Raw genomic sequence first — 72,089 nt, forward strand, 5'->3', positions numbered from 1 at the left:
TATCTACCAAAAGGTAGAACGGTATAAAGACGTCACATCCATTTTTCTTAAGCCTTACAAAGTTAAAACCCTAGTTGACTTTGTCCATAAATTTGGCACTTTGATTAGACAAGACTGTTTCAAATCAGCGTACGAATCAACTGCTCTTCACACCTTCAGAGTCTGAGTTGTAATCAAAAGTTGGGTCATTAGGCAAGAGTCTGATGCCTTTAGAGGCGATGAACAAGTTCAGATTATGATGATTCAGAATCATAGTTTACATTACTTCTCCACATATGCTAACAATCAGGATTAGTTCTTATACTTGTGATCCTGCACACTTAAACAAAATGTTAGCAAACCTTTTTGTTCTTTAAATATATTGTTATCATCAAAACCTTTTAATGGGATGAATAAATCTTGTTATAACATAATAAGGTTACAATTAAGAACAAATATCTTCTTCCTAAAATTGACGATCTTATGGATCGGTTAGTGGGGGCTTGTGTATTCAGTAATATTAACTTGAGGTCTAGCTATTATCATATTCGAGTGAAGGATGAAGATATCTCGAAGACTGCATTTAGGACACGATATTGTCACTATGAGTACTCAGTGATTCCATTTGGTGTGTCTAATGCCCTTGGTGTATTTATGGGGTATATGAATAAGATCTTCCATCCCTATTTGGATCAGTTTGCGGCAGTGTTTATTGATGACATCCTAGTGTATTCTAAATCATACAAAGATCATGTTGGGCAAGGTATGAAAAATGGTAAGATTGTAATTGCTGCCGGAACCTCCAACAACAATGTAAAGAAGTTTCTCGGAGGTTTCCAAAAGAAGAAGAAAGGTGAAAAAAATGTCGTGTCTGCCAACCAATGAGGAAAACGTTCAAGGAAGAAGCAGCAACAGAAATGCATCTATCAGTAACCAGCCTATCTTACACAGTTTATTCAACACCCATATGTCACAGTCATTGCACCGACCTTTAATCAACAACCTGCACTAGTGTATCAATATGCTAATCTAGCGCCTGCTTATCAGCCAACACCTGCCTACCAACAACTAGGGGTGCCAGCTCCACGCCAGCTAAATCCTCCCCACCAAACTAGAGGTCAAAAGAATAGAGCCAACTTCAATCCAATCTCGATGACTTATAGCGAGCTTTATCCCTTATTGATCCAAAAGGGTTTAGTGGTCCCAAGGCCTCTTATTCCCCTGCTAGAGCCTTACCCTCTGTGGTATAATCCCAATGCCCATTATCCTTTCGATAAGGGGGCTTCAGGACATGACTTGGAGGCTTGTTTCGCTTTGAAGCATAAAGTGCAAGAGTTAGTTAATAGTAAGGTTCTGATATTCAAGGACATGGAGCCCAATGTAAAGAATAACCCTATGCTAGGACATGGAGAGTGAATCATGAAGCAAGCTTGAGAAGTTACTTCCATAAATCCAGCGGATTAGACAAGGAATCCCATCCTCAACACTGACAATCATTTGGCTGTTTCAGCATTTCATTTGTAATTTCTTTGAAAGTTGGACATCTATTTGCTTTTAAGCATTGTTGTTTCTTTTAAATGGTAACATTAATGAAGTGATTATGTATTTTCTGAATCAATCATGTTGTATTCACTCATTTTTCATTTATATTAAAAACAAAAAAAAACTCTTATTTCACTTATCTTTATCAAACTGTTGTTTTAACAAGGATTGGAGGGAAAATGATGAAAATGAAATACCCATAATTATTGCAATATGCTTTCAAATAGAATTTTTCTGATAATGTAAGGCATTGTTTCAATTCCCCAGACACTAAAGAGATAAGGAGTTAATCCCTAGTCAATCACTTTGAGCCTAAACGTTGGTGTTTCTTTCGGAATTAAAAACTCTTAATCTTAACCAGGGGCAATGTAGTTTGTTCAATTAATATGACTTTGCATTCAAATTGCGAGAGAAAACATCCCACCTGGGGATCAACCATATGCTCTCCTTCGCACACATCTTAAAATGTCGAAAAGGTCAGAAAAAGGCAAGAGAAATTATAGTGGTTGGTCTTCATTAACCATTAACAAGGCAGACACTACCTTTCAACAAAAAAAAAAGAAAGAAAAGCTTGTTAAGTCGAATACAAAAAAATGACTTAGGCAAAATTAGGGTATCTTGGTGGACTGAAAACTCCAAAGAAGCAGCCCAGGCAAAAATTAGGGATAAAAGAGCAAAAAAAAAAGAGAGAATAAAAAAATAAAGTCACAAAAAAAAGAATTGCTGACCACCATGTCAAGAATCAAAGGGTTACCAAAATTCTTGACAAAAAACGAAATTTTGTGACTACCAAACAAAATAGGTGACTGTCACCTCAAGCAAAAAAATGCATTGTTTTTCGAACCATCACATCTGCACCGTCAAAAAATTCTCTTGGAAGTTAAATATGTGTGTCAAATTAACTGAATATAGGACTGGAGATCATCAAGGAGAATGGGTTGGGTTAAAATTAAATTTTAAGCTTTATATCCTTTTGTTTCAAAAATTGTGAACCAAACCATGCTACAACTCTTAAAATACCTAATTGAGGCAGAGTTTATTCTAAAAGCATATTGTAACACCATAAACCCCCCATGAAATTTTAACGCATAATTTAATAGAATTCATATGTATCACAAACGATTCCTACTCCGTAACACTGGTTAAAAAACATCACATAACACTTGTCATCCCCTTCTCACCTTCACTTAGGGTATAATCACAGCAGAATCATCACCAAATCAATTGAACATTTAATAACCGCAATTCAAGGATTTAAAACTCATAACTTCCAAATTCATAACATATTAACAATAGTTGTAATGTTCAACTTGTCACCATTTAAAACCTCATCAAACATAACTAGAAATTTTAACAAGACAAAAGAAATTAGAGCAAATGTCCCCAACTCGATGTTACATTGACTAGAGTAAGACCCTACTAAAATAATGACAACTAATAGGAAGCCACTCCAAGAGCTACCTTCCACTTAATGCCACAAACTACTCTTAAGTATCTACATAGTGCCCATGTAAAGGCAACATTCAAACAGAAGGGGTGAGAATACACTTCAATAATTAATGGTGAAAACAAGAAGAAGCAATTTATCGCACAACATCATCATCATGCACATTACTCAATTAATACCAACATACTAATTATTCTCATCCAACAACATATCAACAAACAATCAATACATATGCAATCTCTTATGCAAGGTACTCAATATCGACTCAACATGCACGTGGTACCAAATATGAACACTCGGGTTCATTTCACTCCCTGATCCCCACCATAAGATCATATTCCCTCTTGAAACTGGATCACACCAAATGGCTACCATCACCATAGGTAAGGCTTCACTAATCTCCCATAATAGAAATTAGCTACTCACACCTGATCCATCACCATAGGATCGAGGCTCGCCAAAACTGGACCGAAGTCCGTACACCATGATGCATGACTCTCAATTAACATGCATTAACACATTAAGATTCACCAAAAGGACCTCCACTCATATATCATCCTTTATGCATCACATCATTCATCATGCAACCATCATTTTAGGTTATAATGTCAATAACATCAATAAACAACAACAACTCATCATACATGATTCAACGACAAACAATCGTATCACTTCACCCTTAAACAACAACACATAATCATATTCAATGTAACAATTTACTAACTAATCAAACAAGTCATCATAAGCATCTCTACAATTGACATTTGACTATTATGAGTATAACTTAGCATTAGGAAGTCCATAAGCCTTTAGAAATAAGTTTAAAAAGGTTTCATACTTGAAAAATAAGTTTTTAAGTGAAAAAACATGCTATGTGTCGACACATACAATCCATAGATCGATGCATAGAAGGAAAATTTGCCTATATGTCGACACGTACGAGTTACAGGTCGGTACATGTGTTGTATTTTTAAAGCATGTACGTTTTATCCTATGTGATGCCTTCATGTGTCGATACATGACCTTCATAGGTCAACACATGACCTTCATGGGTCTAAATATGATGCTAAATTTTCCCAAAAATCAATTTTTAAATCATCCAAACACCCCCTCATGTGCCAAAAACTTATGCTACGAAAGTTCATCAAATAAAATCCAATTTTTCATGGTTATAACTTCATAATTTATCATCTACTCCATAATTTTCATAAATCAACACCACATTACAACACATCATCATACTTGTCATCTCTAATTTACCAATAACACAATCAAGTCAAAACATTCAAACATCCATCAATGGCATCGCATGATCAATAACATCAGAACAAACATATGAATACATCAGTACAAGAATTCCATATAATTTTATCATACAACCAATAACTACAACACATACATCAGAATTGAGAATTTCAACGCCCAATCCTAAGGAGGTTAAGGGTTCCTCCATCTACCTCACGTGTTTTAACACCCATTAGAGAAACACATCCCCCCTTACCTGATTTCCAACAAAAACCATTTGATCCTTAAAGTTCTTCTTCAACCTTAAGCCTTTGTTCTCCCTCTTTGCCTCTTTTGATCCAATTATCCAAAATACGTACTGACTTTGTAGGTTCCCAAATTCCCTATTTCATTCTAAAAATACTCTTCCCCATTTACCCTCCAACTTATCCTTGTCTCCCTTTCCTACCCTTCATATTTTCCTTATTTCCAACCTTGCCCTTAATTCCTCTACGCATCTTATTTCCTAATTATTTAATTAATTAAAATAAAAAAATAAAAAAAATTATTTCAATCGCCATTAAAATTCTTAATAATTCTAAACACAAAAGTCAAACTTCTACTCTCTTTATACCCTTACTTCATGGACAATCACCCTACGACCACACCATAAAGAAATACAATTCCAATAAATTCAAATAAGATCCTAAACACTTAAATTAAATCAAATAATTGAATTCGGGTTACTAGACATACTACAGCAGGGTCGAGTTAACTTGACTTCAAATATCACTGCTGATCATTTGTGTTGATCACACCACCTTGCACAGTGTGAATGACTAGATCAACATTGTGTTCAGATCATTGACCCATTCACTGTATTTCACCAAGTTGATATTAGTAAATTTTGATTTCAAAATTTTGTAAGCATTGCATTAAAATTACCATTTGTTGAATGAACTGTTTTAACTGCAAGTCAACACTTAACATCAAATGAATCCCAACAATTTGCAGCCAGTTGAGGAACTTGATCATGTGAAAGAAGTATAATTAGGGGCAAATCACTTTGAGTATCGGTTAATCCGAGCCAACTACCCCAAGAGTTGTTTAGTCAAGAGAAAATTACTTCAAGACTCGGGCTAAGGCAAGCTACCATAAAGAGCTCGATGAGACTGGCCCTCCAAAGAATGGTCAATCAAAAGTCTATTATTCTAAGAATTAGATAGTCAGGGGAAGACTACTACAAGATTTAAAATATTTGGGCAAGCCACCTCAAGGTCATGGCAAGTTGCTTTCAAACTCTTTTCAGAGTGAACCTATTTAGAGGCCTATAAGATATGGCAAGATGAGTTATAGAGGGGCAAGTCCTCTCCATGCCTTCAGGTTGATCAAGCAAACTCTTCCTTACGTCAACAACCAATAAGTTAAAAATGAGTATCGGGAAATCATGCTAGCAATCTAGCAACCCTCTGAAAGGACCCTTGGTCATTTTAAATGTAAAGCTTGACAAAGTTTCCTCTGAATGCGTCTATCGCAAAATACTTGGTTGAGTTATCGGTGTTGAGGAATTAGAACCTCCATAAATAGCCTATGTAAACTCCTAGTTTGCATAGCGTCAACACTTGCATTCATATATCATACGTAAGAGCAAAATCAAACCATGCATAGCTCGAAGAGTACTTTGCGCTCATTTGCATTGACCCATGTCTTGTTGTTGATTTTATCCCTTGATCCAAAAGTCCATTTGTTACCAACATCATTTTTTAAGTCTAGTTGTCATGGTGTCTTTAAAAGTATGATTGTTACTAGCACTCATTTTTATAAGACCCATTTTTATTGGCATCCTTTTAAATTCCAATTGTTATTGGCGTCCTTTTAAAGTCCAATTGTTATTGGAGTCCTTTCAAAGTCCAATTATTATTGGCATCTCTTCAAAGTTCAATTGTTATTGGCACCCGTGCAAAGTCCAATTGTTATTGGCGTCGTCCTCAAAATCCAATTGTTATTGGTACCTAAAATCCAGTTGCCACTGGCATTATCTGCAAAATCCAATTATTATTGATACCCAAGGTCTGGTTTTTACTGGAATTAATTGAAAAATCCAATTATCATTGACACCTTTAACTTCTAATTGTCATTGGCATCATTTTCAAAGTCCAGTTGTCTTTGGCATTAATACCTAAACTCTGGTTGTTACAAACATCTCTTTTAAAAAAATCAATTGTCATTGGCACTTTTTAAATTCCATTTGTCACTGACATCAATAATCAAAGTCCAATTGTCATTGGCACGCATTTTAAAAAGTCTGATTGTTATTGACATCATTTCCAAAGTTCAGTTGTCACTGGTATTAACCCCAAAATTTGTTTGTTACCACCATTTTGTTTTCAATGTTTAATTGTCATTGGCATCTTTAAAGTATAGTTGTCACTTGTATCATTTTAAAAGTCCGGTGGTTACCGACATTTTATCTTCAAAGACCAATTGTCATTGGCATCTTGAAAGTCCAGTTTTCACTGCATCATTTTCAGAGCCTGGTTGTTACCAACACCCCTCTTCAAAATCCAATTGTTATTGGTACAAAAGTCCAATAGTCATTGACACTTTTAAAGTCCAGTTGTCACTAACCTCAACTTTGAAAGTCTAGTTGTTACTGGCCCCAACTGGTTTAAAGCTGGTTTATGTTATTGATGCCTTCGGTCAAAGTCCAACGCCATTTGGCAACCTATGTTTGAACTCGGTATATATTACTAATGCTTTAGCAACCTCTGTTTTGATTTAACCTTTTTGTTATTTTTTATGCATATTTTTAAACTTTGGTCATGTTGTTATTTATGGTTAGGAGTTTCATAAAATAAATAAGGCATTTATTTATTTTAATCAGAATAGATTTTTTTTTGCTTTTTGAAATATTATTTTTAGTGTATCCATGAGCATACCAATTTAATATTTTTATTACATCACACATTCACATATATTTTGCATCATAAAAATAACAGAAAATAGAATAACAAAATATTTATTTTTATTAACATATTTCACTTTACAAAAACCAGTATGGAGAAGAAGAGTAATCTAAGAAGAAGAGGTGTTGAAAAGAAGGCAATACCTAGAAGTGCCGCCGCCGAACTAGCTCCAGTCAGGTTGGTGATTTTTCCATTTTTTTCACACTTTCTTCATACCATGATGTACACCTTGCTCCCCTGAATGTTAACTCCTTGTTAATTACTCAAATTGATGAACGATTGACGTTTAGTTTGATTTTAAAGAGTTAGGGTTCATGCTTTAATTTGTAAATTAAATGGTTTTGATTTGGAATTTGAAAATGCAGAAGTTGAATTTGTGTCGAGGAGGAAAAACTGGTCAGACCGATGTGTTTTGTTTGGTGGTTTCAGCCACCCTCGCCGGAGCTGATGGCGGAGGGGGCGGTGGCTAGTTAAAAGCTGTTTTGTTTTTATTTTTGTTTAATATTTTAATTAGTGTGCCATATGTCACCATGTAATTAGGTGATAATTATTACTTTTTCAAAGCAAAAAAGGGGATTAAAGTTATTTGCTGCTTGAATGAGGGTTGGCGAGCACCGCCCTCCCTTATATTTTAGTTCATTTATTTATTTATATGTTATTCATTTGACTTTGGATTAGGGTTTAGGTGTTTTGGGCCCATTGGACTTAATTCTCATACACCTCGTACCCAAACATTTCAACCCTCATTTTGTTTAATTTTTATATCTCTTTTTTATTTTCTTATCTTCATTGATTTTATTGATTTTATTTAATTAAGTAATTAATTGATTAAATATCTATTTAATTAGTTGGTTGTATTCAATTTAATTATTTTCTAAATAGACCGTTTGATCGAATGATTAGTCAATTTCAACGTGTTTACTCCTTTAATCAAATGTTTTCTCCATAAGTGTTCATATTTATCACTCATGAAAATAATCAAAATCTGTGGTCCAACGCCAATGAGATTTTCAAAACCCGATACTTCAAACCATTTTAATCTCAATTCAATTCAACGCAAATCAAATCCCTTTCCAAATTAACGTAACGTTAAAAGTATTTTTTATAATAAACTCGAAAGAAGAGGAACATTGGAGTCTTGCATTCTATAAAACCCTTGAATGATTGGCGCTAAGGCGCACGTATTGTTAACCGTTTATTCTTTCTTTCGTTTTAAAATAGTTAATTCAAACTTTGACAAAAAAGGAACATGGGAGTCTAGAATTCCATGAAACCCTTGAACAATCAGTCCCGAGGCACACATCTTGTTCTTAATGAATGTTCGTTACCCATCAAATAAATTTTATAAACGCCTTAAATGGAAATGGAGCATTGGAGTCTTGTATTCCATGAAAACTCCGAATAATCGGCCCCGAGGCATACAACTTGGTCTTACTGAACATTCATCATTCGCTTAAAAATACTCAAGACATTAAACCTTTTTCACAAACGAAATATGTTTTGTCTCAAGACGATGCAAAACAACGCCTTGTCCACATAAGTTTGTGTGAGATAAGTGACGTTTTCCCATGAATGTCGATAACTAAAAATCCATTCAATATGATGCAAATGCCCGCTCCTCTAACTGTTTTGGGTAAGCAATATTTTATGTCAATTATGACAAAACAACTTTCACTATAATCGACCATCAAATAAACATTTTCTACCCCGAACTATGAAGCATTGAGTTCCTCATTATACCTGAGGGTACGTAGGAGCGAGACACGCAATCTCGTCAAGAACCCTAATCAAAACCTTTTTGCGACCCTTTTTATTTTCCTTTTGTACATTTTTATCACTCAAAGAAAACAATTAACTTAAGCTAATATTCAAACACAAGTTTAACTACAAGGTTCCTGTTGGGTACAACAGACGTGACATATGTTAATACCTTCCCCTTCCGTAATCGACTCCTGAACCCGAATTTGGTTGCGACGATCATTTTATTTTTCTTTTAAGGGTTTTATCAATATTTTCCTTTTCCTTTTTGGAATAAATAAAGTTTGGTGGCGAATCTGTTATCTTGAGTGTGCGAGCACTCATGATCATTTTTCACGCTGCGACACATGGTTTGTATAGAGATGAAGTAAGGAGGTGTCAAATGGGCTTCCTGGATAACTCTCTAAAGGGCCATCGATAACGGGTTTCTCTTGAGATTCAGGGCTTTAGGTGTTATTGCATCATCTATTAACTTTTGTCCCCGTGAAGTAGAGGTTAATGACAGGTGGCTATGTGAACTAGATGGTTGGGAACCTCGGTATTGCGAATCGTCAAACAAGTTATCCTCGACTCGTGGCGCCGCGGTCCTTGCTATGGCCCTCTCGCATCGTACCGATGCAGATACACAATCGAGCCTAATCCAGACAGGGTTATTTTCACCCATTGCATCTGCGATAAAACCAGACAGCCACATCAAAAATTCAAAAAAAAATTCAACTACACACAAATCTAGAGTTACATCTTCGAAAATAGCATAGAGAAAATTTGGAGATGCATCTCCAGATAAAGCTGCAATTTTGCAGATATGGCAGAAACACCATTACAACCTTAAACTCCAAAAAGCTTGCAATGCATGTCCATTTAGACTACCTATTTCGACTGCACACTACCTAATGTAACTTAACAACTTATTTTTTCCTAAAAATTCATTAAAAACACAAAAATGAATGATTTTTGAAAAACTTACCAAATATAAGTTATGGAAGAAAAAGTTGAATATTGTGAGAAGCTTTGGCGTAAATAAAGTACAATGCAGTGAGAAGATTGATTGGTCGAAAAGATTTGATTTTTGAGGAAGATCACCAGTTGGATTTTCTTTTGAGTTTTAGTGAATCTTGAGGCAAATGAATGAGGAAGAGTGAAGGTATCGGCGCAAGCTAATGTATTAAATTTGTTCGGAGATGCATCTCTATACCACCCACTGAAATTTTGAATTAATAATGTTTACGGTTATGCATCTTTGAAATCACCTCATACACATACAAAGATGCATTTTGGATTTTTTTTTCAAACCAAGGGATTCTCATCAATTTATGATGACGAAGGTGGAAAAAGTGTGTCCGGAGATGCATCTCTAGATGCTGGGGACAATTATAACTTTTCATGAACCTAAGATATTCAATGATGATAATGAGAAGCTGCCCGCGCCTATAACCAAACAGGAGTTGCATTAGGTGTTGTTCCACATGCACCAAAATAAATCGCCAGGTCCAGATGGCTTTAATCTAGCAGTTTATCAACACTTTTGTGACATGCGTGGTGATGATATTTACAGTGCGATCAACAACTGGTTGGAGAGAGGCTTTTTTCCTTCAACTCTCAATGAAACTAATATATATCTCATTCCTAAGTGTGAGATTCCTAATAATATTAAAGATTTGAGACTTATCTCTTTGTCTAACATGTTGTACAATATGGCATCAACGCTTCTTACTAACAGTGTGAATGGTTATTTGTCTAAATGTGTATCCTAAGAGAAGCCAACATTTGTGGAAGGTAGATCTATTCTAGACAACACTTTGATAGCCTTTGAGGTAACACATGCGCTAAAATGCAAGACTAGATGATATATAGGGGAGATAACTCTCAAGATTAATATAAGTAAAGAATATGATTGAGCTAACTGGATATTTTTGAGAGGGGTTTTAAGTCGGATGTGATTCATATATAGGTGGGTATAATGGATGATGATGTGTGCAACTTATGTGCATTACTATGTGTTGGTTAATTCGGATAGAGTCTGACCAGTTCATCCAGGAAGGGGATTGGGGAAAGGAGATCCTTTGTCTCCATATCTCTTTATCCTAATAGCATAAGGGATTTCATCTCTCATCATAAAAATAGTATACAAAGGAGACGTGCATGGAGTTAAGTTATGTAGAGGGGCACCTAAGGTGTCCCATCTATTTTTTGCTAACGATTCTTTTATGTTTTGCAGGGCTAATATATCTGCAGTGAGGCATCTTATGGAGATTCTTAGGGTGTACACAGAAGTGTTGGGTAGAGAAATTAACATGACCACGTCAGAGGTATTTTTTAGTCACAATATTAGTAGACTCACTCAAGATGATCTCTCTCGCCTAATGGGAGTTCGCCATGTGTTAGGCACGCAAACATATTTGGGTTCACCTTCTATGATTGGAATAAGTAAAAAGGAAACTTTTGCATTTATCAAGGATCATATTTGGAAGAGAATTAATTCGTGGTGAGGTCTCCCATTGTCCAAGGCAGGAAAAGAGGTAATGATCAAATCAACCAACAGAGCGCGTCACTTCCCAAAACTGAAATTTTCTTACCACAATATTGCTGAGATCTTTCGCCAACACCTTCATTCTCTCTTTGATAGTCCCTACTTTTTCTAATTAGTTTTCCGCCGTACTTTCACATTGACATAATGCTTCACCTGTCAACTTATATCACACTCTCACCAAGTCTCTCCGGGTTAAAATGTTCACACTCACATTTCAGAATATACAATATCGACTCATAAATTTGAATAGTTTCTCTTTTCGTTTCAACTATACACAGCACACACTTTTTGAGGTCTTTTGGGTTGTAACGGGGCTTGGATTACGGTGGGGTAAATACAAACAAAAGCAAAAATAAGTGGTTTGGGTTCAGAGCCAATGTCATTATTCCTTTCACTGTGTTTGTTCTACGTCTCATTTCTAATTCTTTTCTTTTTCAGTTTTCTGTAGCTCAGTTCTCTTTTTTCTTTGATTTTCTCTCTTTTTATTTTCAACTGAGTGTTTCTCATTCGGTGAGTACTTTCTTTTGTTTTCTTTTTTGTTTCGATGGTCGTTTTTCTTAATTTTTTTTCCGCACCCACCTTACTTTCAAATACTTACGGGGTTACCCCAAACTTAGAATTTGACACAGCTTAAAGACATAACATTGACTCTGAATAGGGTAAGGAAGTGTTTGGGCCGCAGGTTACATTCATGTGATTATATAAACAAACAAAGGGTACATGCTCAAATGGTGTTAATAAAGGATAATATTAAAGGGATTTCTAGAAAGGCTTAAGGCTATTATTCAAATAACATGCCTCAATGTGTGTATATATGCAGTGATATTCCAAGAGAACTTACCCAAACTTAGAGTGATAAATACATACCTGAATATCGCTCATGATGAAAAATGTATTTGGATTTTTATGCACTTTCCATGTTAGGTAAAGCTTGACAGAATCCACAGTACTTCTAGTATGGTGCGGCTTCTTACTCAGCTCGGAATGCACAAGGAACCTACGTTAGTTGAGCTTGAGACATCTGCGTCCAATCTTTTTCTTCGGCAGTATCAAATTTTTGGGAAGATCATTCACAACAAGCAACAGTAAGTGGAATGATCATTTCCTCCACTACCATTAATGGTCATACCTAATCCAACAATAACACCAAGAACCTGAAATACATGCAGCAAATGATACCCAACAGTAAAAACAAACCAAATGTAAAACAGTAAACAAAATGGGAAATAATAAAGTAAAAAAACAAAAAGCATAATTAAACCTCCCCCACACTTGAACTAAACATTGGCCTCAATGTTTTAGAACAAGATAGAAGGATGGTGACTTATAGTGCCCTACTGAGGAGGTTGGGGCGGAAAGTGCCGTATCATAATAAAGCTACAATTATCCTTGGGTTGCCTCCCAAGCAGCGCTCCTTTGTTGTCATTAGCTTGACACTTCATTCCCCTTGCTGTGGGGGGTACTTCAGCTTCCACACAATGTTGCACTTCTTTTTCAAAACTAAGAAGCCATATTTTTCGGACGGTATGGATTCATTTGTGCCACATGTCTTTTCTAACCTCCATATCCTTACCATGTTTTCGCTTTATTTTCTTTCTTATGGCTTTTGGAATGGAAATAGGAATTGGAGTTGCTAATGGAGGTGGTGATTATTGAGAAGGCCTTCTTGTATCTTTCTCTGATGTTGGTACATTACTTTGCCTTCTCACCTCTATCCTGATCAAGCCTACTTGATAGTGATGTTCTTTTTCTACCTCTAGCTCCCTGTTTCTAACAGTATTCAATGTTATTTCCTCATCATAAACTTTTAAAGTTAATGTTCCCTAGTCCATGTCGAGATTGCATCGACTTGTCTACATGAAAGGTCGACCAAGAATAATCAGTGTCTCTTCATCTCCAGGTATGTCTAGGATCACAAAATCAACAGGAAAACTCAAGTTCTCTATTTTCACCAATACGTCTTCTGCTATACCATATGCATCCTTTCTCGAGTGATCCGTAAACTTCAAATTTGTCTTTGTATCACTGACATTTTTAATACCCAACTTGTGATAAATTGATAATGGCATCAAACTCACAATAGCTCCAGAATTAGTTAGTACCTTTTTGAAAGTTCTCTCTTTTATTGTGCATGATACTGTTACCATTCCAGGATCCTTCTGTTTGTTTGGAATTTTCTGACCCAGTGAATTTGCACTACACTTTTTCTTCAAGGCTACCGGTTCTTCTGATGTTGGTTTCTTTTCCGCCATTACCTCTTCCATGAATTTTTTATACATGGGCATTCGCTCAAGTGCTTCAAACAAAGACATGTGTCTCTCTATCTTTTTGAACATTGTCATGAATTTCTCAAAGTATAACTCTCTTGGATCCTTCTTTGTCACTCTCTGAGGGTAGGGTAACTTAATCACCGATTTAGTATCCTTTTTATTTTTCTCTTTAGTTGGCTTGCCAGGTGGTATAACTTTTTCATCTTTAGCGGCCCTCTCCCTTTTCGTCGTGACAATATTAACATTCTAATAATTTCTTGGATTTTGAACTGTTCAACTTGGTAAGGAACCTGGTGTTCGAGAACTTGCTATTTATTATGCCATCTGACCCCGCTGAACTTCAAGATTTGTTATTGAGGCGATGGTATTTTTATGATTGTTTCTAGTCTCTTCTTGGAATTGAATATTTTGAGCGGCCATGTTTTCAATGGCAATATCGCAATCTACTTTATTTGGAGCTTGTTGTTGCTGTTGTTATTGATATTGAGTCTGATATTGACCTTGACCCTGTTGTAGAACATTCCCTCTCTGATCTTTCCAAGAGAAGTTTGGATGATTCTTCCAACCTGGATTGTCAGTGTTGAAGTAGGGGTTATTCTACTTCAAAAATTTTATTTCTTCAATTTGTTGAGGGGTGGCAAAGAAATACACAGTATGGTGCGGTCCATTACAGATTTCATAAGTGATGGTTTGAGCAAGTTAAACTTGAGCTACCTATTGGGTACCTATGTTCATAACTTTCAATTTCTTTTCCACTTCAGCGGCTACTGTATCTTCCAACCGGATTTTATTAGTTTCCAGCTTCAGATCAATCACTTCATCAGATATACTAGTACACCTATCATATAATTCCAGATGCTCATTGGCAACTATCACTTCAATAATCTTTTTAATACCGGTGACTGTTGAGAAATTTGTTGAGCCACCGGCTGCTGTATCAATAAACTATTTTGTCTTTATTTTCATCCCATTAACAAACATCTGCATCTGGTCAGTCGGACCCATATTATGAGTTAGGCAAGCTACTAAGACCCTTTTGAATCTTTTGTAGGAATCTCCTAAAGACTCATCATCCTTCTGTTTGAAGTTCAAGATTTCATACCTTTTTCTCAAAAATACCGATGCTGGAAAATACTCATTTAAGAAAGTAGTTTCCATCTCTTCCCATGATGTGATGCTGCCGGCTGGGAGAGAGTAGAACCATTTTTCCTCCTCTTCAACTAAAGTGAACGAGAACATTCTTAACTTAGTTGCTTCATCAATATGACCATCAATTTTCAAAGTAGTACTCATGGTCATGAATCTCTGCAAGTGTTTGTTTGCATCTTCATTAACCTTTTCGGTGAAAGGTTTTCTCTCAAGTTGATTGATTATGCTGGGATGCAGCTGGAAATTAGTCACATTCACCGGTTGGTTGACAATTGTCAATCTACCACCCGATGCATTTGCGCCTCCATAATCACCAAGGAGTCTCTCTGGAGGTGGAGGTGGAACTGGAGGAACTTCAGCCATAGTTTATTTTTCTGAATCTGAATCTGAGTGATCAGAGGGAACTTCTTCTTTGGAATTCAATCTAGTGTGTCTGAGTCTCCGGTGAAAGGTTCTCTCGATTTTTGCGTCAAAAAAAATTCAGCTGAGGGCTCTCCTCGCATACACAGATTAGTGAATGAAATTATATAAATGACAGAAAAATAATTTTATTGCAAAGCAACAAAATTTTAATTGAAATAAAATTAAACTCTATATTTTGGTAGTCCCCGACAACGGTGCCAAAAACTTGATCCGAAAAATAGCAAGTGTACTATTTTGCCTTATGTAGTAATAAAGGGGAAATTCCCCGAATATCGATCTTAAGGACTGCAAGTTAATATCGAGTTCAAATCATCTTTCAATTAAACAAAAAATAGTGTTAGGGGTTTTAGATTTATATTTATAAAAATAAAGGCAAATGAAATTAATACTGTAAAATAAGGGTTTGCAAAGGAAGAAGAACAATGTCAGGGAATGTGTATAATTTATCCTTGTAACAACTCTGAGTCACTATTGCATCAACAAATATCAATTACTACTAGTTCTCAAGGGTATTTTCTCCCAAGTACTTGACGAGAAAACCTTTAATCATTCAACCCTAATTTCTATGTCCGTAGGAAATTATCGGTGAAATTAAGCCTTATTATATCAAGAATGCTCAGGTTCATACGTGGTATCTCTGGTCCTAGATGATATCTACTGCAAATTAGTCTTATGAAAACCTTGCTAATGGCGGTCCAACTTAATTGATAAACCATACAACAATCTCAATTGGTTCGAAAGAGAAAGCATTAAACACATTAAAAGATTACTGTAAAAACAATATTATCAATGCAATCGTAAACTCAAAGTCATTACGGATCTAAATCAGGGACACCCCTTAGCATTGGGGGGGGGGGGGGTTAGCTACTCATATTGTTCAAAACCGATTCAAGATAAAAAAATACACATTACAAGTAATTTGGATGACTTGGATCTTCAATTGCTTCCGCTCATAAAAATCTTGCGCTCTCTGAATTCCTTGATCTCTGTAATTCTCGATCGTCTGACAATTTTCTGTGCTCTGTTTTCTCCTCGTTCCAAAATGTCTTCTCCTCTCTTAGAAACTCTCATAAATAGTGAAAATCCCTTGACAATGGTTGGAAATCCCCAAAATGTCCTTGCTGCTCAAGCCCGGGTAAAAAGCCCAAAAAATGAAAAATTAGCGCTTGAGCTGACACGGGCGGTCGTGTCAGGCCCCTGCCTTGCCAGTCTATTCTCTTTTCACTCCCAAGTGGGTTGACACAGCCTGTGTCAGCTGACACGAGTGGCCGAGTCAGGCCCCTGCCTTGCCATTTTATTCTCGTTTCACTCCCAAGTGAGCTGACACGGCCTGTGTCAGCTGACACAGGTGGCCGAATCAGGCCCCTGTCTTGGCCATTTCTTACAATTTGTTTTGCCTTCATCCTGACACGACCCGTTTCAGGTGACACAGGTGGCCATGTCAGACCCCCTGTATTGAGAAATCTCCTTTCATCGAATGTCGAAACCCTCGAATTTTTTGCATTGAGTCCGTTGGATCTTCTACTTGGACTTGGAGGGAATAAAAACAAACAACCAAAGCATAAAATCCTGAAAATACGAAATAAAACTAAAAACTGATAAAACGCTTAATTTACTTACAAAAATGAAAACTAACTTAAAAAGGTACAATAATGCGCACAAAGTATTCTAGAATCCTTGGTTTCTTGTCGAATAAGTAATGAAAACATAGTGAAAATGGTGACCGATCAATTGGAATAAGTAAAAAGGCAACTTTTGCATTCATCAAGGATCGTATTTGGAAGAGAATTAATTCATGGTGAGGTCTCCATTGTCCAAGGCAGGAAAAGAGGTAATGATCAAATCAGTTCTTCAAGCAATTCTTGCTTATGTTATGAGTGTCTTTATCATACCTGATACTATGGTGGGCGATATAGAGAAAATGTTGAGTTTATTTTGGTGGGGAGAAGGTAATAATAATAAGGGGATTAGATAGTTTGCTTGGGAAAGTTTGACTTGGCGTAAGAACGAAGCCCCCCCGAGCTTTCGACATTTTAAGGCATTTAACTTGGATATGGTGGCGAAACAAGGGTGGCATATAATGATAAAACCATAGACTTTGGTAGCTAGAGTTTGTAAAGTGAAATATTTCCATAAGTCCTCTTTTTTAAAGTTAATCTTCGAAATAATCCGAGCTATGTCTGGAGAAGCTTGTGGAAAGCTAAGGATGTTATGTTATTGGGAAATAGATGGAGGATTGAGGATGGGAATAAGATCCATGTAATGGTTGATCCATGGTTGAAGATGGGAAGAAAATGTTGGATTAGAGCACCACAAGGCCAAGATGTGTATAATTTGAAGGTTAACAACCCTTTGCTTACTAATGGTAAATAATGGACTACCCTAGAAAATTGAGCAGTTGTTTTCTCACAATGTAGTTAAGGAAATTATGAAGGTTCCACTCTTGGAGGATGTTAACGAGGATTGCTTGGTTTAGAAAGAAGAGCAAAATGATGTCTATAGTGTTAAAACATGATATAAGTAATGGATGTATGTTCAAAGCAATCATAGAAGGCATAATATGGAAGGAGATTACGATAGTTTGTGGAAGATAAGGTCTATACTAAAAACTAAGCACTTACTTTGACGGATTTATCATTGTTGTCTTCCTATCCGAGGCCGACTTCGACAACACTATGTTCTGTGTCCTACCATGTGTCAATTATGTGAAGAAGGTGTAAAAGATGAGTGGAATGTGTTCTTTGGGTGTACATTAACGTTCCAATGTTAGAACGTGGCGGGTTTGGGTGATATTATCACACCACGACTACAAAGGATCAATGATGGGAGGACTATGACTCAAGACATATGTAGTAAAAAGGATAGAATGGTTACAGGTAGAGTGGTTGTCATGTCTTGGGTTCTTCGAAATAATAGGAATGATTGGATTTGGAATAATGAGAAGGATGACACGAGGTAGTTGGGTATGCAAACATATCATATTTATAGCTCAAAATAACCAACTTAACGGTGACAATGCCCACCAAAACCAGCATCATCCTTTGTGGTAGCCACCTAGTGTTGGGTGGGTGAAATGTAATGTGGATGATGGATTTAATAAACAATGAGGAACAACTAACAAATGATGGTGTTATAAACATTGTAATGGAAGATTCATCATGGCGGGAACAACTTGAGATGTTGGTCTTTACACAATCATTGAAGCAGAGGCATTGACATTAAAAGAAGTATGCAAAAAGCCATTCAAATGTAAATGGATCATATTATTTTCGAGCGTGATTCTGAAATGGTGATGCATGCTATCCATGCTAACTATGGTGACAATTCTAAATTTACATTCCAAATCTAAGACAAAGTTTGTTAAGCGCCAAACATATTCGATTGCCAATTTGTTAACTAAAGCGCCCAATTCTTGAACTAGACGTAAGTTTATTCATTCAATTTCTCCTTATATTGAGAAACAATTGTTTAGTTAAATGAATTAAGTTTTTTTATGTAATTTTTTTTATATAAAAGAACATCCATTTTTTTATATTCAAATTCTTCAACTTAACTTTCTTATCCGATATGTTTTATAAGCTCTACATTAAAAATGAAATATTAAATTAATATTTAATGATTCAAGTATATATTCCTAACAGCAAAACACTATGTCAACAACTCACATAAAATTGTTTTTTTTTATAGAAATCTAATCGTATAGATTAATCCCTTAATCTCTTGAGTTGGATAAAATCATAATGGATGATAAAACTTTCAAGAAAATTTAACCTTGATGCATGTGCATCAAATTGTTTGAAAATTATATTTTAAATGATAGTTATAAATATACAAAAATATAAGAAAATGGGAAAATGTATAAATAAAATTGCTTGAGTAACTTAATTCAGAATGGGCATTTTTTTCTGCAGAAACAAATGGCCCTTTTATAAAAAAAAGATCGTAAGCCCAAACAAGAAAAAAACTAAAACCCTATAAAACAAAAAATAATTTGATATAAGTAGGGCTAACGTGTACACCAAATTGTTTTAGGGGGTTTATTCATTCATCGTTTCACCTTGTAGCCGCCGCAACACTTCAACCTGCAGCCACCAAATCCAATGGTATGCACTCTTCACATTCTCTTCTTCTCTCTCCCGTTCTTCTCCGATTTGGATTTCATTTTCACTTTCCCCTAATTTTATGATGTATTTTGTGAACTAAACCCAGGCTTCCGAGGCGAAATTGGCTAACCCTATGAGGGATATCAAGGTTCAGAAGCTTGTCCTCAACATCTCCGTTGGTGAGAGTGGAGATCGTCTCACCAGAGCTGCCAAGGTTTCATTGATTTCCTCCTTCGATTCTTTTTTTCGTTTTCGATTTAAATTTATTTATTAATCATTTTTATGTGTTGTAGGTGCTAGAGCAACTCAGTGGACAAACCCCAGTGTTCTCCAAAGGTTAGTTCTCAGCAATTTTAGTATTATGTTTGTAATGGATATGGATCTAAAGGCTATTTTAATTTTTTATTTTTGTTTATAAATTAATTTTGTCACCATGGATGAGATTCTGTGATTTTTTATTGGAAAACTTAATTTTAATGTTGAGGCTGTTTTAGGGTTAATAATTTGATGCCCAATTGTTTTATTTTTTTATAACAATGTGAAAGCTTTGATAGTAGGGTAATGTTCTTTGTGACTTGCAATGATAAAAAGTTTGAACTCGTCACTTATGTGGATGTTGGGTTTGTTATGTTTATGTGTCTTGGGGGGTCAGATTGGTTTTTAGCCTATGTGAACGTGACTGAGTGGTTTTTGTGTAAGTTTGTATGAAAAATGGGATTGAAAACAATTTATGTTGAGTTACAAAGCATTTATTTCTTTTGCTATAATTGTGAGCTCATTGTGATTTTTACAATTCTTATACCAGTCCAAACTTAATATAGTGGCTATGTTTAAATTACAAAGCATATCTTTTGCTAAACTTGTGAGCTCATTGTGATTTTGACAAGGGCTTTTACTTCGGATAGAACTCTATTATTATGGGTTCTATTCAATTAAGCCTCCTTTTCTGTTTTAAAATACATTTATTTGGATATCTGGTGTTGTCTCATTTTTATTTTCTCTTTGGATTTTGTCAGCAAGATACACTGTCCGATCTTTTGGTATTAGAAGAAATGAGAAGATTGCATGCTACGTAACTGTTAGAGGTGACAAGGCAATGCAACTTTTGGAGAGTGGACTGAAGGTGAAAGAGTATGAACTTTTGAGGAGGAACTTCAGTGACACTGGATGCTTTGGTTTTGGAATTCAAGAGCATATTGATCTTGGAATCAAGTAAGCTTCTAAACAATCTTAGAGTTTCATGATACTTCATAGAGTTTGACATTTCATTATTTGACATTGGCTAGTTTGATTTCTATTTGAACTATTTACTCATTATCTCTCTACTTCAGATATGATCCATCTACCGGTATCTATGGTATGGACTTTTTTGTTGTCTTGGAGCGTCCTGGTTATCGTGTTGGTCGTCGCCGTAGGTGCAAAGCCCGTGTCGGAATCCAACACCGTGTTACCAAGGATGATGCCATGAAATGGTTCCAAGTGAAGTATGAGGGAGTGATCCTTAACAAATCTCAGCAGATCTGAGTTATTATGTGTTAGGTTATTGTTTTTTGGCATCTATAGTTTGTTGTCTTTGGGATACTGGCTTAAATTATGTTGAAATTTTTGATGGATTGTTATGATATTTTGAATTTTCTGCTATTTCATGATGAAGCAATTGAGTAAACTTTTAACCCTGTTTAAATACTTCCAAGTTTCCGAATGCAGTTACAGTAGGTTGCAATTTGCTTTATTCTCTTTGCTTTTCGAACGTGCGTTTCTGAAAAATTGCCATAATTTTTCACGTTTAGGAATATTTTTAGTTTTGTAGCTTCTCCCAAATCACATAAAATCAGTCTTTTCACGTGAGTTTAGGGTGAAATTGCTTGTAATATTGAACTGAGAGATTATATGTTATGTTGGTTGGAGTGATTTAAGGATCCCAATGTTCACAAGTTGTTTTTTCTGGGTTATTCGAATTCATGCTAAATCATTGTTGGGTATATTTGCTCCCCATCATTTTAACTTTTCCTCTCCTAATTAGTATTTTACGTGTTTTTTATCCTTTCCATTTGATTAGTTGACATTAACATGACAATGCCATATTATCTTGTCATGTTATATAATTTAATATAACAAAGATTGGGAGAGAAATGGACGTTGAACAAAATAAAGTTCAATTGCATTGTAATAGAGAGTTTCATGCTTTATAGTTGTAGAGGTTGAAACAAATGAATGAACTTTGATAACAAAGATCAAGGTTTCTGGAATCCTGAATGTTTAGATGAATATGTGGTATCAAGGTTTCTCGAATCCTGTTTAGATGAATATGTGGTATCAAGGTTTTTCGAATTTTGAATGTTTAGATGAATATGTGGGATCAAGGTTTCTCGAATCTTGAATCTTTAATTCTAACAAATATGTATAGGTTAAAAAGGTTAAAGAAATCGAGAAAATAACATGGCTTTATAGATTTTGTATATATTTGATGTTGTTAAAATATAAGCTTACATGTATATGTATCCGTAATTGATGAGATTGAATGTACAAGATCAAGTACAAGATACAAGCATATCGATGAGATTGAATGTACATAATTGGAGAAATTAACTAAGCGGTTGGATAAGAAGAATCCATGGCAATGCCACACAAGCCTTCCTTAGCAGCTATACCTCTTTGCATTCTTATGTATCCTTTCTCACCCCATACTGTTCCCCACGAATTCTTAACCAACCAATAATCACTTCCATTAGAACTTCCATAACCAACTGCAGTAACTCCATGATCTAACTCAGTTCCACATTCTCCTGTATAAATACCATGCGAATAAAACATGAAACTTGAATCACTAGCATCAATAGAAACTGATATTGGTTGGTTAGCCACAGCTTTGAGAAGTGCATCCTCACTATTAACTGGAACTTTCTCATATCCCTTTATCTTAGCAACAGGAGCGGTTGTTGCAGTGTTACAACTTCCATCAGTTGCTTTATAAGGATAGTTAGTCTCACTTGTGATTCCACCATTTTTAATGATAAATTCAAAACCATCTTCCATTAAACCTCCTTCACAACCTTGGTCTTCACCTTTTGTGTCACAATCAACTAGCTCTTGTTCTGAGAGAGATACTAGTTTACCTGTTGTTATTTGGTTGATACCTTCAGTTGCAGCAACAGTTGAAAATGCCCAGCAACTCCCTTGATTCATTTTCAAAACAAACATTAATTATTTGAAACAAATAATATCATAATAAAGCATTCGTAAAATACTGTTTACTGATTATCTTACTTACCACATTGTCCTTGATCCTTGATTGGAGTGACGGCTCCTTTTACCCTCCAATCAACAGATGCTGGAATAGAATTCACATCTTCATACTTAAATGATGTTGAAGTTAACTCAGTAGTAGAAGACCTCTTTTTGTAACCATTACGGGAAGCTTTAAACTCTTCTAGTGTCAAATCAGCAAGGTGATTCACACTTAGTTTGTAAGGTTTGTTGTTTGCATCATTGAATGATTCAATGAATTCAAGATTGTCCTTGAATATCATGAAACGTTTGTCTTTCTCAGCATCATCTTTATACACTTTGGCATATTCTGTCATCCATTGCTCGTGTCTTTCTTCTAAGGATGGTGATGATGTTGATTGTTGCAGCTTTCGGGACATTACATTGGTGATATTGAGAGCAAGGATGAGGAACAGAACACACATGTATTGTTTTTGGTTGTTAGAAACCATTTTTTTGTTATCAAAGAAAGCCTTGTTGAGTTGAGGTGTGTATGTTTATGTGTTGGAGAAAGAAATGTAAATTGATATGAATTGAAATAAAATTGAAGTGGTGGTTTATATAGATATAAAAAAAACTTTAAATTAATCTGAATTTGCGGCCACGGCATATTGCATTGTTTTTTTAGTTTATTTAGTTATTTTATATTATTATTTAAAGAACATGGTAGCTTTTGTTCTGTCTAAGGGGATTTTCAATTTGGTTAAAACTCATTAAACTATTTAATTAAGGTAAGAAAACAGAATAGCGAACAACTTACACAAAATCAATATAGTATTAGTAATATACACGGGCAAGTAATATTTGGAGTTGAAGTTATGGGAAATTCATTATTTGAATTTTATCCATATATTTGACTTGTCGAATCTAACGTTGCACGGTGATTGAATTCCCTTGCACGGAATTTCCTTGCATGACATGACTGAAATATAGGCAGATGACATTTCTGTATTCTCTATCTAATTTGAACATGACCTCAATTTAGTTTTTGAAAACAGTTTCTCTATTTAAAAATTCAAAAATTTAAAACTTGTTTGATTAGAATGTTTATAAAATTGTTTTCAAAAACAACTTTCAATTTAATTGTTTCTAATTGTTTTTAAGACCAATATAAAAAAAAGTAACTAATAAAGGTGAAGTCATTAAAATGATTTTTTTTTTTGTTATAATCACACTCTGCCAATTAGCAAAGCCTCTAAAGACTATAGTGCCACGTAGGATTATGTGGTGCATGCCACTTAATGTATATTCTCTTATCTATTAATATCATGGATAAAAAGTTATCAAGTTTTTATATATGTGTAAATATTATGAGTAATACTTAAGTTGATCCGCTTTGAGAATACTTCATGGAACATTATGTAAAGTGTTATAAGTTATTCTCACGGTGATAGTAGTGTATATCACATTTTGACATGAAACCACATTATACCTTAGATATGAAGTCAAATACTTTATTGCCAATCAAGCGTTGTCCATAATAGAATGAACATGAAGATGGTTGATGGGTACTCCACAAATCATTCTAAGGGAAATGAGTGACATAAATGAAATTTTCGAATCATACGTAACATGATATATGCACTACTACAAATAATACATTTTATGACGACGATTTCACCTCACGTATTGAAAAACCGATGTATAACTCTTAGACGCACCCTGTTTTTTGTTTATAAAAAAATATACAACATATTCCGTCGATTATTTTGAAAATCGAGGGATAAACCTATTCAATGTACATGTTTCAAATCCCATCAGTCTCAATTATTGTTTTTATCTCATTAGAAGTGACATCTTCTTGAATATTTTATTTTTAATCTAAAAGAACGTTACTTTTCGCATCGATTTTCTTTCCAACCGAGGTGAGTATGCTTCTATGATATATATAACTTTACCTTGTAGAATCCAGTTTCACTTATCTAAACAACACAAATAGAACCCTAAATAACGAGAACCATAAATACATACCATCTTCAATAGGAATATGTGTTTAGTGCTCTCCTTTCTTCTTCAGAGATCCAAATCATTTTATTTTACTTCTTCTTCAGAGATATGACATGTCAAACATCACTACTCATACTGTTGTTATTGTTGTTGTTGTTGTCGTTGAGATCCGAAATCCTAGAGATTTTATCTTGTTTTCATTGATGTTCTTTATACAAATTTATATTATAGGTTTATTGATATTATTGTTGTTGTTGTTGTTGAGATCCGTTATTGAGACCCTAAACCCTAGAGGTTTAATATTGTTGTTGTTGTTGTTTAAGCAAGTTTATGTTATAAGTTTATTGACGTTGTTATTGTTGTTGTTGTTGTTATTGAGACTCGTTGAGACCCTAAATCTTAGAGGTTTAATCTTGTTGTTGTTGTATAAACTGATTTATGCTATAGGTTTATTGATGATGCTATTGTAGTTTTGATAAAATATTGTTTTTTTTGAGTTTTTGTTTAATGTAAGCTGTTGTTTTTGAGTTGTTGATGTTATTATTGTCGTTGTTTAGTTGTTCTACTACCAAAAGTTATGAAAATCTACATGTTGTAGTTTAGTTGTTGTTATTGAGTTTGAGTTTTAGATTGATATTGATATTGAGTTTATATTTTTGTGTGACTCTTTGTGCAACTCTCATCTTGTTCCGCCGAGTTAAGTTTATTATATCTAATGTCGATTGTTTGTTTCACTAATCCCTCTTTGAACATATAACCTAGTAAATTAATTTTGGAAATAATCATATGCAAAATTATGTTGTATCTGAAACTTATCTTACACTGATTAATGATTTTCTATAATTTTGCAAGTCATCATTCATCTCATGTTGTTTTATCGTTAAAATCTCTCAAATACTTCTAGTTTCACTCAACTTTCTTCCATATTTATTCATTTTTTAAAGCATCAAATTTTATGTTTTCAAGAATGAATTAGTAGAAAAGGAATGGTTGAGTAAAAAACTTGAAACATTGGAGAGATTTAACCATAAAATAACGTGAGATGACTGATGAGTTGTATGATGCTTCAAAATCACTAATCAATGTAATTTTTTCTTCAAATATAACATAATTGTTCATATAATTATTTCCTACCCAATTTTGAGAAGTTATATGTTCAATATAGGGTTTAGTGAAATAAGCAATCCTTATTAGATTTAATAAACTCAAAATTATTTTGCCTCTCGATATTATTAGATAATCGAGGTTAAAATATGGTATATTGTTCGCTGTGAATTTTGGCGAACAACCTCTGATTTTCCAAAACTTGTAGAATTGGGTTACTTGCAGGATCAACCACACAAATCCTAGGACATGTGCAAATCTAAATAACTTCATAAATCTCTAGAACGACTTTTGTATCTTTTATTTGACTTATTAAGTCTTTTATGTCGAAAGGTATTGATTACAATTGTTTAAATAAATGTAAATTTGACAAGAATAAGATGAATGACAGAAAATAACTGGCAAAGCATAAAGTGTCGAAAAGGAAATGCAGAAAGATAAATGACTGGTAAATGTAAAGGAAAACTGGTAAAGAACTTTGAATTCTATAAGATAAAACTTTGAAAGAATTGGTGTTTGTTTACACGTACATGTTCCAAATAAGACTCTTTTCTCTCACACGGGTACTTTGAGTGTTTGCAGGAATTTGTACAAGTAATTTTTCACACCCTTTTTCAGATAACAACTATCCTATTTATATACAACAAAAATAACTGTTACTAACGAATAAATCCTAAAACCATGACACTTGGCTTTCTGCATAACTTCCTTTCGCCAGGTGCTTCCACATGTCTTCTGCAAAATGTCACAACTCTTTTGAATTTGAAATTTCACTTTACGTCGAAATGACGTCTCTCTCCAGACTTTGTCAAATTGTCGAAATACTATAACATCATCCATGCCTGTCAAAGACGTCTTTCCATCTGCAAATATCTTGTCGAAATGTCGAACAACACTTATCAACTAACTTGTTAATCTCATGACGTCATTTGTCGAAAGAACCATTCTGCATACTAATCTCATGGCGTAAAAAACGCATGTATACAAATTGCCCCCCAGCAAAGATGTTTCGACTGTTTTGGAGAAACAGTCATTTGTTGTCAACCAGTGTTTTGATGCCATGTCATTTAATTTCATTATTTCCAAGTTTTTTGTAATCTCAAGTTCCAATACAGATTCATCATTACACTTTCTCCAAAATGTCACGTCTAGCCCACGTTCAGACTTTACCTCCATCATTTCCTAACATCATGGCCTCTTTTCAACTTCCATCTCTTCAACATCACCATAAAAATCGGCCACGTGTCCCACTATCATCATTACCATTCTAAAGTGCTTTCATCATCTTCCTCCTATAAATACCCATAAACCTTTTTTCTCTGAACTTTTTGACGCTTCAGATTACTTTTCTTCATACCCATTTCTTAAGCTTTCATAACTCCCCTGAGAAATATTCCTTTGTTCTTCCCAACAATGGCTCCTCACAAACCTTCAAGCAGCAAACATTCCAAGAAGAAACAAGATCCAGCTCTCTCTCCTGTGCATGATTTGAAGGTACCAATGACTATTGGAAATCAACAGTATGTTCCTGAACCTCCAAATGAGAAAGAAAAAGAATGCATCTATAGATCCCAGGTATTAATTCCTGTTCTTATTTCTGGAAACTGTCATGCTATGTTAGGCCCCCTTCCAAATCCTGAGATTAAACCAGATCGTTTAAGAGAATTTTTTCCATCTTATTTCTATACAAAACCCATAGGCGATGGAGTGAAACCTCAACCTAAGGAGAAAATTGTAGAACAAATTGACCCATCGAGTTCGACGGATGCTGGAGGGTTGAACTTAAACTATTTGAATTACAACAGGATATTTAGAACCTGTCCATGGTCGAAAGAACCTTCTGACTACTTATCTTGGCTAGATAAAATCGAAAAGGTTAAAGGGGATTTTTGGAAAGAAGTAGGCATTTTCGACCTTATTCAGTTGTCGAGAGTAGGACCCAATATCTGCCCAAATATGCTTTTGGCTTCTCTCTACTTCTGGGATAGTACCTACAACACCTTTCACCTTCCTTGTGGGATGGTTACGCCCACTCTTTTCGACGCAGCAGCCATTGTTGGCCTTCATCCCAATGGTATAGATTTCGACCCTACTATCCTGAATGAAGATACCATCGCTTTCGAGACTAGCCTCGCCCCGTATTATTTATTTACGTCCTATTATCATGACAAGAGCACCACAGAAGTCTCAGATGTCGAACATATAGCCTTTTTGACTCTGTGGCTATCCAAATATGTGTTCTGCTTTCGCTCCCTCCAAGTTGCCAAGAGATTCATCACCATAGCCAATCAGCTTCATGCAGGCACAAAACTATGTTTGAGCGAAATGATTCTGGCGAGCCTTTACGAATCTCTGAGTGAGAGCGCACATCTTTTGAAAACCATCAAAACCCAAGGTAAAATCAACTTATCAGGACCTTTCTGGCTCTTGCAATTATGGCTTAATGCCACCTTTGAAGCTTCTCTCCTTGTAGAGCCAGAGGTAGATGAAGAAGAAGTGAAAAATAGGACTGTCGAATGGCCAAGGTTGGTGCACATAACGCCAACCGATGAAGGGATTAGCCTTCGACAAGCTTTCAAAGGCTATGTCATGATGTTTTCCAAGAGGTATCAGTTTACTTCGACCATGACACCTTTTGCTGATAGAAAAATTGGACCTAAATGGTTTACCCAACAACTGCCTTTGGAAATGTAGAAGGATGAAAATATATTTCTGAATGTTTGGGAATCATTCTTAACCCCTAGGCTCCTTTTTTCTTATCGTAATGCCAATAAAACCCAAATTACTTTGATAGTTTATCAACCCAACCTTGTTTCTAGACAGTTTGGCCTGATCCAGATAAAACCTCGACCTATATTCCCCAAGAAAGGATCCATCATCTTCTACAACTCCCTTCATACTGAAGGTGAGGGAAAAGAACTGTCGAAGAAACTGACTGATGACTCTCTCGACATCCGACCAGTGATCTTTCGACCATCATTCCTATGTACTCCTGAATTTGATGAATGGTGGAAAGATTATTATTCCAACAGATTTTTTGACGTGGCTGCCTTTGCTACACATTTAACAAATGCTTTCGCTTTTGTGTAGGATCGGACCAAAAAAGGTATTCAAAGACACATTAGGGAAATACAAAAATTTCAAAAATATTTCAAAACTGCGTATAGACCTGATGATCTTAGTCGAACCATACACGAAGCAGCAGCAGAGTTAAAACGTAAATTGACGGAGAAGTTTGAAAAATTGTCATTGCCTTCAAATATTCGACCAGAGGCGCGCTATGACCTGACTTTCAGTTGTCATCCACCAAAGTTTCCTCCTTTGCCAACTGCTGAATTTGGCGTGGCTTTAGCCCTCCATTTCCAGATTGGTTCGTTTGTGGGGATTTTATGAAAATTCTTCGTCAACAGTACAAAAAACCTGCTGAGCGTGTGGTTCCGACTAAGTATCATCTGGGCGAATACCCAGGACACCTTCATATTGGAATAGAACACGTTCGCGTGGAAGATCCCATTCTTGAAGGTGTTCACAGAAAACATGATTTTTCCTTTTGTTATTCTAACTGTATTATCATGTGTTTCTTATATCTGTTTCTGAATCTTCTTTCTTTCCTTAGCCGTGAGGATTCCTGCCAAGAAAACTTCTGTTGAAGCATCACCAAGTGCTGCTAAGAAACATTCGACAAAGGTACAACCCTTTTTTCTTCTCATTTATTTTTTCACTTTTAAAACTAACTGGCTTTGATCTGCATGACTAGGTAAGTCGAAAACCCCCAACAATCCAGAAGAGAAAGAGTGAAGAGGAGAAAGAGGAGGATAAAGTTCCTAATGAAGAGTCTGGTGACGAATCTCTAGAGCTAATCCCTCCTCCTCAGAAAAAGAAGAAAATCACGAAGGTCTCTTCTCAAAGGTCCATTGTTAAATCAACCAGGAAGGATTCTGCAAGGATTCATTTTCAAAACAAACATTAATTATTCGAAACAAATAATATCATAATAAAGCATTAGTAAAATATTGTTCATTGTTTATGTTACTTACCACATTGACCTTGGTCCTTGATTGGAGTAACAGCTCCTTTTACCCTCCAATCTACAGATGCTGGAATAGAAGTAACATCTTCATACATAAATGATGTTGAAGTTAACTCAGTAGTAGAAGACCTCTTTTTGTAACCATTACGAGAAGCTTTAAATTCGTCAAGAGTCAAATCAGCAAGGTGATTAACACTTAGTTTGTAAGGTTTGTTGTTGGCATCATTGAATGATTCAATGAATTCAACATTGTCCTTGAATATCATGAAACGTTTGTCTTTCTCAGCATCATCATTATACACTTTGCTATATTCTGTCATCCATTGCTCGTGTCTTTCTTCTAAGGATGGTGATGATGTTGATTGTTGCAGCTTTCGGGACATTACATTGGTGATATTGAGAGCAAGGATGAGGAACAGAACACACATGTATTGTTTTTGGTTGTTAGAAACCATTTTGTTGTTATCAAAGAAAGCCTTGTTGAGTTGAGGTGTGTATGTTTATGTGTTGGAGAAAGAAATGTAAATTGATATGAATTGAAATAAAATGGAAGTGGTGGTTTATATAGATATAAAAAAAACTTTAAATTAATCTGAATTTGCTGCCACGGCATATTTCATTGTTTCTTTTATTTATTTAGTTATTTTATATTATTATTTAAAGAACATGGTAGCTTTTGTTCTGTCTAAGGGGATTTTCAATTTGGTTAAAACTCATTAAACTACATGTGAAAACAGAATAGCGAACAACCTACCCAAAATAAAAATATAATATATATGGGCAAACAATATTTGGAATTATGATTTGCTGAAGTCTAATGTTGCATGGTGATTGAATTCCCTTGCACGAAAGTTTTTTGAATCGCATGATAATGCTTCATGACATTAATTTCTGTTTTCTCTGATTTGAAGATAATCTCTTAATGCATGCGTAGTACTTTATTTCATTTGATGGTTACTTGTAATATTTGACCGAGTGAATAGAAAAACCGATTTTTTTTATAAGCAAAATATATTAAAATAAAGTATGTCAATAATAAATTAAAACTTGTCAATAAAATATATTAATAAAAGATTAAATTATTCAATTTACAATAAAATATTACAATAAAAATTTAAATAAAAAAGATTATGTTAAGTTACCATAACAAATAAATGAAAATAAATAAATATATTATATTACTATATGCAAAAATCATAAACTTCATTTGAAACAAAATAATAAATAAATTTAGGTGATAATTTTCTATCCATCTCTAAAGTCGAATAATGTACTTCCAATCAATCATTTAATGTTATTTAATTTTATTATATTTAATTATTTATTAAATTATTTAAATTTAAGAGATTTTCAAGATAATTTTTTGTTCTAATGAGTAGATAAGAATTTCTCAGAAATATAAATACCACAAATAAGATAGATATACTCGACAAGAGTGCGTACTTACTTTGTAGTACATGTGCTTGAGAGACAATGTTACAATAAAAATTTGAATAAATATTGCTTAATGCGTGATTGTAACCGGTTACAGTTGAAACATGATTGAATTGTAACTGATTATTGCAGGAATGCAATTGGTTACTTTGAGAAAATTTCCAAAATAATAATTAATTGTATGATTATATTATTTGAATTAATAATATAAATATAAATATTATATTCAAAGTTTTCATATTTCCATTGCATGGTCCATAGTATTATTATTGGTCTAAAAGTGCCATTTAATTGGTTTCCTTTCTTTTAGGAGTAGTTGCAACGTATAAACAAATATTTGCTATTCTTATGCGAAACGTTGTTACTAAGTTGCAATTGGAATAGTGTCATGCCTTTTCTAAGAGTTGCTACTGTTTCATAACAGACGTGATTTTCAATATAAATTACAGGTTATGGTCACGGTGGGAAAACACATAAAAACCAACCTCAATTAATTTCTCATTCTAAATCATCTTTCTCTTCTCTAATGCATGAGAGCAATTGAAAGAAACATTCTTCTGTAAAATATTATCAACAGACACGCTTAGAGAGATTGTGCAATTCTCTTTGAGGATTCCAAAGTATCCTGCAGGAAATTCGCCGGTAACTCCTTTTGCATCAAACATAAAAAGATTGGTGGGGTGAATTGTTCCTTAAGCTTAGTGTAAAACTACACGCTTTGGAAGTTTATCGTGCAAATTAATTTCTCTGTTTCAACCCCATTTGTTCTTAGTTTTGCAGCAACACCAAAAATTCAAAGGCAATAACAATCTTAAGGAACAATCTTTTCTTATTCAATGGTTGTTTCACTAAAAGAGATGACTTCTGACTTTGTGAAATTAGAGAAATTCGATGGAGGGGATTTTATTTGTTGGCAGAAAAAAATGAAATTTCTTCTCACAACACTGAAGGTGGTGTATGTCCTTAACATTCCAAAACCGGAAGAAAAAGAAGATGAAACAATTGCTGAAACTAGAGAGAGACAAAAGTGGGACAATGATGATTATATATGCATGGGACACATCCTCAACGGTAATGTGCGATTCGTTGTTCGACATTTATCAGAGCAGTAACTCCGCAAAAGAGTTATGGGAGAAATTGGAATCAAGATACATGCAAGAGGACGCTATAAGTAAGAAGTTTCTTGTTTCTCAATTTAATAATTATAAAATGATAGATGGTAGGTCTGTTATGGAACAAATGCATGAAATTGAACGTATTCTCAATAATTACAAACAACATAATATGCACATGGATGAAACTATAATTGTATCCTCCATAATAGATAAACTTCCTCCTTCTTGGAAAGATTTTAAAAGAACCATGAAGCATAAGAAGGAGGATATTTCTCTTGAACAATTGGGTAATCACCTTCGTTTAGAAGAAGAGTATCGAAAACAAGATGATACTAAAAGCCAATTTACTCAAGAGAAGGTCCATGTGATGGAGGAAGGAAATTCAAGCAAACATTCCGATAAAAGAAAACGAGATTTCAAAAATTCTCATGAAAACCACAAAGGTTATAACAACCTAAAGAAAAAGAAAGGAAATTGTTATCATTGTGGAAATCCAGGACACTTTAAACATGAGTGCATGTTCTTAAAGAAAAAGAACAAAGATAAGAATTCAAGTGCAATAAAAGAAAATCTTGTTGCTGTTATTTCTGAAATCAACATGATAGAAGATGTTAATTCTTGGTGGATAGACTCTGGTGCTACCCGTCATGTGTGCAAAAATAAAGAACTATTCAAGACCATTAATGAAGAAGATGGTAGTGTTTTGTACATGGGAAATGCTTCTACTGTCCAAGTCAAAGGAAAAGGATCAGTAGAGATTGAATTCACATCTGGAAAAATACTCACTCTTAAAGATGTATTCTATGTGCCTGAAGTTAGGAAAAAATTGATTTTTGTACCTTTACTTAATAAGTATGGTTTCAAATCTGTATTTGAGGGAGATAAATTTATTCTCTCCAAAGGGGGAATGTTTGTGGGGAAAGGTTATCTTTGTGAGAATATGTTCATGTGTAATATTGTTAATAATAATAATAATAATGTGATTTCTGCTTATACTGTTGAGTCTTGTGATTTATGGCATATGCGACTAGGACATGTTAATTTTAGTAAATTAAAAGACATGATGAAATCAAGTTTAATTCCTAATTTTGATATAAACTTAAATTCTTGTACCACATGCATGTTAACTAAAATTACAAGACAACCTTTTAAGAGAGTTGAAAGAAATTCTAAAGTATTAGATTTAATTCATTCTGATGTATGTGATTTACATGGTTGGCCTACCATTGGTGGTAAAAAATATTTTGTCACTTTCATTGATGATTGCACTAGATTTTGTTATGTTTATTTAATGCACTCTAAAGATGAAGTTTTAGAAAAATTCAAAATTTTTAAAGCTCAAGTAGAACTCCAACATGAAACTTTTATTAAATGTTTTAGGAGTGATAGAGGGGGAGAATTCTATCATCCTAATTATTTTGAGTCCACTGGTATTATACATCAAATAAATGCACCCTATTCCCCACAACAAAATGGGATAGCAGAAAGAAAAAATATGGTGTTGGAAGAAATGGTGAATGCCATGTTATCATATTCTGGTTTATCCAAAGGATATTGGGGTGAAGCCATGCTAACTGCATGTTATATACTGATTAGAGTTCCTAATAAAAGGAACAAGATAACCCCATATGAACTCTGGAAGAAAAGAAAACCAAATCTTAAATATTTAAAAGTTTGGGGTTGTAGAGCAATTGTTAAGGTTCCTGAACCAAAAAGAAAGAAATTGGGAGAAAGAGGAATTGAATGTGTATTTCTGGGCTATGCTGAAAACAGCAAAGCATATAGATTCATGGTTATTGAATCCAATGACTCATATCCTATTAATACCGTGATTAAGTCACGAGATGCAATTTTTCAAGAAAGTAGATTTACCTCAATTCAAAATTGCAAAGACAATGTTCATTATGATGTTCAAAGTCTAGAAAATAATGTATCAAAGAATGATATGTTGGGATGTTCAGAACCTAGAAAAAGTAAAAGAATCCGAAAAGTAAAAAATTATGGATCAGACTTCTTCATGTTCCTTGTAGAAGGAAATAATGATTCTATAAATCGTTATGGACCAATTTGCTATAACCTAGAGAATGATCCAGAAACATTTGAAGAGGCAATAAAATCTCAAGATTCAGCCTTTTGGAAAGAAGCCATCCAAGAGGAAATGGACTCGATTATGGGTAATAAAAGCTGGAAATTAGTAGATCTCCCACCAGGGTCAAAACCCATAGGTTGTAAATGGATCTTTAAAAGGAAAATGAAAGTTGATGGTACCATTGAAATTCAAAGCTAGACTTGTCGCTAAAGGATTTACACAAAAAGAAGGAATTGATTATTTTGATACTTATGCACCTGTTGCAAGAATTGCATCAATTAGAGTGCTTATGGCACTCACTTCCATCTATAAATTTGTCATTCATCAAATGGATGTTAAAACTTCTTTCCTAAATGGAGAATTGGATGAAGAGGTGTATATGAAACAACCTGAAGGGTTTGTTATCAAAGGCCAAGAACATAAAGTGTGTAAATTAACTAAGTCTTTATATGGGTTAAAACAAGCGCCCAAACAATGGCATCAAAAATTTGACCAAGTTATGTTGGCCAATGGATACAAAATAAATGAATCTGACAAATGTATTTATAGTAAATTCAACAATGAAAAAGGAGTTATGATTTGTTTATATGTGGATGATATGTTAATCTTTGGTATTGAATTAAAAGAGGTAGAAAAGACTAAAGCTTTCTTATCCAAATTTTTTGATATGAAAGACTTAGGTGAAGCAGATGTGATTTTAGGGATTAAAATCATAAGAGATGGTGAACATATTGGCTTATCCCAATCTCACTATATTGAAAAGGTGCTTAAGAAATTTGATCATTTGGATTGCAAATCCGTTTCTACCCCATTTGATTAAAATGTTAATTTGCAACCACATAAAGGGTGTCCAGTGGCACAACTTGAATATTCAAAGGTAATTGGATGCTTGATGTATGCTATGACATGTACTAGACCTGATATAGCATATGTTGTTGGTAGGTTAATTCGGTATACAAGTAATCCAAGTAAAGATCATTGGCATGCTATTAATAGAGTATTAAAATACTTGAAAGGGACGATTAACTACACTTTAACATATAGTGGATATCCTTCGGTTTTAGAAGGGTATACAGATGCCAGTTGGGTAACATATATAGAAGATCATGCATCCACTAGTGGATGGATCTTCAATCTTGGTGGAGGTGCGGTTTCTTGGGGTTCAAAGAAACAGACTTGCATTGCCGACTCCACCATGGCTGCAGAATTTATTGCTCTGGCTGCAGGTAGTAAAGAGGCCGAATGGCTAAGAAACTTGTTGTATGAGATACCTATTTGGCCAAAGCTAATAGCACCTGTATCCATACATTATGATAGTCAATCCACACTATCTAAAGCATATAGCCAAGTATATAATGGAAAGTCTAGACATATTGGTATAAGACATAGCTATGTGAAAGATTTAATTTCAAATGGAGTAATCTCCATAATATACGTAAGAACTAATAATAATCTTACAGATCCTTTGATGAAAGGTCTGACAAAAGACATGGTGTTGAAGACATCATTGGGGATGGGTCTCAAGCCCATATCTTATTGATCACCAATAGTGGAAACTCAACTCACACTTGATTAAAATCAAGTTTTGAGTTCAATGATGAAAGTATATTATTAGAGTGATTGAAGTACTTAACAATAGAAACATCCCAATGGGCAAAAAGTACTCAGACCATAAAAGTAAAAGTGATAGGATGAGATTATTCTCTTAATAGATATATGGCATATGTTTGCTGGAATGCTTATTATGGGAGCTTTTCTGATATAGTCTACCTATATGAGAATGAAGTAGGCTGCTTCATAGAGTTCAAGGGCTTGACTCTTAAATTCTCATGAAAAGGATACATGACATAGGGCCTTATCAAATGTGTCATATTTACAATTCTTTTGATAGTATCGAGATTTCATGTGTAAGTTTTGCACACTTGTTCTAATGAGTAGTTGGTTCAAACCTTGTCTACCAATGTCTATTCGGGATGAGTGAAACCCATATCTTACTAAGTATTGGTTCAAATCGTGAGATACCAATATCTGAAACCATGATTTTTCCAGAATTATGAGATTTGGTTATTTTGAAAATGGTGGGGGATTGTGAGAAAATTTCCAAAATAATAATTAATTGTATGATTATATTATTTGAATTAATAATATAAATATAAATATTATATTCAAAGTTTTCATATTTCAATTGCATGGTCCATAGTAATTATTATTGGTCTAAAAGTGCCATTTAATTGGTTTCCTTTCTTTTAGGAGTAGTTGTAACGTATAAACAAATATTTGCTATTCTTATGCGAAACGTTGTTACTAAGTTGCAATTGGAATAGTGCCATGCCTTTACTAAGAGTTGCTACTGTTTCATAACAGACGTGATTTTCAATATAAATTAGAGGTTATGGTCACGGTGGGAAAACACACAAAAACCAATCTCAATTAATTTCTCATTCTAAATCATCTTTCTCTTCTCTAATGCATGAGAGCAATTGAAAGAAACATTCTTCTGTAAAATATTATCAACAGATACGCTTAGAGAGATTGTGCAATTCTCTTTAAGAATTCCAAAGTATCCTGCAGGAAATTCGCCGGTAACTCCTTTTGCATCCAACATAAAAAGATTGGTGGGGGTGAATTGTTTCTTAAGCTTAGTGTAAAACTACACGCTTTGGAAGTTTATCGTGCAAATTAATTTCTCTGTTTCAACTCCATTTGTTCTTAGTTTTGCAGCAACACCAAAAATTCAAAGGCAATAACAGTTACCACACTATATCAATGAAACAAAAGCGTTTAGTAACCGATTATTGGGGGGATATAATCGATTACAACACTAGTTTCTTGTTGTTGTTATTTTGTTTGTTACATGTACCTCATTCCATGTAAATGTACATATACCCCTTGGGTATTTCAATAATAAAGTCTTCACCATTTTCACCCTCAATATTTACTCTCTCTCATTCTCCCACTCTCTTACACTCCGCATTGAAAATCATCATTCATGTGGTTCCTTGTTTTAACATTTGCCATCAAAAACCTGGCCCGATCCATCAAACCCTCATAGTGCAAAATTGATTTCCATTTCCAACGAATGAATCCATGCAGATCTCCCAATTCTCGATGCAAAGAATTACGATAAGTGATGCAAGTAGATGAATGTGTTGTTTGGTTATCAAGATGTTATTGAAGCGATCAAGAACGATGTTACTCCACTTGTAGAAGGTACAACAATTGCATATATGACTAAGAATAAGGAAGAGAGGACAAAAGATTACAAGGCGTTATATCTGATTCAACAATGTGTTGATGCAGATAAACTTAAGAAGTTTGATGATTGCACATCCTCAAAGGAAGATTGAGAAATCATGGAGAAAAGTTATACAGGAGCATACAAGGCAAAAATGGCGAGGTTACAAACTCACAAGAGGAAACTGAAGTTGATTCAAATGGAAGAAAAGGAAACAATTAGCGAGTTCACGATGAGAATTGCAAGATTGGTTAACCAAGTAAAGGCGTGTGTGGAGAAACGATCATAGAGTAGTATGATATCGTTTATGGGGAAGACGTTGCAGTTGATTTTGACGTGGAAGGTTTTGATGAAGAAGGAGAGCCCAACATTGAAACAATTTTCCCTCCTTAGAACTAAATTTATTATATATTACAACTTTTTTGTTATAAAATATGAAATTATATTATGTTGCAATTAGAATTTGTTCAAATTTTATTTTGATTTGTATTTTGTACTATTTTTTTTGTTAGTTATGACTATGTTTAGAATTTGAATTTAAAGAATGAACTTGTGAAATTATGATATTTTCATATTTTTTAGGTGCTAGTGATTTTTTTAGAGACCGAGTCATTCGCTTTGACTGGTTTAATACCTATATAGTTTTGTTATGACATGTTTATTCAACTGAATTTTCCAGTTTTATCCAGTTTAATCATGCGATTCGACTAGTGACCCAATGGTTCGGCCAATGAACCAGTGACCCAATATTTAGTGGTTTCTAAAATATTGCATTGGAGAACCACGTGTCAAGTGGTGACATTTGAATGGTAATATATTAGGAAATTTCTAACACAAGATCTTGAAGGGAGGGTTTGGACAACCACAAGGAAGCGAAAATAATTTGTGGAGTAATATGGCCCAAGATATTAGAAAAATAGCTAAAGAAACGTTAGAATAATAAAAAGGTTTTAGACCTAATGGTAAAGAATCATGGTGGTGGAATGAAAGTGTTCAGAGTTAGGCAATAGTAAAAATGGATTGCTTTTAAGAATGATCTAGGTGTAAAAATGTTGAAACCTGGAAAAAGTATAAGAAAGTTAAGAATGAGACCAAGAGGGCGGTGAATGAAGCCAAAAACCAAGATATTGACGGATTATACTAATCTTTAGGAACCAAGGAGGGAGAAATATATATCTGTCTGCTAAGGGGAGAGAAAAAAGGATAAGGGATTTTGATCAAGTGAGGTGTATTAAGAATGAAGAGGACAAAGTCTTGGTTTAGGAAAATAATATAAAGGATATGTGAAAGAAGTTTTACTATAATTTATTTAATGAAGAATATGCTATTTCACTGAAATCTATTAGGCTCGACATTGGAGAAGAGGATCAAAACTATAATTACTACAGTCAGATTCAGAAACAAGATTTAAAATAAGCATTGAAAAGGACGAGTAACAGTAACGCGGTTGGTTCAGACAACATACCTATTGAAGTATGGAAATTATTGGATATAGATGCGTTGGTGTCAAAGAAAATTTTGGATGAATGGAGAAGAATCATTTTAGTTCCAATCTATAAGAACATAAGGGATATACAAAATTGGGAAAACTATACGGGGATTAAACTTATGAGTCATGCCATGAAGTTATGTTAAATAGTGAATGCATAGAGACTAAGAAAAGAGACTCATGTCACTGAGAATCAATTTGGTTTTATGCCTAGGATTTCGACCATGGAAGAAATCTATATACTACGTGAAGGGACTTAGGAATTTTATTGACACAAAGGTACCGCTCAAGCTAGAGGGGAAATTTTAATGAACAACGTGAAGACCAACAAAGTTGTGTAGAACAGAAAGTTGGGCGGTTAAGAATCAACATGGAAACAAAGTAAGTTTAGGAAATATGAGGATGTTTCATTGGAAGTTTGGTAATACTAAATAGGATAACATTAGAAACGAAAAATATTAAAGAGTGTTAGGATAACACCTATTGAAGTTGCTCTGCTCCTATAGGGTTTCAGTTTTGATTCTTGTCTCATTTTCTATCTTATAGTTCATTATTTTTTGTTATTGATTATTCTCCAAGTTAGGTTTTGCGCATATATTTGAATTTAGTGTAATGCATTTAAAGCATATTCTGCATTAAGTCATGTTTTTTAAATCGAACCATAAGATAAAAGTTGTTGCAAAGTGGTTCATGTGAAACTAGTTAATTATTTGAGTCAATAAACACATGAATTCATGATTACCATTTCCCCTAAAATAGTAACTTTATGAAGTTTTATTTGAGTCAAGGATATGCATGATTCAAATCAATAAATTATTGTGAAATTCAGGTTTTACCATTATCAGTGTGATTTGAATCATAAGCTTCCCTGATTCGAGTCATAAGAAATATTTATTCACATTATGCTAAAGGTTTATTCGAATAAAAAATTCATTTCAAATGCTAGATTTTGGTTCTGTTAGAGTGATTCAAGTCACATGATTCTTTAAATCGAATCACTTATTCGAATCAAAAAGGGAAAATTTTGAGTTTTAAGTTCTTAATTCAAATCATTTTCTCCTCCGACTTGAATCATATCCATTGCACTTGACTATAATCAAATGAGTATTTTTACTCACTTTTAATGCTCTATCTCAAACACATATAAAAATTATTGTGTCATTTTTCAAAAGAGTGTGTGATATCATCATAACTTTGAGAGTCTTTCAAAAACAAAGTTTTTAGCTTTTAAAGTACACTTAATCACAATTAGATTTAATATGTAATCATATTTAACCTCTAGTAAGATAATATGAGTTGTTTGCTTCTTAATTCTTAGAGAAAATGTGATTTATCATAGAGAAGTGTCTTTTATCATTGATGTTTTTGAAATTCTTAAGTTGCAGGTCAAGATTTAGGTGTTGCTTGAAACTGAAAATCCAGCATAAGCAAAAAAGAAAGCATTTCTTCTCCACTAAATACTTCGGTAGAATTGAGTGAAGGTTGTTGCAGAATGAATTTGGGGAAATTTTTACCAAAACAACCCAGTTTTTCAAAAAAAAACTCAAACTACCCCACTTTGAAGAGGAGGCCGCCAGATTAATTGGCGCCTGCTCTTAAACTTAGAGAAGAGACACCAATTGGATTGGCTAGTCCACCTTGTGTTGCCAATCTAATTTATGCCTATGTGTTAAGTTTTAAAGGAGGCGCCAATTGGTATGGCACCTGTGTGTGTTTCGTAATTTTTTTGAAAAACATTGTATATGATAGATAAAGTCAAAATAGGACCAATTCATATTAATATAAATACTCGTTTACACAAAAAAGACTAATGTCAATGACCGGGATCACCTAACTGACCTCCGGTCCCACATCCCCAAGCTACCCGAACTCGTGGCCCTAATCCGCGTTGATGATTCACCCCAGGTGTTTGAGTATCTGAGGGTGCAGGAATATCATCACCAATTGCAGGTGATTGCTTGAGATAGTTACACAAATCAACGTAGTTTTCTGTATGCATCAAAGGGGTAGCGCCATAGCTGAGCTCATGACCCATGCTAGAGTAGTTGGGTTGTGTTTGAGTTGTTGGAGGGCATCCGGGACAATTGAAGGGAGACATTGGTGTGAATGATGCATCGAGGAAAGGTTGAAATGATTGTAGTGGTGTTTGGTAGAGATATGGTTGTTGAAGATTTTGGTTTTGAGATGTTTGAGCTTCTTGGCTATGGTAGGAGGAGGGACGGTTGATGTTAAATGATCGTTGAATGTTTTGGATAAGGCGGCTATGATAGGGTGATGTGTTGGGTGCATATCGATGTTGGATGTCTTGATGATGATCTAGTTGTTGGTGGTGGTACGGGGTATGCTCTTGATATTGTGGTTGGGTGTTTGGCATGTTATGGTTGTAGGTTTGTGTGTTTGTGGATCAGGAATTTTGATGGATAGGGGGTTGTGAGTAGCCGGTCTGACAATGTTGTTGGGGGTTAGATGTTGAGCCTTCTGGTGTGTAAGTTGCATGTCGTGGGTCATATAGGTACATATCCTTGGCGATGAACTCAAATCCAATTGATCTGTACCAAGCTGTATAATTACGACTTGGTTTTTCTTTAGTTGGAATCACAGGGTCAGTTAAGACATGGTCTTGGTGGTGCTTCCATTTACAACACTCAGATCTAGCGAAGCTTTGCCATGAGTTAAAGTTCCATTGTCCGTTAACTTTACGTAGATGCCATTCTCTTAGGTTTGCCGGGGGATCTGGGATGTGTTAAAGGATACCGAACTACAATTTAACACAACCACTATTGTGCATCTCCACAGTGGTGAATCTTATGATTGGTGTGCATGCAGTCCAAACAACTGCGTCTTGTTCGTCGATTTCATGGTCATGATCCAAATTTAGATATGGACGCCAAATGAACTGAAACGTGAACATATATTAGATTATAAATTTGGTAGAAGAAATCAACAAATTATTACGAAATAATTAGGTTAATGGTCATACATCTATTGGTCGAAGGTGATCCAAGAGATTGCGATATTGGTAATATAGTGTCTAGGACATCTGTTATAACTCATACCACATGCCGATCATCTGCACCATAAAAGTAAAATTATTATTTAGAGATAATAATCGATAAAGTAAGTAAATATAGTCCATTTTTAAGAACTTACTTTTGTGCATACGGGAATGTGAATGAGTTGTTGTTGACGGGAGCTAGGGATGGTAGTCTGGACCAACCCCATGCTTGGAGCAAAACAACACATCCAGAAAATATAGATGTGTCTTTGTATGCATTTTTACACAAAGAGCTATAAAGATAAGCCAAACAAGCGGACCCCAAACTATAACTTCCTATTCTATCTACATGTCTTAGTAAAGGTAAATACATAACATGCATACTAGAACCACTACCTTCGGGAAATAAAAATAAACCAATTAAAAGCATAATATAACACCTAGTTTTTATTATTCGAGCCTCTTCGGTAGAATTCTCATCTAACTGTAAGCTGTTATAATATGCCTTAAGGCGTGAAAGGAGTATACCTTGACCTCTCGAGTTATCATTTAACAAATCATCATCCAAGAGGTCCATATAAATTGAATTCTCATAGTTGGTTTTATCATTTACCGCCTTACCTTCGATAGATAGTCCCAATAACATGTAGATGTCTTCTAACGTCACGGTACATTCACCGGTTGGAAACCAAAATGTGTGTGTCACGGGACGCCATCTTTCACATAATGCAAGAATAAATTTATTATCCACCGACCGAGACATTATTTTGCTTATATGTCCAAAACCGACGAATTTGACATACTGTTGAATCATCGGGTCCATGTGTACAAATTCGTGGACCCGAGTTCGAAACCTAGAAACATCCTAAAAAAGAAACAACAAAATACGTTACTTTATAAAAGATAAACAAAAAATTAAGTATCGTTATTAAAAATTATTCTAGAAAAATAATACAAGAATTAAACGTTTACATAAGTTGCTACGTTTGCAACTGTGCCTTTGCGCCATTCACCCATAGTGAGGAGAAACATCTTGTCGGAGTAAATATTTGAAATAGTGGTTGTTGCAGATGAAAGAGTTGTTGTTGTAGTGGAAGAAGTGATTGTTAGTGAGGAAAAAATGTGACACTTGCATGGCTATTTATAATGAGTGGCATACAAAGACATGCAAAAGTTTGAATGCATGGATAGTAGTGCTTGCATGCTAGCGTCAAATGATTTGACTTACACATGCAAATGTAACATGCTAGCGCCAATTAAACTGGCACCTCCTAGGCTTGCATGAATGCATGGTCTTCACCTAGCCTGACGCCTGCATGGCTCTACATGCTGAGTGCTAGCGCCAATTGGACTGGTACCCATGTACAATGCTTGCATGCTAGTGCCAATTGGACTAGAGCTAGGGCTTGCATGCTTGACACATCACTTGTCTATTTAAGTGTCTTACTATCTACATCCAATAATACACACAAATTCATTTGCACCAAACAAAGATTACTTTTCATCTGCACAAAAAATATTACAATGTCATATGTACCAAAATATACTATCATTGCTCACTGCAACGGTGAGACATATGAGTGTGATCTTTACGGGTTTTGTTTTCGAAACACCGATACTATTCAACTTACAATTAAGAGAAATTCAGATTTCTTGCATTTGAAAAAATGAATTGAATCCTGCATAGGATTTGGTCTTGTGTCACAAATCCCGTATCAAAATCCAATTTTTTTTTTGCGAACAGTCACTGCAAAATTTTCCCGCTAAAGGTACAAGACGATGAAGATGTTGAATATATGTTTGTTAGTCACGAACATTATGGTTTAAACTATATTGAGTTATATATTACTCTTCAACCAAGTATGCCATCTTAACAATCTCAGATAACTAATCAAGTTGAATCTGATGAGTTTGATTCAGAAAAATCAGATGAAGCCGACCCAGAAGCAGAAGCAGAAGTCAACATCTTTGATGAAGAAGAAGAAGAGACCGAGACACAAGTTGATCATATGTTGAACAACAACATTAAAGATGACGATCATCCAACACCATTACCTCCAAGTCATGTATATAATCCGCCTCAACATATGACAAACATGGATCTGCATGACGATGAAACATCCAACTGTGTTTTTTATAACCCGTATCCATAATCAGAGGGTGAGTTAAAAGTGGGAGACATGTTCCGCACTAAATAAGAATGTGTGCGAGCTATCAAAAAATTTCACATGAATAATGTAACACCCTTCTAAAAATACCCCAAAGTTTTAATTAAAATAACAACATATATCAATCAGAGTAATTATGCAGTTAAGGGTGTCACAAAAACAACTTCACGCATTTATCAAAATAGCTTGTCATGCTCATTTATTTATCAATTAAAACATTTGCATAATACGCAGCGGATACAGATCAAATCGATCATTCAAAAACATGTAACTCGTACATGTAAGATCATTCAACAACCAACAATGATAATAATACAAAACATCCCGTCCCGATGTTACATCTATCAGAGCATGACCCACTAAGGAAATTACACTAGACTCCGAACATTAGCTTCTACTCAACTCACTGCTCGTTACCTGAAAAATAGTTGTAAGGGTGAGTTCCTCAATCAATATAATAAGCATTATGAAATATCATGTAATGCTAAGTAATTTAACACATATCCTCACCCTAATCAGATCACACATATTCAGCAACGACAATCATCAACTCATAATTATAATAATACTCAACACCAACACAAAACAACACGTATAATATTGGAATACATCCATTCATATTATACGCCATACATACATATATTATGCAATGAGACTCCATGCATGCGGTACCGACTATTTGTGAACATATAGTTCAACCTCACCGACCAAATCCAGGTACGGCTACCAAGCCCACTAGTCCCACTCATTTGAGACCTAGTGACTCACTCACTAATTCCTCACCATGGGAATTAGCTACCACCCCCAAAGGGCTATGATATGCACGCTAATCACCTAGCATGCAAACATCAACAACAATTCACAACAACTCACTAATTCCTCACCATGGGAATTAGCTACCACCATAAAGGCCACAATACACATGCTAAATCACCTAGCATGCAAACATCAACAACAATTCAAAATAGACCTATGCTCACACTCTAAGCCACAAACAGTCCATTTACAATTGCATACATAACAGATACATTCCCAGCATTATGCATACAATCATACATCATCAGCACGTTTATCACATAATCATATCATGTCATCCACACAATCAATCACAGCATTAGCACACTCTACTAACACCTGTACTGCCCAAAACAACGGGAAACGATCCCTACCATATCATACATCAGCTAAACTACATCACTCGTCTGAACGACCAAAACTGCACGACAACAACTCAGGAAAACCAAAATTCTGCCCATACGCGTATGCCCCATGTCCATACGCGTATGGCCCATTTCCTGGCCAAGCCCATATGCGTATTGCCCATCTCATACGCGTATGCTACGCGTACTACTTCCTCATACGCGTACCAACAGAGACAAATTTACGTTAAAAACATCATCTTCTTCATCCATACGCGTATGGCCTCACCCCATACGCGTACCACCCACAGAATACGCGTAATGACGGCGTATGGCGCGTATCAACGCAAATCCCCTCCCTTCCAAGCCATCTCATACGCGTATTGCCTAGTGCCATACGCATATGACCAGAACCAAAATTTCAGATCTGCAAAGGGTTTTCTCTGCTACGAGATTCCTCAGATCTAACCTCCCACAGTCCAATTTTACACAGTATTCGTTCATATCACCTAACACGAATTATACCCTATCCAATTTCACAAATTCTAACATTTTTCCATCTAATTCTTATGAATTTCTTCAATTCTAACTCAATCACATTCATCCATAAGTTCATACATTTCAACATTCATCATTCTAATCAGGGACAATTCAATGGCTTATCACTACCCATTACATGTTAACCCATAATACCCATTAAACGACGATAAACCCCCCTTACCTGAGTTAATCCGGCGAATCTTTCCGCTTCAAGCTCTTCCTCTCTTCAACCCTTGTCCTCTGGTTCTCTTTGCCCTTTTTCCACTTTTCTGTCTCTTTTCCTTTTCACGTGAAAATAAACCTTTTTACTAAATGGGGCCTTTTCTAAATTCCAACTTTTATTCCAATAAAATAATAACCCAATAATAATAATGCCAATAATAATATTCCAATTATTTAATTAAATTAATAAATATATTATTAACTTAAATTAAATAATTATCTTGTTTTATCGGGGTGTTACAACTCTCCCCCACTAAAAGAGTTTTCGTCCTCGAAAACATACCTCAAGCGAATAACTCTGGATAAGACTCCTTCATCTGACTCTTAAGTTCCCAAGTCACATTGCCACCTGCTGGTCCTCCCCAAGCTACCTTTACCAAAGCAATCTCTTTACCCCGCAACTGCTTCAACTCTCGATCCTCAATCATCATAGGTGATGTTTCAACAGTCAGGTTATCTCTCACCTGGACATCATCTACCTGGACCACATGCGACGGATCATGAATGTACCTCCTCAACTGAGACACATGAAAAACCTCATGCAAATTCGCAAGTGACGGCGGTAAAGCGATACGATAGGCTACCTCCCCTATCCTCTCCAAAATCTGATAAGGACCAATAAATCGAGGTGTCAACTTCTTCGACTTCAAAGCTCGACCAACCCCAGTTATCGGAGTAACACGAAGAAACACATGATCTCCCTCTTGAAACTCAAGTGACTTCCTCCTCTTATCATGATAACTCTTCTGACGACTCTGAGCAATTCTCATCTTCTCCTGAATCATCTTAATCTTATCCGTAGTTTGTTGAACAATTCCGGGTCCAACCACAGCACTCTCACCGGACTCATACCAACATAAAGGTGTCCGACATCTCCTACCATACAAAGCTTCAAACGGTGCCATACCAATGCTCGAATGAAAACTATTGTTGTAGGTAAACTCAATCAAAGGTAAATAACAATCCCAAGCACCTCCTTTTTCTAAAACACAAGCCCTCAAAAGATCTTCTAGTGACTGAATCGTCCTCTCAGTCTGACCATCAGTCTGCGGATGATATGCAGAACTCAATCTCAGCTTAGTTCCCAAAGCCCTCTGCAAACCTTCCCAGAACTTCGATGTAAATCTAGGATCTCTGTCCGAAACAATACTCGACGGAATACCATGCAAACTTACAATTTTCTCAATATACAACTCAGCTAATCTCTCTAACGGATAATCCATTCTGATCGGAATGAAATGAGCTGATTTCGTCAATCTATCAACAATCACCCAAATAGCTTCAAAATTCTTAATTGTCCTCGGTAAACCCGAAACAAAATCCATACTGACACTGTCCCACTTCCACTCCGGAATAGCCAACGGTTGCATTAGCCCAGACGGCTTCTGATGCTCAATCTTTGACTTCTGACAGGTCAAACAAGAATAAACAAAACTCGCAATTTCTCTTTTCATTCCCGGCCACCAAAATAACTTTTTCAAATCATGATACATCTTCGTAGCTCCAGGATGAATACTCAGGCCACTACGATGTCCTTCCTCAAGAATACTCTTTTTAAGTTCGGTAACATCCGGAATACACACCCGATTACCAAATTTCAAAACACCATTCTCATCAACTCTGAATTCACCACCTTGACCTTGATTCACTAGAGTCAACTTATCAACCAAAAGCACATCGGATTTCTGACCCTCTCTAATCTCATCCAAAATACCACTCGTTAACTTCAACATTCCCATTTTAACACTATTGTGAGTACTCTCACACACCAAACTCAAGTCTTTAAACTGCTCAATTAAATCCAATTCCTTAACCATTAACATAGACATATGCAATGATTTCCGACTCAATGCATCAGCCACTACGTTTGCTTTACCCGGATGGTAATTCAAACCAAAGTCATAATCCTTCAGAAACTCTAACCATCTCCTCTGTCTCATATTCAGCTCTTTCTGATCAAACAAATACTTTAAACTTTTATGGTCACTGAAAACCTCAAATCTTGACCCGTACAAATAATGCCTCCATAACTTCAGAACAAAAACCACAGCTGCCAACTCTAAATCGTGTGTCGGATAGTTCCTCTCATGAACCCTCAATTGTCTCGAAGCATAAGCTATAACCTGCTTGTTCTGCATCAACACACCACCCAAACCCAACAATGAAGCATCACAGTAAACCTCAAACAGTTCCGACGGACTCGGTAATATCAAAATAGGAGCAGTAGTTAACCTTCTCTTTAACTCTTGGAAACCCTCTTCACATTTTGAGTCCCAAACAAACGCTTGCCCCTTTCTAGTCAACATCGTCAACGGTAACGCCAACTTAGAAAATCCCTCAATGAATTTCCTATAATAACCTGCAAGTCCAAGAAACTCCTTATCTCAGAAACTGACTTCGGAGCTTCCCACTTAGATACCGCTTCTATCTTAGAAGGATCAACAGCAACACCATCTCTTGAAATCACATGACCAAGAAAACTAACCTCTTCTAACCAAAATTCACACTTAGACAGCTTAGCAAATAACTTCTTTTCTCGTAGGACTCTTAAAACCATTCTCAAATGCTCAGCATGCTCTTCTTCAGATTTCGAATACACCAAAATATCGTCAATAAACACCACAACAAACTGGTCTAGATACGGATGGAAAATCCTATTCATATACTCCATAAATACTCCAGGCGCATTAGTCACACCAAAAGGCATTACAGAATACTCATAATGTCCATACCTTGTTCTGAAAGCAGTCTTCTGAATATCCTCAGTTTTCACGCGTATCTGATGATATCCCGATCTCAAATCTATCTTACTGAACACGCTCGCACCAACCAACTGATCCATTAAATCATCAATCCTCGACAAAGGATACCGATTCTTGATCGTCACTTTATTCAGTTGCCTGTAGTCCACACACAACCTCATAGTACCTTCTTTCTTCTTAACCAATAACACTGGTGCACCCCACGGTGACACACTCGGACGAATAAATTTCTTATCCAACAGATCTTCCAGCTGACTCTTCAATTCAGTTAACTCAACCGCAGACATACGGTACGGAGCCATCGATATCGGCCTAGTACCAGGTACTAAATCAATCGAGAACTCAACTTCACGCTCTGGCGGCAATTCATTCACTTCTTCAGGAAACACATCAGGAAAATCACACACCACGGCTAGATCGCAAATCACTAGTTTATCTTTAACCTCCAAAGTCGCTAACAGCATAAACAACTCTGCCCCATCTGCTACTGCCTCATTCACCTGCCTTGCTGATAGAACCAAACTCTTTTCTTCCTCAATCTCAGGAAAGCTCACCGTCTTATCAAAACAGTTGATATAAACTCGGTTAAACACCAAGCAGTTCATACCCAGGATAACATCAATCTGCACTAGTGGAAGACACACTAGATCCATCCCAAAGTCTCTACCAAAAATACTCATAGGACAATTTAAACAAACTGAAGTAGTAGTCACTGAACCCTTCGCAGGAGTATCAATCACCATACTACCATGCATCTCAGATATCTCTAACTTAAGTTTCATAGCACAATCCAAAGATATAAAGGAATGAGTCGCACCTGTGTCAATAATAGCTACAAGAGGAAAGCCATTAATATAACACGTACCTCGGATCAAACGATCATCTGCCGAAGTCTCAGAACCCGATAAAGCAAAGACCTTGCCTCCCGACTGATTCTCCTTCTTCGGCTTAGGACACTGAGGGCTAATATGACCCAACTCTCCACAGTTGAAACAAGTCACCGTCTTCGACCGGCACTCTGCAGCCAAATGACCACCTTTTCCACACTTGAAACACTTCTTCTCATTACTGGTACACTCATGGATACGATGTCCAGCCTGACCACATCTGTAACACTTAGCAGGGGCACTGGAGTCTCCCCCACTAGGCCTCTTCATCCCACTCTGCCTCTGAAAACCTTTGCCAACTGCATACGGTTTCCCACGATCATTCTGATTCTTGCCTTTCCTATCAACCCTCTGCTGATAGCTCTCCGCTCTGGCCTTGGTATCCTGTTCAAAAATCCTGCAACAGTCAACCAAGTCAGAAAACACTCTGATCCGCTGATACCCAATAGCCTGCTTGATCTCGGGACGTAACCCGTTCTCAAACTTCACACATTTTGAAAATTCCCCATTAGCCTCGTTATAGGGAGTGTAACACTTCGACAGCTCTGTGAACTTAGCAGCATACTCAGTAACAGACCGGTTGCCCTGCTTCAATTCCAAGAACTCTATCTCTTTCTTTCCTCTGACATCCTCTGGAAAGTACTTCCTCAGGAATCTCTCTCTGAACACAGCCCAAGTGATCTCAGCATTCCCAGCAGATTCCAACTCAGTGCGGGTAGCAACCCACCAATCATCCGCTTCCTCTGACAGCATATGCGTACCGAACCTGACCTTCTGGTTTTCGGCACACTCAGTCACTCGGAAGATCCTCTCGATCTCCTTCAACCACTTCTGAGCACCATCTGGATCGTATGCTCCCTTGAACATTGGAGGATTGTTCTTCTGGAACTCACTCAGTTGACGAGCAGCTCCCATTCCCACAACATTCGGATTCCCTCCAAGTACTCCAGCTAGCATACCCAGAGCCTCAGCAATCGCAGCATCGTCTCTACCTCTTCCAGCCATCTCTATTCTGAAAACCCAACAAGCTAAAACAATAAGTACCGATAGGGTTACACAACACCTATCCCGTACAGGGGAACAGAATAATTACGACTCGACTCGACCGACTATGCTCTGATACCACTAATGTAACACCCTTCTAAAAATACCCCAAAGTTTTAATTAAAATAACAACATATATCAATCAGAGTAATTATGCAGTTAAGGGTGTCACACAAACAACTTCACGCATTTATCAAAATAGCTTGTCATGCTCATTTATTTATCAATTAAAACATTTGCATAATACGCAGCAGATACAGATCAAATCGATCATTCAAAAACATGTAACTCGTACATGTAAGATCATTCAACAACCAACAATGATAATAATACAAAACATCCCGTCCCGATGTTACATCTATCAGAGCATGACCCACTAAGGAAATTACACTAGACTCCGAACATTAGCTTCTACTCAACTCACTGCTCGTTACCTGAAAAATAGTTGTAAGGGTGAGTTCCTCAATCAATATAATAAGCATTATGAAATATCATGTAATGCTAAGTAATTTAACACATATCCTCACCCTAATCAGATCACACATATTCAGCAACGGCAATCATCAACTCATAATTATAATAATACTCAACACCAACACAAAACAACACGTATAATATTGGAATACATCCATTCATATTATACGCCATACATACATATATTATGCAATGAGACTCCATGCATGCGGTACCGACTATTTGTGAACATATAGTTCAACCTCACCGACCAAATCCAGGTACGGCTACCAAGCCCACTAGTCCCACTCATTTGAGACCTAGTGACTCACTCACTAATTCCTCACCATGGGAATTAGCTACCACCCCCAAAGGGCTATGATATGCACGCTAATCACCTAGCATGCAAACATCAACAACAATTCACAACAACTCACTAATTCCTCACCATGGGAATTAGCTACCACCATAAAGGCCACAATACACATGCTAAATCACCTAGCATGCAAACATCAACAACAATTCAAAATAGACCTATGCTCACACTCTAAGCCACAAACAGTCCATTTACAATTGCATACATAACAGATACATTCCCAGCATTATGCATACAATCATACATCATCAGCACGTTTATCACATAATCATATCATGTCATCCACACAATCAATCACAGCATTAGCACACTCTACTAACACCTGTACTGCCCAAAACAACGGGAAACGATCCCTACCATATCATACATCAGCTAAACTACATCACTCGTCTGAACGACCAAAACTGCACGACAACAACTCAGGAAAACCAAAATTCTGCCCATACGCGTATGCCCCATGTCCATACGCGTATGGCCCATTTCCTGGCCAAGCCCATATGCGTATTGCCCATCTCATACGCGTATGCTACGCGTACTACTTCCTCATACGCGTACCAACAGAGACAAATTTACGTTAAAAACATCATCTTCTTCATCCATACGCGTATGGCCTCACCCCATACGCGTACCACCCACAGAATACGCGTAATGACGGCGTATGGCGCGTATCAACGCAAATCCCCTCCCTTCCAAGCCATCTCATACGCGTATTGCCTAGTGCCATACGCGTATGACCAGAACCAAAATTTCAGATCTGCAAAGGGTTTTCTCTGCTACGAGATTCCTCAGATCTAACCTCCCACAGTCCAATTTTACACAGTATTCGTTCATATCACCTAACACGAATTATACCCTATCCAATTTCACAAATTCTAACATTTTTCCATCTAATTCTTACGAATTTCTTCAATTCTAACTCAATCACATTCATCCATAAGTTCATACATTTCAACATTCATCATTCTAATCAGGGACAATTCAATGGCTTATCACTACCCATTACATGTTAACCCATAATACCCATTAAACGACGATAAACCCCCCTTACCTGAGTTAATCCGGCGAATCTTTCCGCTTCAAGCTCTTCCTCTCTTCAACCCTTGTCCTCTGGTTCTCTTTGCCCTTTTTCCACTTTTCTGTCTCTTTTCCTTTTCACGTGAAAATAAACCTTTTTACTAAATGGGGCCTTTTCTAAATTCCAACTTTTATTCCAATAAAATAATAACCCAATAATAATAATGCCAATAATAATATTCCAATTATTTAATTAAATTAATAAATATATTATTAACTTAAATTAAATAATTATCTTGTTTTATCGGGGTGTTACAAATAACTCTGCTGATTTCACCGTGAAACACACTGATTTGAGACGGTATGTCATTGAATGTCATAACATACTTTGCAAGTTTCAGTTAGTTGCGTCTCACAAAAAGAGAAGGGACTCTTGGGAGATAGCTTCTATAGACCCACCTCACAGTTTCATTGCAACTAATATTGAACAAGATCACAGTAAATTAAGCGCTGCATTGATATGTCAAGACATTTTGCCACTTGTTAACAAAGACCCATCAATGAAGGTGAGTATAATAATATCTCATATCGTCACAAGATATAATTATACTCCATCTTACAAGAAAGCATGGATTGCGAGGACAAAATCTGTTGAACAGGTATTCGACAACTGAGAGGATTCATACAAAGAATTGCCACGATTTTTATGGGCACTAAAAACATACGTACCAGTAACTGTTGCAATTATGGAGACATTGCCAGCATTTATGCCAGACGGAACCTATGTTGATGGAAATAGAATCTTTCACCGCCTCTTTTGGACGTTTGAACCGTGCATCAAAGGTTTTGCATTCTGAAAACCTATTATTCAAGTTGATGGGCCATGATTATACGACAAATACAAGGGTACTTTGCTTATGGTTGTTGTACAAGACGACAACAATAATGTCTTTCCCATTGCCTTTGCTCTGGTTGAAGGTGAAACCGCTGGTGGTTGGGGTTTCTTCCTTTGACATCTCAGAACACATGTCGCTCCACAAGCCAATCTCTATTTGATTTCAAATAGACATGCTGTCATTGAGAGTTCTTACAATAACCATGATAACGGATGATATGGTCCTCCTTCTACCCATGTCTATTGCATTAGACATATCACACAAAACTTCATGCATGCAATCAAAGATAAGAACCTTCACAAATAAGTGGTGAATGCAGGATATGCTCTAACTCAGCCGTCATTTCAACATTACCGTGATGAAATTAGATTGTCTAATGCAGATGTAAGAAGATGGGTAGATAACATATCAGTAGAGTAGTGGACAAAGGCATTTGACAGAGGATGTCGATGAGGCCACATGACAACAAATCTTGTGGAATGCATGAACGACGTATTCAAAGGCATTAGAAATCTACCAATAACCGCTTTGGTCAGAACAACCTATTTTAGGTTGGCTTCTACCTTCACAACCAGAGGTGAAAGATGGAGTGCAATGTTAATGTCTGGTCAAATATTTAGTGAATGTTGTATGCAAGTGATGAAAGAGGAAAACATCAAAGCTAGCACACACGCGGTTACAGTCTTTGACCGTCATAGACAAAATTTCAGTGTACAGGAAACAATGGACCATAATGAGGGGAGGCCAAATTTATCATATGTTGTCAAACTAAACAAAAGTTGGTGCGATTGTGGAAAGTTCTAGGCCTTCCGTATTCCTTGCTCCCATGTCATTGCGGCATGCACACATACTCGATAGGACGCTTACAACCATCTATCTGATGTTTACAAGGTCATTACCATCATGAATGTGTATAATAAAACCTTCTTAGTGCTACCAATGAAGGAATACTGTCCTCCATATGAAGGTGACATAATTTGGCATAACGATGAGATGCGAAGAAAGAAAAAAGGACGGCCAAACAACACGCATATTAGAACAAAAATGGATACCACTGGTAAAATGATAAGATTATGTAGTATATGTCGTCAACCAGGACACGATAAGAACAAATGTCCCAATCTAGGAGCAACATCTGCATCATAATTTAGTATTTCCTTTCAATTTTATAACCTTGCATTTTTATATATCACTATATTTTTGTTACAACAAGGTTAACAACAAACATCATTACAACATAAGCAAACTTAAAACAAAACATTTCTAACTGATTACAACAATCAAACTGATGTCATCTCGTCCAAACATCATTTCCCTAGCATCCTTATCAGTTTTTACTCGCACCTAACCAAATATACCTTCGAGTCTCTCAATACTTCTAATTTTTTCTCCTTCTGATATTTTTCCATCTAACCAACGAACCAACTCTCTCTCCAGTTGATCCAAACTACAGATGTTCTAGAAGAGCATCAACATCGAAGACTTGTCTCTCGAATAAATCATTTTTCCATAGCCACGACGAACACCAAACATGTTTTCAATATGATGAAATGAGATGTGGAAAAATGAATCACACAACACATCTATTTATAATCAAAAAAATTGAGGCGGCAGACCAATTGGCGCCTCATATTCAAAATTACACATGGACGCCAATTGAATTGACAGCACCATGTGTTGTAGTCAATCTAATTGGCGCCCCACTTAAAATTTAAGGGTAGGTGCAAATTGGATTTGGCGCCTATGCGTTACGTATTTTTTTTTTGAAACTGGGGTAGTTTGAGAATTATTTTGGTGAAAATTCATTAAACTATTTAAAGAACATGGTAGCTTGTGTTCTGTTCTGTCTAAGGGGCATTACAACTTTGGTGAAAATTCAGTAAACTATTTAATTAAGGTAAGAAAACAGAATAGCGAACAACTTACACAAAATCAATATAGTAATATACACGGGCAATTAATATTAGGAGTTGAAGTTATGGGAAATTCATTATTTGAATTTTATCCATATATTTGACTTGTTAAGTCTAACGTTGCATGGTGATTGAATTCCCTTGCACGGAGTTTCGTTGCATGACATGACTGAAATATAGGTAGATGACATTTCTGTATTCTCTAATTTGAACATGACCTCAATTTAGTTTTTGAAAACAGTTTTCTCTTTTAAAAATTCAAAAAATTACAAACTTGTTTGATTAGAATGTTTTATAAAATTGTTTTCAAAAACTATTTTCAATTTAATTGTTTTTAATTGTTTTTAAGACCAATATCAAAAAAGTAACTAATAAAGATGAAGTCAATTTTTTTTTAATAATCACACTTAACCAATTAGCAAAGTTCCTTAAACACTATAGTGTCAGGTAGGATTATATGGTACAAGAGAATACTATGTATCCTCTTATCTATTAATATCATAGATAAAGAGTTATCAAATCTTCACACATGTATGAATATTAGGAGTAATATTTATACTAGGACAACCCGCTTTAAGAATACCACATGAAATGTTATGCAAAATTTATAAGTTATTCTCACGATGATAGTGATGTATACCACCCTTCAATCTGAAACCACATTGGACCTTAGATGTGGAGTCAAATACTTTATTGCTAATTAAGTGTTGTCCATAACAGGATGATCATAAAGATAGTTGATGGGTACTCTACAAATCATTCTGAGGGACATGAGTGATCTAAATGGAATTTTCGCGTCATGCCTAACATGGTATATGCACTATTATATATAATACATTTCATGACGATGATTCACGTATTGAAAAATCGAGGTATAATTCCTGGACACACCTTGTTTTTCTAATAAAAAAATATACAATATATTGCGTCGGTTATTTTGAAAACTGAGAGGCAAACCTATTAAGTGTACATGCTTTGAATCCTATCAACTTCAGCTTATGTTTTTATCTCATTAAAAGTGGCGCATTTTAATCTAAAAGTACACTACTTTTTACCTCGATTTTCTTTCCAACTGAGATGAATATGTTTCTCTGATATATATATATATATATATATATATATATATATATATATATATATATATATATATAGCTTTAGCTTGTAGCATCCAGCTTCATTTGTATAAACAACACAAATAGAACCCTAAAGAAGAGTCCTAAACTACGAGAGACATAAACACATATCATCTTCAATACGAATATGTTATGTGTTTAGTGCAATCTTTTCTTCTTTAGATATCCAAATTTATTTTTTACTTCTTCTTCAGAGATCTGGTATGTCAAACACCACTACTCATATTATTCTTACTGTTGTTGTTGTTGAGATCCAAAATCCTAAAGGTTTTCTCTTGTTACTATTGTTGTTCTTTAAAAAGATTTATATTTTAAGTTTATTGATATTGTTGTTGTTGAGACCTGTTATTGAGACCCTAAATCCTAGAGGTTTAATATTGGTGTTGTTTAAGGAAATTTATGTTATATATTTATTAATGTTGTTGTTGTTGATGTTGTTGTTGTTTAGACTCGTTGTTGAGACCCTAAATCATAGAGGTTTAATCTTTTTGTTGTTGTATAAACTGTTTATGTTATATGTTTATTGATGATGTTGTTGTGTAGTTTTGTTAAGAGATTGATTTTTTGAATTGTTGTATAATGTAATCTGTTGTTTATGAGTTGTTGATGTTACTATTATTGTTGTTGTTTAGTTGTTCTACTATCCAAAGTTATGAAAATCTATATGTTGTAGTTTAGTTAGTGTTATTGGGTTTGAGTTTTAGATTGATATTGATATTGTGTTTATGTTTTTTTATGATTCTTTGTGCAACTCTCATCTTGTTCCGTCAAGTTGAGTGTATTATATTTAATGTCGATTGTTTGTTTCACTAAACCCTCTTTAAACATATAACATAGTAAATTTATTTTGGAAATAATCATATGCAAAATTATGTTGTATCTGAAACTTATCTTACACTGATTAATAATTTAATAGCATTCTGCAACTCATCATTCATCTCATGTTGTTTTATCGTTAAAATCTCTCCAATACTTCTATTTTTTGTTCAATTTTCTTCCATATTTGTTTATTTTTTAAAGCATCAAATTTTATGCTTTCAAGAATGAATTAGTAGAAAAGGAAGTGTTGAATAAAGACTTGAAACATTAGAGAGATTTTAACCATAAAATAACGTGAGATGGATGATGAGTTGCAGGATGCTTCAAAATCACTAATAAATGTAAGTTTTTTTCAAATATAACACAATTATTCATATAATCATTTTTCTAATCAATTTTGAGAAGTTATATGTTCAATATAGTGTTTAGTGAAATAAGAAATCCACATTAAATTTAATAAACTCAAAATTGTTTTATCCCTCAGTTTTATTAGATATCCGAGATGAAAATGTGGTATATCCGTCAGTGAAATTACAAAATCGAGGGGACATGTGTTTTCGCAATTTCAAAATTCCAAAAAGGTCTCCCAGGGGATCAAACCCATAACATTTTCACATACCCATCGGTTATTTTAAAATCGAGAGGTAAAATATGCATTTTTCAGGATGTCCTTCGTTACCTCGTCTATGTAGCCGATGTTAAATGCATTTCGCGTCCGATGTTAAATGTGCTTGTAGTGATTTTTAAGGGCCTAATATTGAACTAGAAAAGAGTGAAACTGTCAATGCCTTATGTCCAATATAGGCATGAGGATAAAAGGGTAATTGTATACACAAGTATTACCACTAAAATATTTTGTCAGATCACATGATATTTTTGTGACACGGGGAGCAGTGATGTGTTACTAGATATTGCTCACTTTTTATTATATTAATTGTGTGATTTAATATAACTTCCAACGTCATGAGAACCTTCAGGATCACACGCATAAAGACATATTTATGAGAGAGAATAAATAACTGAAACAAAGAACACCGTAAGGTACGATGTACTTGAGAGAATTACAGAACACCATAAGGTACAATGCGCTTAAGTAAATTTTAGAACACCGTAAGGTACAACGAACTTAAGTGGAATACAAAATATGGTAAGTTACCGTGAGCTTAAGTAAAATATAATACACCATGAGGTAAAATCCACTTAAGTGGGTTTTTTTAAACTTGTATCCCACACAAGTGATTCTATAAAAATAACCTTTGTGCAAAAGTTTTTTCACTTGATGAAATTCGGTTTATGAAACCCTTGTCATACTCTCTCTCTCTCTCTCTCTCTCTCTCTCTCTCTCTCTCACACACACACACACACACACACACACACACACACACACAAAGTCTTCATTCATAGAAGTTAGCACTGATATTGAAGATACTCTGTTCGCGTGGACATAATAGACACGTTGTTCTTTGTTCAACGCTCGTGACGGGTCGTTCATCTAATTCTGCATCAAAAATTCTAATCGCCACAAGAGGTAACTGTTTTTGTCATTTATAATGCTCATTCGTAAGGATTGACCTAAGGATAAGTTTTTATTTTCTGCTGCGTTTAATTTCCCGATTCCTTTCAGTGATATCAGAGCCACTTATAAAATTATGTATCAGTTAGTTATTTTTTTTTATTAATTCGTTTAAAATGCAGAATGCATTAAATAATAACTGAGTAATTAAATATTGCCTTCATGTTGTGTATGATTTGCATTATTCGATGTTGACTATGCTTCGGAATCTGACTTCTGTATGGTGAAGCAGCAAAACTTCGATCATCCATAAGTTACACAAAAATGTGATTGATCAATTTATATATAATTTGGTGCAACAATGATATATTTGATATACTATTTTTATTTAGTTCATTCGATTGTGTAATGATTGTTATTCTTTTGAATGACCAATATTCATCTGCTTCGAAATTCGACAATAGTATGGTGAAACAATGATATTTTGATAAATCGTATTGAATAATCAATCGTTATGTTTTTCATGATATGAACGTGTTGCATTAGGATTTATGACTGTGCACATGTTGCACTGTCATGAGTTATAAAATTAGAGTTTGTAATAATTACAAAATTGTATACATAAGTTTCCCTTTTATAATATAATAATAATAGTTATTATTATTTTAAAAAATAGATATTTCAAAAGTTGTATAGAAAAGTTTTTCTTTTATAATATAATAATAATTATTATTAATTTTACAAAAGTGCATACTATTGGATAAATAAATCCAGCGTCACCCTTAGGGATTCGAATGGGCTTAACATCCCAACCCATGGCGCTTAGAGGGAGCTTACAAACCTCCCTTTAGGTGCAGCCCATGAGGGCTCATACTATAAGGAAATAAAGTTGCACCCTCACTAACAGCAATTGCTTTTAGCGCAGTGGTAAGAGCTTGATCCTACACATACGTACTGTTGTTTCCTTTTTTGTTTTATAATACAAAAATAATAGTGATGGATAATTTTTCTACGTGTAAATATACACGACCAAATTAGTAGCAATTGATAAGAAAGACTATCGATCACGCAAAGATTGTATTACACATAATGATTTTCATACAAGAAGTTGTAAAAAAAAGAGCAAAGGTAATAAAATAATGGTGTGTCTGTCACGTGGTTAAGAAAGTGGAAAAACATAGAAGATAATTAAGGGTTAATACAAAGTGAAAGAATATGTTGGACAATGTTTCATTTAATGAATTCATCTAATGTACGAGTCTAATATGTTATGTCATGACATATGAGGCAGAAAGTGACCTAGTGGTGTTTGTCTACAACATAAAAACACTTACATTACATTAAGGGAACAACTTTCGAGGTCTCATAATAACATTAAAGCATGTCTTGTTTAACATCTGATATCGACTATGGTTGTAGTTCTTTATCTCTAAAGTGACTAATATATTGAATATGTCCATCCTAATATTTTCAACCATATTTACTTATGAGTTCCACTAGTCAATAAATCTCTCAATCATCAACCAACTTGTATCTATTTCCAAGGTGGTCACAAAAATAAATAAATATATGACATAAATTATATGAGTAAAATAGATCAAGACGACTCATTCATAACACTCAAAATATTACTAATTCATTAAATTTCATATTATCCAACAAAACAAATTTAACCCATAATGAGCAAAATAAGCACAATACAGAAAGATCTTAAGCTACACATTCCTAGAAAAGAAGATAGAAATGATAAACCTAAGGACGACACTTCAATCACTTGCAATTTTTTAATCAACAAGCGATGTCTTCCATCACGCCTCCCAACATTGTTTCCAACAGTCTAAGAAGACCAAAGTCGCGTCAGAACTCTTCGTATTCATGAATTTTTCTTATGCATAATTCTGTCCAAATTTCAGAACCTTTTTCTTCATGGAATTTCAACTATATTTATAGAGATTTTCTAGTTGCATAATGTATCTCTATTTGATTATCAGGCATTTACAATGGTCCATTAACTTAAGTCTAAAGAATAAAGCATATTCTTTCGTGTTGTACTATGATAGTACATTGAACATGGGAGACAACATGACACTCTGGGAGCGCGGCAGGAGCAAGAATACAGTAAAAAGAACAAGCATTGTCAGCTTTTCAGATTTTGTCTTCTAGCGTTTCATCATTATCCATTCAATTTATCCAACTCCGCCCTGTTTGTTTTCTCGTATCTCTGCCACACCAGAATAACAGTTAAGTTGAGCATCTTCTGGCCTGAAGCATGTTGAACGATGTTCAAGGATTACTGGTGTGACATAACTTGTCATAAAAGCCAATTCTGCCCAAACACAAAGCACATGAAATTGAAAAAAGAGACTACCTATTATGCTTTATCCTAAATTAACTAAAGTAACATAAAACATAAATAAATGATATTACTCAAGCTTTAATCTACCTTAAAATCCAAATCTAAGAGGATTAAATATCTCACACAAAATGAATTATCAAATAGTTATTATTATTACTATAAAACGAATACGTTATTGTTGTCCTATCGATAATGAAAAATTATGATGAAAGAACATGATACTTCTTTTATCATGTTATTATTTAATTAAATAATAGTAATTTGTTATTATTATTTATTTTAAATAATTTGGTATATGGGCAGCGAAAACCTTGACTAACTCTATAGTATGATCAACTCCCAAAATTTATTTTATTTTATTTAATTAACATAATTTAATAATTATAATAATGAAATGTGTTTATTATTATTTTTTTGTGGTGAGCAGTTATAGCTTTAGTTTTCTTTTATTTTATTTTGATATTTTAAAAATACGACCTGCATGTCGTGCCTTTCTCTTTACTCTCGTTATGTAACTTTTTTTCTCATCTCACTCTCTCATATGAAAAATGAGTGTTCTTTGATGTAGTGTAATATAATGAAAAAAAAGAAGAATATAAGATCAAATAAGGACAACCATGAAGATCTATCTTGGAGAAACATATATCGTTATTAGGTTTAACTTAGGTTCTCTCATTGGCTTTAGGAAACAATTGTGCTAGGGGCCATAACTGTATAATTTTATATGTATGTTAATGCACGTGAGAGACGATTTATACGATAAAAAAGACAGTGAGATCAAACTAATTATAAATTCCCTCAAAATAAATATTAAGTTTATGTTTTCCAAACTTTAGCACTCATCAAGATTAATATCGAACAAAATAGGTTTCGCCCACCGCGAGGTGTGTAACACCCCAGTTTTTGATTTATTGAAATTACTTGACTTATTATGATTTTTGTGTATTTTATTTGATTATGGAGTAATATTAATTAAATAAATAATGGTGGTGGGGGTGTGTGACATTGAGGTGAGAGTGTGGAGAGTAATTAGAGGCTCATAGATTTTTACGAAACTATTAGAGTTTATTTTAATAATTAAAATAATAGTATTTTATTAGATTTATTTAATTTAATAGAAAATAGAAAGTTTGGGGCCAAAGTGTAATTTATGAGGGGTGGAAGGGAGGAAGGAGTAAAAGGTATAAGAGTTTGGGCCAGAATTAGAATTATGATTAGATTTACCCTAATGATATGAATTAGAAGCATAACCTAATTTTAGGGAATTTTTATCAGTACGTATAACCAGAATTGGAGAATAGAGAAGAGGCTAGAGAAAGTGCAAGAGAAAACTTAGAATCTATAGGGGATTAGAGAATAAAAAACTAGAATTTTCGCATTGCTGCTAGGATAACCAGGTAAGGGGAAGAACTATCTCAATAACGGGTATATGCATGAGGGGTAGAATTGAGGAATCATTAACCTCCAATAGGGCATTGAGATTTTAACATAATTATGTTATTGATGATTGATTTGTTGTATGTAATGATGATTGATGATGAAATTCGTGTGCTATGATGTATGCCACATTCTGTTTTGATGAGTTAACATATCTTCACCATTGTTGCCATTTTTAAGATTTTGGGAATAATATGATTTTATGAAAACCATGAATCAAAGGTTTTGATTTGATACAATTAGATGTTGTTAATGAATATATAACATGAATGTAATATTTTGGATCGATTTTGTATGCCTGGACTAAGAATTAGGAGTTCTGCATTAAACTCCACTGAAAAAGACAAATTCTACAAGTTGAAGGGCGTTGACGGGCGTCACGCTGGTGATGGGTAACCCGTCACGCTACCCAAACTTGTTTTCCAAGTCGGTCGTCACATAAGTGACATTCTGAAGTGTTGAGATCGGTGGTGGGCACCACGATCGTGATGGGTAACCCGTCATGAGCCTTTCAGTGGACATAAATGCTTGTTTTAATGATATTAAGTTGTAGATTTTGATTTTTTGACTTTTGTGGATTTTTGGGTACTGCTGGGCTCGGTTAGCTATTGTTTTGGTATAACTTAACGATTAAACCTGATTTTAACCGAATCTATGAATTAATTGATGAATGATGGATATATGGACACATGATAATGATGTTGTGTTAATTATTGTGAATCGTGATGATGATATGGTGATGCATGAACATGAATTATGTTGTTGAATTGTGAGCATGCTGTTGTAGGATGATAGTTTAGGAATTGAACTATTATCATTAGGTCAATGCATGCTTTGCTTATTATCGGGTGGGGACTTTAAACATTATGTTGTTGTCGCATTGACGTGTTATAACATGCATTCATTATGTCGTTGTTGTCGATGAAAAAGGCAAATTGCAATCCGAGCAGGATGGATTGGTGACTTGTCCCAAATCCAAGCAAGGTGGATTTAGGGTTCGAGTAGGGCGAACTTGGTTCCCGAGTGAATTAATTGATGATAATATGGTACCACATGCATATGAGTCTGGTTGAAGTTGTGAGTCTCATTGCATAATTTAAATGATGAATATGTAATTGCTTTGTGTATGTTTATGGATTGAGTGTGAGAATGATGTTGTGTGATTGTTGTTGAATGTGTATATGTTTGAATTATACCTTGTAGCTTATGCCGTTAAATTATTGATGTGAATTCTCACCCCCTTTGCTTTGATGTTGTCCACCATGGACATATTAAAGATACTCAGGAGTAGAGTTACTACTGTGAGTGGAAAGTAAATCTTGGAGTTATTTTCATTAGTTATTGTATTTTTAGTCGCTATGCACTGATTCTATAACACTGGGGGAGAATGATGTTTTCTTTTATTATGTCAATTTACTTGTTTTGTTGAAGTTTAAAAACTATTATATTGAGCTGTCTTGAAGTTATTGAGAGTTGGATATTGAAATTCCTTTTGAATCATTTTGTGAAGTTAAGTCTTTATAAGACCCGAATTGAAGTTAATATGTTTTATTAGCGCGACTAATATGATTCTGCCGTCATGATACCCTAAGTGAAGGTGAGCATGCGATGACAAGTGTTGTATGTTGTTTACTTTTTCGTAACATGTTTTCAAAATGTTTATGTTTTGTTGAAGGGTTGTCTTTGATAACACCTTAAATTGTCGAGTAACTATTTATATATAAGTTTCGGGATTTAGGGTATTACATAATGGTATTAGAGTCTGGTTGTTCCGTCCGAGCAGGTTTTTGCATTATGTTTATCCCTTGTATGCGATAAGTGTATGTGAATACTGTCGATACCTTATTTCTTCTGACGTGTGTTTGTTTGTTTGGATAACCAAAGTTATGTATGAAGGAAAAAATGATGATGTTATTGCTGAAGCTATGGATTCGTTGGCTCAAGCGTTTCCGTAGAATCCTCCGAATAATCAAAAGGTTGGAGAGAATGATGAGTTTCATGTTTTGGGGAAGTTTCAGAGAAACAATCCTCCAACCTTTAAGGGTAGATATGATCCAGAAGGAGCACATGCATAGCTTAGGGAGATCGAGAAAATTTTCCGAGATATGGCTTCCTCAGAGGTACATAAGGTACAATTTGGTACACATATGTTATCTGAAGAGGCTGAGGATTGGTTGTATAACATGCGTCAGAGATTGGAAGGTGATGGTACCGAGATCACTTAGAGTATGTTTAGAGCTAGATTCTTGGAAAAGTACTTTCCTGAGGATGTGCATAGTAAGAAAGAGATTGAATTCCTTGAAATGAAATATATGTAGTTTGACTATTACTGAGTATGCTACCAAGTTTGAGGAGCTTGTGAAATTTTAACCACATTATAATGTTGCTGCTGCTGAGGGGTCTAAGTATATTAAGTTCGAGAAAAGATTACGACCAGAGATCAAGCAGGGTATCGAATATCAGGAAATTAGCCAGTTTGTTTGTTGTACTTGTGAATAAGTGTCAGATTTATCATGAGGATTGCAGAGCCTGTTTTGCTCACTACAAGAGTCTTACTGAGAAGAAAGGGAAGAGACAGTTTCTAGGAAATCCGTATGTCACTCTTGCCGACAAAAGGAAATAGAAAGCTACAGTTGAGAAGAAGCCAAGTGGGGGAGGAGCTCCTGGTTATGTCCAGTGTTATACGTGTGGTATGATAGGTCATCATGCTAATGAGTGTTCCAGTATTGAGAATAAGTCTTACATGTATGGGGAGACAAGGCACCTCATCACCGATTATAAGGGTAATGTTGTGACTTGTTACAATTATGGTGAGCAAGGCCATATCAGTACTAATTTCCAAAAACCTAAGAAGGGCCAGTCTGGAAGAAAGGTTTTTGCATTGTCTGGAAAAGAGACTACTAGTGCTGACATGTTGATTCTAGGTACATGTTTTTATCAATAGTATTCCTCGGATTGCTATTATTGACACAAATGCAATGCATTGTTTTCTTTCACTTGATTGTGCTAAGAGATTGGATTTAAAGTTATCTTCTATGGTCGAAAGTATGGATATTGTTACACCATCAAATGGTTCAGTAACTATTTCATTGGTGTGTTTGAAGTATCCACTGACTATTTGTGGTAAGAGTTTTACGACGAACTTAGTCTATGTACAGTTGAGTCAAATTGATGTTATACTTGAAATGAACTGGTTGGATTTCATCCGTGTTCATATCAACTGTTTTTCCAAGACCCCAATCTTTTTAGAGGTGGGAGAAGATGGAGAGTTGATGTTTATATATGCTAAGAAAGTAGAATAATTCTTGAAATTGGAGGCGCATGTGTTCGCTATGTTTGTTACTTTGGGAATCAGCAATAAAGCTGCGATGGGAGAGCTACTAATTGTGTGTGATTTTCCAGAAGTGTTTCCTGAAGATATCTGTGATTTACCGCTAGATCGCGAGATGGAGTTTGCTATAGACTTAGTACCTGGTACTAGTCCAGTATCAATGACTCCTTATAGAATGTCTACTTCAGAGCTGAGTGGGATGAAGAAACAGTTGGAAGAGTTGATTGGGAAGAAGGTTTTCTGACCGAGTGAGTCTTTAGTTGTGTATTGTGATGCTTCTATGATGGGTTTGGGTGGTGTGATGATGTAGAATAGATAGGTTATGACTTATGCTTCTAAATAGTTGAAGGTTTATGAGAGGAATGATCCTACGCATGATCTGGAATTAGATGTCATTGTGTCTGTACTTCAGATTTGGAGGAATTACCTATTTGGTAAGAGATTTGAAGTGTTCAGTGATCACAAGAGTTTGAAGAACTTATTTAGATAAAAAGAGTTGAATATGAGGCAAAGGAGGTGTTTCGAATTTCTTAAAGACTATAATTTTTGTTTGAATTACCATCCTAGTAAAGCAAATGTCTTAGCTGATTCTTTGAGTAGGAAGTAGTTGCACGTGTCGATGCTTATGGTTCAAGAGTTGGAGTTGATTGAACAATTCCAAGATCCGAGTTTAGTATGTGAAAGAACTCGTAACAACGTGAGATTGGGCATTTTGAAGTTGACCAATGGTATTCTTGAATAGATCAGAGGAGGTTTGAAGATCAAATTAGGATTGGTTGGCCGATTGGTGTCGATTAATCAAGGTCAAGGTGGTGATTTCAAAATCGACGAGAATGGTGTGATAAGATTAAGAGATAGAGTTTATGTACCAAATGTGCCCGAACTTAAGAAGAGTATTCTTGAGGAAGGTCACATGAGTGGCTTGAGTATTCATCCAGTGCTACTAAAATGTATCAAGACTTGAGGAAGATGTTTTGATGGCAAGGAATGAAGAAGAAAGTTTTTGAGTTCATGTATGCATGTTTGACTTGCCAAAAGTCAAAAGTTGAACATCAGAAGTTGTTGGGTTGATGTAGATGTTGTCTATTCCTGAGTGGAAGTGGGATAATATTTCGATGGACTTTGTGTCTAGCTTTCCGTGGGAAGTGAAAAATTGTGATACCATTTGGGTTATTGTGGATAGGCTTACCAAATTGGCTCACTTTATTCCGATTTGATTTAACTATCCACTAGAGAGGCTAATAGAGCTGTACATTGAGAAGATTTTCAGTTTGCATGGGATTCCATCCAATATTATATCTGACAAGGATTCGAGGTTTACGTTGAGATTCTGAGGGAGTTTGTAGGAAGCTTTGGGTATGAAACTACGTTTGAGTTCTACTTATCACCCGCAGACAGATGGTCAAACAAAGAGGACTATTCAATCCTTAGAAGACTTGTTGAAGGCCTGTGTACTAGAACCATGAGGTGCTCGTGATAACTTTTTACCGTTGATCGAGTTTACCCGCAAAAATAGTTTCCATTCGAGTATTAGAATGACACCATTTGAGGCATTGTATGGTATAAGGTGTAGAAAACCTTTATGTTGGTATGAGTCAGGAGAGGGTGATGTGATTGGACATGAGATTATCCAACAGACTACAGAGAAGATGAAAGTGATCCAAGAGAAGATGAGAGCTTCACAAACTCTCCAAAAGAGCTATCACTGTACACGAAGGAAAACACTTGAGTTCCAAAAGTGGGATCGCATGTTTCTGAAAGTTACTCTGGTAACTGGTGTTGCCCAAGCATTTAAGTTCCAAAAGGTCACTCTACATTTCATTGGTATGTACCATATTTTACAAAGGATAGGAGGAATGGCCTATCATATTGCTTTACCACTATCACTTACTAATCTTCATGATGTATTTCATGTGTCTCAGCCGAGGAGATACATTTCGGATCCGTCTCATGTGATCCAAGTGGATGTGCAGGTGAGAGATAAACTGACTGTTGACGCATCACCCATGCAGATAGAGGATCGAGAAGTGAAACAGTTGCGTGGTAAGGAGATTCCCTTGGTGAAAGTAGCTTGGGGATGACTATAACACCTCATTTTTAGTAAATTATTTTATTTTAATTTAATTATAGTTTTGTGTATTTATTTACTTATTATATGTGTGTAATTAAATAAATATGGGTGAGAGTGATGGTGTATGACCTTATGGTAGGGTGTGGAGAGTAATTAGAGGAATAAAGAATAATTAGAATTGTTTTATTAATTAAAATAGTGATTTGGTTTTATTATTGAAATAAAATAAATAGAATAAAAAGAAAATAGAAGTTGTAGAGATATTGAGGGTAAGGTGAGAATGAGAGAGGAATTTAAGAGTAAAGTAGGAACATCATGATTAAGAGATTACATTTTTAGTGCAAAAAGAGAATTAGAAGGGAGAGTTTAGCAATACATAGAATTTTGGAAGAAAAGAGGAAAAGGAGTCTAGGACAAGAGAAAGAATAAGAGAAGGCATATGAAGATCATCCATTGATAGAACTTGAAATAATATTGTAAGAGAAATTTAAGATAAGTGAAGAGAATAATTTTTAATAAAAAATGCTTATGCATGAAGGGTAGGGTAAATGAGTCTTTAACTTCCAATAGACACGATGATTTTGATGAATTCAATGTTTTATAAGAAGGTGATGCTTTATTGATTTTATTGATGTTAACTTTATGTGATTTGATGCATATAATTCAATATCAATATTTCTACAACAACTTTGTGTTTAAGATGTTTCCGTAACTTTGCATTTCCCTTGCTAGGAGAAGTTTTTCTGTTTTAAATTGAGTTTATCAGTTTCTGTTTTTTTATGCGATAAAACTATTGAGTAGTTTTGCATTTTCATCACCACACTAAATTATATTCACCTGTTTATTGCTTTAGGAATTTACATCGATAGTAGATATTTGATAGTACTTCAATGTAAACTGAAAATTGAAACACTTGTGTGATATTCTCAAATTTCCAATTTGATGTAGTTAAGAATTTTCAAGTTACTAATATATATAATATATTTTATTATAATAATAATAATAACAAAAATAATAATTTAATATTGTTAATATTTTTTTAGGAGTTCTGAGTTAGAGAAAAATAATTAGGTTTTTTGATTAATTAATTATTTTTAATTTTGTTAAAGTTGTTCATATAGTTGTTAGAGTTGTCGATTGAATCTATAAGAATTTTTTTTATGTGCAAAGAGTTTTCAGTAGAACATTTTTGAGCACTTTAAAGTTGTTTCAAAGTTATAAGGATTGTTGTAGTGTTGTTTATAGTCAATTGAAAATTTTGTTGAGATATAATTATGTATTGTTATAATTTTTTACGAATTACGAGTATAGAATAAACTAATAAAAATACTCTGGTGAGATGTTTTAAACTCATAAAAATGTATTTTTGATTCTTTTGAGTTTTCGAGACGGTTGGCTACCGTTGAGTAGTGTTAGAGACTGTTTGATATGACTTAAAAGATTAAAACTATTTTTTAATTAATTTTATTAATTTTACGGGAGATGGTTATGTATAGACGAGTTGATGATGTTGTACAAGATTACTATATTTTCTCTTGAATACTTGTTGATTTTATAAGTATGTTGTTGGATATCGTTCAATTAAAGAAAAGTTACATATATGTGAATTGATAATTTTGTTGAGTTGAATTATTGTACGTGCTGGAGTTATGTTGCTATGCTGAGTATTGTGTGAGTTGTTGTGGTAATCTAGAAGAGAAGATTACGTGAGTTTGTCAATTCATTTATGTTAGGATCAAAAGATGGATCTTAACTCTCTGAATTTTGTTAGCATCTTCATACATTCATGTTGAGTTATGTCAAGAGTCATGTTCACTAGTTCAGAAGAGGGGACCAGTGACTTGTCCCAAGCTCAGAGAGGGGCTTGGAGCTTAGAAAAGGGGTTTGGAGGTTCAGAAGAGGGGACCCGGTTCCAGAGAGAACCAAATATTGAGTTGGTATCACATGCATATGCATAGAGTTGCATTGCATAACTAGTCATATGTGCATTTGTTGAGATATATTTGTTGAGTTGTGATTGATTTGGTGAGTTGGGTGTGAGAATGTAATTGATATACTGCGATTGAGATTGTGTAGAATATGATATGTGTTTAATATCCTACCTTGTAGTATATGACCGTTATTATTAATTGTGATTTCTCATCCCTTATGTTTAAATGTTTCTTTTACATGGGCATCGTGTAGATACTCAAAAGCAGAGACGCTGCTGTGAGTGGAAGCTAACTCTTGGAGCTATTTCTTTTAGTTTCGTTGTTTTAGTTTTGGTTATGCTATGATATGCAACACTAGAGAATAATTTTATTTATTTTATGTTGAGATTTTCTGAGAGACAATGTATACTATCATATGTTTATGTTTTGGTGTGATAAACATTTGGAGAAGACTCATGATTCAATGCTTTTAATTATAATATGAAATTTTATTATGGGATTTAAATTGATGTGTGTGTTAATTATGATTCCACTGCCATGATATCAGATGAGTTGGATGTCTTGTAAACATCTCAAGTACATATCAGATGAATTGATGTTGTGTAAACATCCTAAGTGCAATTATGTGTAATAAAATATTGTGCTACATGTTTATTTAAATTAAGTGTTACATAATCAACATGTGTGTGTGCTTCGAGAGGTGTAACACCCTATGTAAAAATGATGTAAAAAATCTATGATTTAATTATAATTATGTGTTGGAGAATTAGGGTGTTACAAGGACTAGCTGATGAAAATGTGACTTGGGAGCTTGAGAGCCAGATGAGGGAGTCGTATCTGAATCTGTTTTCTTAAGATAATTTTCAAGGGCAAAAATTCTTTAAGCGAGGGAGAGTTGTAACACCCTAGTTTTTGATTTACTGAAATTACTTTATTTATTATGATTTTTGTGTATTTATTTTATTATTGGATAATATTAATTAAATAAATAAGGGTGGTGGGGGTGCGTGACATTGAGGTGAGAGTGTGGAGAGTAATTAGATGCTAGTAGAGTTTGATGAAACTATTAGAGTTTCTTTTAATAATTAAAGTAATATTATTTTATTAGATTTATTTAATTTAATAGAAAATATAAAGTTTGAGGGCAAAGTATGATTTATGAGGAGTGGAAGGGAGGAAGGAGTAAGAGAAATAAGAGTTTATGCCAGAATTAGAATTATGATAAGATTTAACCTAATAATAAAATTAGAAGCATAACCTAGTTTTAGGAAGTTTTTATCAGTACATGTAACCAAAATTGGAGAATAGAGAAGAGACTAGAGAAAGTGCAAGAGAAAACTTAGAACTTGGAGGGGATTAGAGAATACGAAACCAAATTTTTTGCACTGCTGCTAGGTGTCATCCCTCAAAATTTACCTTCCATTTTCATATCTTTTGCTTAGTTTCATTTGCATATATGAAATCATATCATGCATCATCATTACTTTAACATTAAGGTTTTTTCACTTTGATTTACTCATAAACTAACCAAAGCATCAATAAGAGATGATAGTTATTTATTCATTTGTTCATATATGTGATCATGCCTCAATTCAAGACAAAACAAAAGTCATTTTGGTCAAGAAAGATGCAAGTGTGGTTCCTTGATTCAAGGGTGGTTCATGTGTTTATGCCACATCACTCAATCTTCAAGTCATCCTCAAGATCATCCAGGCTTTAATCAAGTTATATTCAAGGGATGCTCCTTCCATCATTATTTTAGCTTGGTATGCAAAAAAACTTCAAGTTTGCACAAGTTGGCACAAGTTTGGTTGACCTAATTTGCAAATATGATTTACTTTTGGTCCAAACCCCATAACTTCTTCAATCTTCAACAAATTGACAAGTTTATTTGATCCAAATGTTCATAATTAGTTCCTCTACAACTTTTCTTCAAGGCTCAATCATCAATTCAACCCCCAAGGACCTCAATTTTGGAAAGGTCTAAG

General features: G+C 34.9%; 4 protein-coding genes across 5 annotated transcripts; 2 read left to right on the forward strand and 2 right to left on the reverse strand.

Annotated features, from left to right (window-relative positions):
* Positions 1 to 13,299: 13,299 nt before the first annotated feature.
* Positions 13,300 to 15,228, reverse strand: LOC127103214 (uncharacterized). Its single transcript, XM_051040483.1, has 2 exons — positions 15,124 to 15,228; positions 13,300 to 13,962 (listed from the first exon to the last, which is right to left on the reverse strand). Exons 1-2 carry the CDS (start codon positions 15,226 to 15,228, stop codon positions 13,300 to 13,302), a joined length of 768 nt encoding a protein of 255 aa, XP_050896440.1.
* Positions 15,229 to 19,223: 3,995 nt separating this feature from the next.
* On the forward strand, positions 19,224 to 21,077 carry LOC127108011 (60S ribosomal protein L11). The gene is made up of 5 exons (XM_051045376.1): positions 19,224 to 19,391; positions 19,498 to 19,605; positions 19,685 to 19,727; positions 20,408 to 20,603; positions 20,723 to 21,077. The coding sequence occupies exons 1-5, from the start codon at positions 19,389 to 19,391 to the stop codon at positions 20,913 to 20,915; spliced, it is 543 nt and encodes a 180-aa protein (XP_050901333.1). The 5' UTR covers positions 19,224 to 19,388; the 3' UTR covers positions 20,916 to 21,077.
* An 807-nt stretch (positions 21,078 to 21,884) lies between these two features.
* LOC127108010 (senescence-specific cysteine protease SAG39) lies at positions 21,885 to 30,254 on the reverse strand. Of its 2 annotated transcripts, XM_051045375.1 has the most exons (3): positions 29,869 to 30,254; positions 22,663 to 22,784; positions 21,885 to 22,567 (listed from the first exon to the last, which is right to left on the reverse strand). In XM_051045375.1, the coding sequence occupies exons 1-3, from the start codon at positions 30,192 to 30,194 to the stop codon at positions 21,981 to 21,983; spliced, it is 1,035 nt and encodes a 344-aa protein (XP_050901332.1). In that variant the 5' UTR covers positions 30,195 to 30,254; the 3' UTR covers positions 21,885 to 21,980. The 2 variants fall into 2 exon arrangements, with proteins under 2 accessions (XP_050901332.1, XP_050901331.1); XM_051045374.1 differs by lacking the exon at positions 22,663 to 22,784 and having other exon boundaries at positions 29,747 to 30,254.
* Positions 30,255 to 67,634: 37,380 nt separating this feature from the next.
* On the forward strand, positions 67,635 to 68,180 carry LOC127103215 (uncharacterized). The gene has a single exon (XM_051040484.1). The coding sequence runs from the start codon at positions 67,635 to 67,637 to the stop codon at positions 68,178 to 68,180; it is 546 nt and encodes a 181-aa protein (XP_050896441.1).
* The last annotated feature ends 3,909 nt before the right edge of the window (positions 68,181 to 72,089 follow it).

The sequence above is a fragment of the Lathyrus oleraceus genome, chromosome 7, assembly GCF_024323335.1.
Source record: "Lathyrus oleraceus cultivar Zhongwan6 chromosome 7, CAAS_Psat_ZW6_1.0, whole genome shotgun sequence".
Taxonomy (NCBI): Eukaryota; Viridiplantae; Streptophyta; class Magnoliopsida; order Fabales; family Fabaceae; genus Lathyrus; species Lathyrus oleraceus.

Bases quoted from the DNA above. Each gene is read 5' to 3' on its own strand.
- LOC127108010 (XM_051045375.1), bottom strand. From the start codon at position 30,194: ATGGTTTCTAACAACCAAAAACAATACATGTGTGTTCTGTTCCTCATC. The intron at 22,785-29,868 runs GTCTTCTACTAC...TTACAAAAAGAG, and splicing joins CGTAATGGTTACAAAAAGAG to GTCTTCTACTACTGAGTTAA. The intron at 22,568-22,662 runs GTAAGTAAGATA...AAATGAATCAAG, and splicing joins CAAGGATCAAGGACAATGTG to GGAGTTGCTGGGCATTTTCA.
- LOC127108011 (XM_051045376.1), top strand. The intron at 19,606-19,684 runs GTTTCATTGATT...TATGTGTTGTAG, and splicing joins GTCTCACCAGAGCTGCCAAG to GTGCTAGAGCAACTCAGTGG. The intron at 19,728-20,407 runs GTTAGTTCTCAG...GGATTTTGTCAG, and splicing joins AACCCCAGTGTTCTCCAAAG to CAAGATACACTGTCCGATCT.
- LOC127103214 (XM_051040483.1), bottom strand. From the start codon at position 15,228: ATGGCTGAAGTTCCTCCAGTTCCACCTCCACCTCCAGAGAGACTCCTT. The intron at 13,963-15,123 runs GTGAATGTGACT...AGAAATTATTAG, and splicing joins TGACAATTGTCAACCAACCG to AATGTTAATATTGTCACGAC.
- LOC127103215 (XM_051040484.1), top strand. From the start codon at position 67,635: ATGACACCATTTGAGGCATTGTATGGTATAAGGTGTAGAAAACCTTTA.